The sequence below is a fragment of the Ascidiella aspersa genome, chromosome 7, assembly GCF_963924565.1.
Source record: "Ascidiella aspersa chromosome 7, kaAscAspe10.2, whole genome shotgun sequence".
Classification (NCBI taxonomy): domain Eukaryota; kingdom Metazoa; phylum Chordata; class Ascidiacea; order Phlebobranchia; family Ascidiidae; genus Ascidiella; species Ascidiella aspersa.
In genome coordinates this window covers 15,145,042-15,217,130 of record NC_139453.1, presented here as the reverse complement: position 1 = coordinate 15,217,130, position 72,089 = coordinate 15,145,042, and the positions used below count along the sequence as shown (strand labels likewise).

At 37.5% G+C, this 72,089-nt stretch overlaps 3 protein-coding genes across 3 annotated transcripts; all 3 read left to right on the top strand.

The window, feature by feature from the left end:
* The first annotated feature begins 11,092 nt into the window (after window positions 1-11,092).
* LOC146137986 (histone deacetylase 8-like) lies at window positions 11,093-12,219 on the top strand. The gene is made up of 2 exons (XM_083394055.1): window positions 11,093-11,625; window positions 11,692-12,219. The coding sequence occupies exons 1-2, from the start codon at window positions 11,115-11,117 to the stop codon at window positions 12,207-12,209; spliced, it is 1,029 nt and encodes a 342-aa protein (XP_083250181.1). The 5' UTR covers window positions 11,093-11,114; the 3' UTR covers window positions 12,210-12,219.
* An 8,379-nt stretch (window positions 12,220-20,598) lies between these two features.
* Window positions 20,599-46,410, top strand: LOC146137985 (ATP-dependent clpX-like chaperone, mitochondrial). Its single transcript, XM_083393416.1, has 12 exons — window positions 20,599-20,809; window positions 21,032-21,439; window positions 21,776-21,921; window positions 34,236-34,410; window positions 38,581-38,772; window positions 40,866-41,030; window positions 41,268-41,356; window positions 42,050-42,214; window positions 43,140-43,312; window positions 43,636-43,771; window positions 45,173-45,286; window positions 45,964-46,410. Exons 1-12 carry the CDS (start codon window positions 20,722-20,724, stop codon window positions 46,165-46,167), a joined length of 2,055 nt encoding a protein of 684 aa, XP_083249542.1. The 5' UTR covers window positions 20,599-20,721; the 3' UTR covers window positions 46,168-46,410.
* Window positions 46,411-47,888: 1,478 nt separating this feature from the next.
* Window positions 47,889-55,731, top strand: LOC146137984 (caspase-3-like). Its single transcript, XM_083394114.1, has 7 exons — window positions 47,889-48,005; window positions 48,515-48,684; window positions 50,064-50,214; window positions 51,725-51,903; window positions 52,631-52,769; window positions 54,818-54,915; window positions 54,986-55,731. Exons 1-7 carry the CDS (start codon window positions 47,924-47,926, stop codon window positions 55,136-55,138), a joined length of 972 nt encoding a protein of 323 aa, XP_083250240.1. The 5' UTR covers window positions 47,889-47,923; the 3' UTR covers window positions 55,139-55,731.
* Window positions 55,732-72,089: the final 16,358 nt, after the last annotated feature.

The following is a 72,089-nucleotide window of genomic DNA, read 5'->3' as shown; positions in this document are numbered from 1 at the left end:
AAATACAGGGGCGCCCGCAGAAATTTTTCCAGGGGGGGCAATAAGGGGCGTCCTAAATTTTTAACTTAGGGAATTCGCCTATTTTTCTTCTGACGTTAATGAATAATGACGTCATAAAACAGTGACAGTATGACGTCATAAAATGGTGATTGCAAAACGTAATAAAAAATCAGAAACAGCCAAATACGTCCAGCAGGAGCGACCACGTGCGTCATCGACAATCCTGTCAGGCGCCAGCTGCGAAATCACGGTGTACAATCGTTAACTTCAGGCAAAAAAACAAACCAAGACCGTGAAATATGGGTGATTAATTGTGGTAGAATCACACATAGTTCGACTATCAGCAGCGCAGTTTTCAAGTTCCTTGAACGGAACGAGCGCTAAATTACAAGCACGCCTTTCACCAGCTGAGCACGCCTTTCACCACCTGCAATACTAAACAAAGATCGTGTTTTCCGGGTGTTATTATGCCACGATTAGCGCAACATCTGCGCCAAGCTGTGTGCCAAGTCAGCTAAATTTAAAGCTGCTGTTGAGGGGAAATAAGTTGTGTCCATTGCACACTTAGCACGTGGTCTTAGACTCTTAGAGTACGCTTAAAGAGCACTATTTTGCGTTAACTGTCATTACTTAATAATGGAGACTTTGAAACGCGCACGGCAGTCACCATTGTACCTCCTTTTAAGAATTAGCGCAGAGACCGAACAGCGAGGAACATACTGCTTATAACTCGACGTTTTTTAGCGAGAAACAAAGAAATAAGGTTTGACTTATTAGCGTTGTCAATTGTGGAATACACACTTGTTAATCAGTCAACCTAAACAAAAAACGAAAGAAAAAAACTATTCAGCGTTTACGGTCGACCAAACAAAAGACAAAAACGGCGTTTTGCGCTCGATTTTGGTTTCGCATTAGATTAAGACGCGTGACCCAATTACTTAAAAAGCACGCCGCTTCGAACAGTTTGTTAAACCATGACAAAAACGAACAAAAAACAATATTATCACTTACAAAGGGGGTAAGAACTCCCGCCCCCTGGATACGCCCCTGGGGGCAATGGATAATGTATAGTATTTTTAACCTTATAAGTAATACATATTGCACTTATAATTAATACTAATAAGCGCATTTTTTAATTCCAGGGGGGGCAAGTGCTCCCCGCCCTTGCCGCTCCGTGCTGGCGCCCATGGTCTGATACCTTATAACCTGTATATAACGATCTCATGCATTGCAATCTACGCATATAACTATCACAAACAAAAACGACGACAATGTTCTTATCTAACGCTGCTAGCCTGCTACACAGGGCCGGATTTACCAATAGGCTAGGCAGGCTGAAGCCTAGGGTCTCAACGTCCAGGGGCCTCGAAATTATGTTTCGAAGTTTGCAAATCTTTTAAAAACTTGACAAGTTTGAACCCCATCTAAAGTATATATATATTAGGCTTTTCGGAGTAGAAAATTCTATACACAACGGACAACTGTATTCCACATTGTAAAAAGTCTTTATTACGTCGTTTGCATCATAACAAAGGCGATTATTACGCGCATTCTGCTGGAAGCTTCTATGTTAAAGTACCGTAGTCTTCTCTGCAAAAAACAGTAGCGGTAGTTGACATGTTGCTGAAATAACTAATAGATATTGTGTTGCTTACCGTTAATGCGGTAAATTATACGTTTCATTAATTGAAATTTAGTAATGTTATCGACCTATCTTATTATAAGACGTCTTGACTCTTGGTATTGCTAACCTGCTTTTAGATCAGTGATTCCCAACCTTTTTTACACTTGTGCCCCTTGGGCTCCATATTATTTCATATCGCCCCCCCCCCCCCCCCCCCCCTCATCATGCTTACAATAAAGTATTATTTCAATCGTTTTCTAATATTATACTGTCTGTACTTTTGTTTCGATGAGCTGTCAGTCATGTTTTAGGTTGACTAATATGCATTCACTATAGGAATTTACATGAGCATGTGTATAAATTAAACTAAATTAACGACGTAGGTGCATAAATTAAAAAATTAGGGCATCCAGGTAACCGGACATATAATTAACTTACAAAATAATTGAGCTAGGGTTTAAACCAAGGCTGCGGATTCGGTTAAAAATAACCCGAGTCCGACTCCGGCCAAATGTGCGATTTTGTCGAGTCCCGAGTCCGGCCCGGAATCAACAGCCTGTACCAATTTACGTAACTAAAATAACGTGGATATTCAGCAATCCACTTATACTGGTGTCGTTTAATTCATTCACTCACAATACATGGTTGGAAAATATTCCGCCATATAATATTCAGCCTTTACAATTTCCATTTGACGGCCATATCAGTTTTACAATTAGGTACTGTACATGCGCATGTCGGACTCGGGACTCGGGTAGTTTTACAAGGTCTTACTCGAGTCCCGAGTCCGACTCCGGCAAAAACAAACCGACTCTTCGAGTCCCGAGTCTGACTCCGACTCCGCAGCCCTGGTGTAAACACACTGCACTGGTGCAAGCTACTTTGCGCTACCGCAGTTAAATTTGCTGACGATTCAACATATATAGTTCAATAGCAATCCAGTTTTGTAGTTAGCTCAACATAAAAGATTAATTACTAATATACATACATTATTTAACAAGGTAATATGTTATTACAGGAAAAAATCCAACTTTTTTACTTTAAATCAGGCAATCGTTTTCTAGTCGCGGACCAAACCCAAGCTCAGAAAGGTCTCTTCGGGCCGCACAAAAGGTTAACCAACAATTGTGTTAGAAATATGTTAAAACAATTGTGAATCAGGCGGGCCTCAGACCTTATTTTACACTTGAAAACGAGTTTAATTACATTTAAGGAGGCAGTAAAGTGTTCGCGCAAAGCGCGAAAAAGAGCGTTTGTTTGGTTACTAATGAATAGTGTCATATAACTACTTTAAGAAAACGCGATACCCTTTATAGTTAATGTAGTTCAGTGAATGTTACTATATTTAAGTAAGGACGCAGCTGGTTCCACGGCGCAACGGTAAAGAAGCGCTTATCTATTTCAAAGCATCAAAACGTTAACAAATCAGACGTCGAATGATTCGCGCAAAAGCGCAAAAACTGATTTCGCGCAAAGCGCAGAAAAATGATTCGCGCAAAGCGCAAAAACTTTTCGCCCTTGCGTATAGTTAAAGTAGTTAAAAAGTATTCGTAATGGAATAAAAAGGTCTTTAAAAGGGTGGCTCCCAGTGTTTTTTTTCTGTGACAATTTGAAATTGGTCCGAATAGTTTTTAGAGTGGCGAAGGTTGGCGACCCGTGATATATGTGCTTATTGTTTCAAAAACAGTTCAAAAACAGAGTAGTAAGATAAGCCTAATATAGTAAACGAAACAGAAGCCTACACTGAAAGTTAATTGACAAGCTTCAGGGTTTCGTTGTCCCTGTGACTTTCGAATATTTTAACTTTATTCCGTCACAGGAGTTTTTGGATTGCAAAAAAGGTTAACGCAACTAGCCCCCCTGGAAAATATCACCGGGGGCATAGGCGCCGAGTTTTACAAAAAATGCAAGGTGGCGACCGTAAATTATGACGTCACGTTTTGTGACGTCACTAATGTGTGCATGACAGTACAATATAAAGGCCACACATTAACTGCCAACAATTCTGTGTTTGACGTCATAAACAAAGCACTAACTGAAACAAGTTGCAGTTTCGACATGTTTTGTTGCTTTTATGCTAGCATGCTTGTTTAAAAGCAAAACTGTTGCTATTTTTTTTTTTCAGATTTTACGATGTTTCGTATTATACCGCTACAGACAAATCAAAATATCCACGGTGGCAGCCGCCGTGCTTTAAAACCCAAGGTGGCGGCGCCACACCGCCACCGCCCAATCGGCGCCTATGACCGGGGGTATTAATTGTTCAAAGATATAAAGTAGCCTAACTGGACTTATTTTCCAGTACATTTGAAACCAAGCGTCTCTGTGAGCCACATAACTTTTATCTTAATGTGCCGCACTTGGCCCGCGGACCGCAGGTTGCACACCCCTGCGGCCAGATTGGAAACTTTGGATATTGCGCGGGGGATATGTTTTGCAGCTGAAAAAATGCGCGGCTGAAAATAAAATTTCGACTTGAACTTGCGCGGCTGAAAATAAACCATCAGGCTACCGAAAGTTGTAAATTGCGAATTTATATTAAACTTACAACGTTCATAGAATACTTAAATCACTGCGCAATTTTTGGTTGGTGTGCGGGCGTAGTGCGCAGGTGAATATTTAAAAAGTTGGATAGTATAGCATTTAATATGCAATATTACTCGAAATTGTCTAATTTTACGTCACTAAACACGTGACCGTTGTCCACTGATGCGTGACCAAATCGCCGAAGTATGCGTTTTTAGCGTTTCGCAGGTGATTCTATGTGATGCATTATATTATATACGTCTTATAAACTAGCGTTAAAAAATGTTATGCAACTTCAGTATGCGGCCCGCCATTTTTTTTTTGTGCTTGTTAAGTTTCATACAGAAGTTTGCGCGGCTGAAGCTTTGCGCGTTTGCTCGAGTCAGATTTGCGCGGCTGAACACATTTTCTATAAAATGCGCGGCTGTGACCGCGGCTGAAAGTTCTACATAAAATAAATAAATCCCCCGCGCAGGCCAAACTTTCCAACCTGGCCCTGCGGTACAACATTCGTACGATAACTTTAAACAAGACAAACAGGCGAAGTAATTTAATTAAAAAGGAAACACGTTCGATTGATTCTGTTGCATTTATTTGGCACTAATACAGCTGTTCATAAATCTTCGCTCATTTCATTCCGATAGTTCATTCTGCTCCTGCAGCGTAATTCATTCCATTCCGACAGTTCATTCTATTCCGACAGTTAATTCTGTTCCGACAGTTCATTCTGTTCCTGCAGCTTCGTTCATTTCATTCCGACTGTTCATTCTGCTCCTACAGCGTAATTCATTCCATTCCGACAGTTCATTCTATTCCGACAGTTAATTCTGTTCCTACAGCTTCGTTCGTTTCATTCCGACAGTTAATTCTGTTCCTACAGCTTCGTTCATTTCACTCCGACAGTTCATTCTATTCCGACAGTTCATTCTGTTCCTACAGCTTCGTTCATTTCATTCCGACAGTTCATTCTGCTCCTACAGCGTCATTCATTCCATTCCGACAGTTCATTCGGTTTCTACAGCTTCGTTCATTTCATTCCGACAGTTTATTGTGTTCATACAGCTTCGTTCATTTCATTCCGACAGTTCATTCTATTCCGACAGTTAATTCTATTCCGACAGTTAATTCTGTTCCTACGGCTTCGTTCATTTCATTCCGACAGTTCATTCTGCTCCTACAGCGTCATTCATTCCATTCCGACAGTTCATTCGGTTTCTACAGCTTCGTTCATTTCATTCCGACAGTTTATTGTGTTCATACAGCTTCGTTCATTTCATTCCGACAGTTCATTCTGTTCCTACAGCGTCATTCATTCCATTCCGACAGTTCATTCTATTCCGACAGTTCATTCTGTTCCTGCAGCTTCGTTCATTTCATCCGACTGTTCATTCTGCTCCTACAGCGTAATTCATTCCATTCCGACAGTTCATTCTATTCCGACAGTTTATTGTGTTCATACAGCTTCGTTCATCTCATTCCGACAGTTAATTCTGTTCCTACAGCTTCGTTCGTTTCATTCCGACAGTTAATTCTGTTCCTACAGCTTCGTTCATTTCACTCCGACAGTTCATTCTATTCCGACAGTTCATTCTGTTCCTACAGCTTCGTTCATTTCATTCCGACAGTTCATTCTGCTCCTACAGCGTCATTCATTCCATTCCGACAGTTCATTCTATTCCGACAGTTCATTCTGTTCCTACAGCTTCGTTCATTTAATTTCGACAGTTCATTCTGTTCCTACAGCTTCGTTCATTTCATTCCGACAGTTCATTCTGTTCCTACAGCTTCGTTCATTTCATTCCGACAGTTTATTGTGTTCATACAGCTTCGTTCATTTCATTCCGACAGTTCATTCTGCTCCTGCAGCGTAATTCATTCCATTCCGACAGTTCATTCTATTCCGACAGTTAATTCTGTTCCTACAGCTTCGTTCATTTCATTCCGACAGTTCATTCTGCTCCTACAGCGTCATTCATTCCATTCCGACAGTTCATTCGGTTTCTACAGCTTCGTTCATTTCATTCCGACAGTTCATTCTGTTCCTACAGCGTCATTCATTCCATTCCGACAGTTCATTCTATTCCGACAGTTAATTCTGTTCCTACAGCTTCGTTCATTTCATTCCGACAGTTCATTCTGCTCTTACAGCGTCATTCATTCCATTCCGACAGTTCATTCTATTCCGACAATTCATTCTGTTCCTACAGCTTCGTTCATTTCATTTCGACAGTTCATTCTGTTCCTACAGCTTTGTTCGTTTCATTCCGACAGTTCATTCTGTTCCTACAGCGTCATTCATTCCATTCCGACAGTTCATTCTGCTCCTACAGCGTCATTCATTCCATTCCGACAGTTCATTCTATCCCGACAGTTCATTCTGTTCCTGCAGCTTCGTTCATTTCATTCCGACTGTTCATTCTGCTCCTGCAGCGTAATTCATTCCATTCCGACAGTTCATTCTATTCCGACAGTTCATTCTGTTCCTACAGCTTCGTTCATTTCATTCCGACAGTTCATTCTGTTCCTACAGCTTCGTTCATTTCATTCCGACAGTTTATTGTGTTCATACTGCTTCGTTCATTTCATTCCGACAGTTCATTCTGCTCCTGCAGCGTAATTCATTCCATTCCGACAGTTCATTCTATTCCGACAGTTAATTCTGTTCCTACAGCGTCATTCATTCTATTCCGACAGTTCATTCTATTCCGACAGTTCATTCCGTTCCGACCATTCATCAAATTAGTTTCGGCCCTATTCATTCCATTCCGACAATTCCGACCATTCCGTAAATTAGTGAGCGTTCCGACTATTCCGACCATTCATCATTCCGTAAATTAGTGTTACCCGTAAACAAGACATTTGCTACTTCCCCTAAACGTTGCTAAGTTTGTATAGCAAGCTACCATTTTGTACGCTTAACGGCACCTTTCCATGAGAAAACATATAAAGCTACAATGTTAAAAGAGCTTCCCTGTTGTTTGTTGAGAAGGCAGCCAATTACATAAACTACAGAAACCCTGCATATGCCCTTTCTGTGCCAATTTATTACATTTCATCATAACTATAACCTACACTACAAGTACAAGAAGTTACTGGCGCTGGTCTAGAATCCTACCAAAACGCACATTATTTGGGTTAGGGTGGGTCAAGTATAATAATTAAATAATGAATATAACAACACAAAACTCACCCATACGCACGCCCAAACGCTAACACGCACGCTCAGGTTCGAAGTAAGGCCAGTTTCCCGCTCATAGCCGCGCATTCCATGTAAAATCAACGTATAATGCGGCCAGCCATTAAAAATCGCTCAAACGCGCAAAACTTTCGTCGCGATAACGGTTTTCAGTCTTCTCCATTATCAGTCGCGCTAAATTTACAAATAACGTTATTACAGGAATTACAGCCGTGCAATTTCAAGCTGCAAAATCGTGGTAGGATTCTAGACCAGCGCCAAGTTACTTTTCCAGGCTATTTTGCTTTTGTCTGTTTTATTAGTTTATAAAATTATGTTGCTTGAAAAAAGCGCCTTTTAGCCTAGATTCGCGTTTTCCCGCGTTTCAGTCGCAAAAAGGTTAAGGGGAGTCCCCATCCAACGGGAATCAGACATTTCTCTTTCTATGCTAACAGGCGTGGTCCTGGAATCAGGAAATCATATTCCTTTGGCTTATCTTTGCGGCAAAAATGCAGTATGCTGTGGCATGGCTAAGCCAAACTTGCCGACGAATCGGGTGTTCTTGGGTTTAGGCTACATCAGCAACATATGCCGGTAGTTTCCGATGTCAATGTCCGGTTGGGTTCTGGTTCGGGATGAGTAGGCTAATGTCTGGATTTAGAAAAAATATAATCACAAGCAATCCATGACAACTAAAATGGACATTAGGCATGTCCTTCCACTCGACATAGGCTACCGGTAGGCTACAACAAAAAGGTCATTAAATAAGACATTTAATGCATTGGCGCATGGTCGTTTCTCGACTCGATCCTCTCTGAACCTGTGTAGCTCAGTTGGTACAGCGACGGTCCCGGCTTGACCGGAGGTCCTGAGTTCGGATCTCACTGCAGACAAGTTGTTTTTCTAGCCTGCCCTGCCTGCATTATTGATCGACAGATTCGGTGAGTCTGCAATGGATTTATGTATACTAAACAAGATATTCCTCCTTTTTTTCAGTAAATTTGTAGTGTATTGATATCTATTTAAGATGAATTCCATATGGCTTTTCGCCTAGGCTTACTTTTAAAATTAATAGGGTGCATGAGTTCACCACAACGTGTTTAAGATTTCGCCGTGACAAAAAAGGTTTAAGAGCATTGGTTTAGATTGGCGCTACTACCGCACGCAGGACGTTAAAACTTTTTAATTTAACCATAGTTTAACGAAATAGTACACCGAAAGCCATAACAGACTTACCGAATCTGTCAATCAATTATAAAGCAAGCAACTTTAGAAAAGTTCAAATTAATTGGGTAAGTCCCCATTACGAGATTATATTAAAAGACATGTTGCTAACAGGTAACAGCATAAGTTAGAGTAGGGGTTCTTAATCTTTTTCCCCTTACTACCCACTTCTGTCCAGATCAAAGTTCCATTACCCAAAATCCAATTTTATCTATTTTGCCATACTAAATATAATAAAACAGCGTTATTCCACAAAAAAGCATTAAGTGTCAGTGGGGCATTTACTCTTGTTTTTTGAATACATTCGATGCAATATTGGGAGCGATTTTAGATACTGCACAACGCAAATCTGACTCCAGATTTAACAGCTTGTTTTGGAATTTTGATTTTAAAGCAACACTATGATGAAACAATTCTAAAAATGATAAAATATTACTGTCCTAAGTGTTCTTCAGTTTGGTTGTTTTAAATTTAAACGGACTCACAACATCGAAAAACTGTAAGTAATAAAGCAACTTAACCACTTACAGCGAAGACATTGTTTGTTACAGCTATAATTCTAAATATTCGGGTTCAGCTGATTAGTGATTACCCCCCTGAAATTACCCACATGTGGGTAATTGCCCACAGGTTAAGAACCACTGAGTTAGACTAAAAGATTATCTCTTTGCTTAGGCCAGTGGTTCAACAACCGGGACGCCGCGGTACCCTGGGGTGCCATTTCTAATTCTCAATGTTGTACAGAGTTGGTGTGTGTTGCTACAGTTCCGTTTATTGTGACATTCTAGTGAATTACATACGGAAAACTCTTGTAGGGGTGCCGCAACATATTTGCTATTTCTAAGGGGTACCGCTAGCCATAAAAATTTGAGAAGCACTCAGTTAGAGTATGTTAGACCAAGAGCTAGCTAATGCTAACCTACAAAATCTCGCCCTATCTCATGCTATAAACAAAAAATAAGTTAGTGGTTACAGGTTAGTGCAGCATTTTGCAACAATTTTTGGCTTGCGGCACCCTACAGAAATTATAAATAGTTCACGGTACCCTTGCTTGTATGTTTGCTGAGTAGCAAACTGTGTAACGTTGCAATAAACCAGATTGAAACAGCACAATAACTGTGAAACAACGCTGACAAAACTTTTTTTTATTTTTGGCACTTTTATCGTACACAAATAATTGTACCAAAAAGCTTAAAGTGCAAAAATTAGAATCCAAGATAATGTGAAATATCTCTTGAACCCTTGACAGTTTTGCACCCTGTAGTTCAGCAATATCCCGGTTGAGAAGCACTGGGTTAGTGGGTTACTAAGTTACTGCAGTGGTTCTTAGCACATCGGTGAACTTGGCACGCTAATTGTTTATAGTGTAATATCTTCAGAAGTTATGCCACTAATGAACTGACATTTTGGGAAAAAAATATTCATAAAATACTAATTTATTATTCAGCAATGTTTGCCAGTTTCCCACTAATGTTGAGCTAACAAGTCGACTTTTAACCATTTAAACTAGAACATACACTCTTAAAAAGACCATAGTTCAAATTCAACTTTACTTGAAATAGGTGTTTAATGACTTGTTAATAAATTCCCAACTGCTTAATTCAAAATAATGCCATTCGCAACAACATTTGGCTGACATACCGGACTAATATTAAATTTTTTTCTAGAATTGTACCACAACCAACATTATTATTTGGGTTGGGGTGCAAGCGTTTGGGTTTGGGAAGGTTAAGCAATAATATTAAATAATAAATTGAATAATACTTGGCCAACCCTCACCCAAATACTAAACGCCACCCTAACCCAAATATTGTGCATGCTGTAATAATTGTCAATGTGCCAATTTTACAAAATACTCTTTTTAAGTTACATCATAACATGTTGACATAGAACAAAGAGTCATACAAAATCTTCTGTTGCTCAAGCAAACACTTAGTGATAAGTTTGAATATGACCACACCAAGCATCAAAATTGTTTGCAGTCACTGTGTCAATTTGGCGAAGAGTGTATATTTGCGATGGCCTGGTGCCTAGATCTGCCTTTTGAAGCAACATAAGACTGCATTTAACTCTACCAGATTGTTCTAATGAAACAAGTTTATGGCAACATAAACCAAATTTAGCAGCAAGCAGGAAACATTCAACCAATAAAATAAACAAAAATGAAATATTGAGCTTGTGCCCCTCTAAAAATCATCTTAATCAGAACCCCACCCTGTTAACAATCACTGATCTAAATGATGATTTTGTTGTACATTACTTTATATGCACTATACTCATTGATCACTTCATATCTGTTTATTGTGATATTCTATTCGCAAATGTATAGCAAGAAATGTGACAATTTAATATTTAAAAATATATTAAAGATTAGCTCAAAGTAATTTTTAGATTTACACTTAGTTACTATTTGATGTGGTATTTTTTACAACTGTTCAAGATATTTTTGCTTATAAATTGACCCTGGAATACTTTGTAACACAAAAAATTATTCCTTTGTGTAAATTTTATTTGTTAAGCCAAGCTTTTTGATTACAGTTTGATTGTTTAGCAAAATAAATTAAAATGAATGTAGGATACATTTGTGATGAGCAATTTGTCGAAAAAAGTGACACTTTTCTTCCCACCAAGTCCAGAAACAAACTTGTACATGAACTCATTAAAGCAAGCAACTTAATGGAGAAAATGATTTGTATCAAACCATCGCCAGCCAAATTTCAAGATATGGCCCTCTTTCATGAAACAGATTATGTAAATTACCTGTTGAACACATTTAAGGGTAATTGTTCTCAAGAAGATGAAGACGACTCATTTGGACTTGGGTATGATTGCCCCTTAGTTGATGGGATTTCAGAGTATTGTAAAATGGTAGCAGGAGGGAGCTTAACAGCTGCTGATGTATTATGCAAGAAGCAATGTAATATTGCTATACATTGGATAGGAGGCTGGCACCATGCAAAGCGCAATAAAGCATCTGGCTATTGCTATGTCAATGACTGTGTTCTTGCTATTTTACGATTAAGGCAAACCTACTTAAAAGTGTTGTACATTGACTTGGATCTACACCACGGGGATGGTGTGCAAGATGCTTTTTATGCAACCAATAAAGTTTTTACCTATTCTGTCCATAAGTTTGAACCAGGATTTTTTCCTGGTACAGGTGATATTAAAGAAGTTGGATTTGGAAAAGGTCGATTCCACTCTGTTAATGTGCCTCTAAAAGATAGTATTTGCGACGCAAATTTTGTATCACTTAACCAAACACTTTTGGACCAAGTTAGAAAGGTATTTAGGCCTGATGCAATTGTTTGCCAAGTTGGTGCTGATGGATTAAACCAAGATCCAATGGGATCATTTAATTTAACCACTGATGGACTTGTAAAATGTGTAAAACATGTTATTGCATGGAATCTTCCGACTCTGCTGTTGGGTGGTGGCGGATACAATGATGCCAATGTGGCCAGATGTTGGTGTACAATAACAGCCAATGTTCTAAATGTTGAACTTCCAAATGAAATACCTGAACATGAACATTTTCCATTTTATGGACCAGACTTTGATTTTCAAATTTCCAAAGGTCTTCGAAAAGATTGCAATTCTTTATCTTATTTGGATTCAATTTCGAAAAGTGTTTTAAATAATTTAAACTGTCTTAGGTAATTATCACTTCAGTATTCATCAACATTGTGTTTGGTTAAATGGTTAGTTTTAGCTTTTTTTGTTATGTGTTTAAATTATGAGATTATTTATTTTTTTATTATGAATTGATATTTCCATGAATTACAAACAGGTAAAATATATGATGTTTTCGTTTACTTAGAGCTCCAAGCTGCCTAAGCAATAATTGTTTTTTAGATTCATTAATGACAGCTTTATACAAGAAGAAATCTATCGTTTATCAGTAGGGCGATTGTTTTTTTGAATTGACAACAAAAAAAAATCAAAATATGTCAAGTCAAAATCGATAGCAAACATTGTTTTCAAAATTAAGAAAAAACTATTGAACAAATATTTGTTATGTCACTCTCTTTTTTCGGTGGTGATTTGGAATCGTACCCTTTCGTATTTTGGTATTATGCTAATAATGTTAAAATATCAATGTGAGTTTAGCATAAACCAGAAAATATAACTAATTTGCGTTCCACCGACCGTCAGTTTCTTCGTATAGCTAGTGTGCTGGCTAGCTTTCGGTCAGTAAAACATCAAAATCAAATGACTAACGACGCCAGACACTAATGCAGTACTTATACAACAATACGTTTTTTGAATTAATGGATGTCTAATAGGTCAAAATTTTGTCAAAAAAATATAATTTTAGGTCAAAAATTATTCGCCATATTTATCAGCCTAAATAACTTCAGACAGTTGATAAACAGCAGATAATAGTGGCAGCTGGGGAGTTGCGTGCTTGTGGAATATCGGCATCACCCAATTACCTATAGGTCTTGCGATATTTGACGTCGGTGCGATACCCACTGGTTGCTTGTAAGGTTTTTCAAACTCGTAGGTTATACAAGCATACACATTTTAAGTTCTCTGGTGGTAAGCTGAGTCCGTAACCTAGGCTACATCCACTAGAATAATGTGCGAAACTTACAGCGTGCGGAAATAGCCATTCGTACCTGTAGATATATCAACCAAGGTGCTGATACCCGAAAAATACGAAAAAAAAATTGTCAGGTGAAATTTATTACGGGCCCACCTTTAGGGCTTAGCTATGACACATGTCTAAAAAAACGTTGCCGATCCCACATGTAGGGGAAGGCGGGGCAAAATTTTATTAAGGGAATAAATGCTATATTACGAGTACCCCACTTATAAAATATAATTTATGTGCCTTGTTGAGTGGAAATGCCGGATCAAGGATTTGTGTTCAAGTGACGAGTAGAAATTTTCAGAGATATTGTCACAAGTTACGTCACAACGTGACGTCATAATTTAAGTAATGGTATACGTGGCGCCTTTATAGCTTGAAAATATTTTACTAAAGTAAGCCAAAACATACAAAAAACAAACAAAATAGCACTATACTAAGCACTGGTAGCATTATCACTCTTTATAAGTTACATGGTTATAAAAAGGCCGTACCGTACGTGAACTGCCTTATATTTATCTTAATGTATATACCAACTCATAAGTATCAAAACAATAGCAATCGAGCTTTTATTTCAAAACAATAGCAATCGAGCTTTTTACAACAGATATTGGCAAAATTTCGGATTGTTTGGCCTTCCTACAAAACTGATCTAAACATATAAAACTAGACGGGGTGCGGTTGTTGTTTATTTTTTCAGGGGGTATATTTTCAGGGCTTAGTGTTTATTTTCAATTTTTACTTCATTTTAATTTTTTGTTTTTTTTCAATTTTTTTTTTTAATATTTTGTATTGTGTACTTTATATTATATATTTTGTTTTTCATTTTCCTTAACTTGTTTCTGCAAGCAAAAACAGATATGGGTAACAATATGAAAAACACTATAATGTGCTCAATACGCAAACTATTAAATCGGAAGTTTTGCTAGATGTTAAGGCCTGATGTTGGTATGCTGGTTGGAGCAAGATGCACAACAGGTGCTAACAGAGAGGTGTAGACTGCCTCAAGATTTCGCATTTAAATTTGCGGCGGTAAATACACCCTACTGACACTTGATTATTAGGCAAAGCTTATCGCGAAGTAATTGGTCGCCCGAAAAAAAGCTGACGCCGCATTGAAAGCAAGCATTATAAATAAGTCGCCGATATTCTGCTTTGAACATCTCTACTCGCAATGCTTCCCTCCGTTAATTGTACGGTGGGTGAAACTTTATTCACGGCCTTACCTCTTTGTGTATTACCGCGACGATACGATGAAATACGATTTGGAGAATATTTGAACAAATCGTATTTGGAGAATATTTGCTATTTGCACCTGTTCTTTATGTTACTCCAATCCAACATATCAACACACAATTATAAGTTGTGTATAACAATATAATAACTTATGGCTTTGAAGCGAAAGGGGTTCAAATATGGCGTAGAAATAGTGAAATGATCGAAACATATATTTGATCAATAAAAATTTATGTAGATACTGCTTATGGCCATGTTATTACATTTTGGTCAGCTAGCATGTTTAAAACGCAAATATTTTCATTCTCTCTAAATGATTTAACGTTTATGGTTTGCTATACTTTTTCCAACTTTTACTGGGTAAATTTTTACCATGCCTTGGTCTGAGCAATCACTGTTGAAACAGAGTTTAAATCTGTAGTTATGAGCAATATGCAAACACGTTTATGTGCCTAATAAGCCACCTTTTTATATTGAAAGTTTTGCCAATTTAAATCCAATAAACGCAATATTTATTTATTTATGACGCCATGTTATGACGTAACTTTGTAACGTCGTCGTTAAGAATGCGTTAAACTTAAGCTTTTTGTTGTTGCGGCCCTTGTATAATTATATTTGTTTAGGCCTGGTGTTGATATGTTTGAATGGTGCAACAATTACAACAGGTGCTAACAGAGATATGTCCACTGCCTCAAGGATTCGCATTTAAAATATTTTGTGTTGTAAGAGCAATAGGTTTTTTCACTTAGAGAGGCCTCTTTATGAAAGGCAAGTCGCATGCGCCTAGTTTTACTAGGCAAGCCACTTCGAACAAAAACGTTGCACGCGCAGGACAATGAGGCACAGCAGGGATGCCAGCAGCCGCCTCGTAGCGACTCGAGCTGAATAAAGCAAGTGATATGAAAGCATTCTGAATTGAAGTTTTTCTGCCGCTAGATAGTAGTAGATAGCTGTTATGAACTAAAACGATGACGTAACACTTTTGTATTTTGTCCCCCAATTGGAGGTGCCTAGGGGTGCAGCCTCATAAACCTCTACATAGCACCTTCATACCACTCTACGCCATGTCTGAAAATTTGAAAGTTCTACAATGTTCACTTTTTCTATAATGCTCTGGACAAAAATCGGTCTGAAACATACCAAGCAAACCATAAAAACCATACAAACAACTGGACGGGGGTGCGGTTGTTGTATATTTTGTCAGGGGGTATATTTTCAGGGCTTAGTGTTTATTTTCATTTTTTACTTTATTTTTATTTTTTTAATTTTTTTTTTAATATTTTGTATTGTGTACTTTATATTATATATTTTGTTTTTCATTTTCCTTAACTCGTTTCTGCAAGCAAAAACAGATATGGGCCGAAAACTTCCCCACTTAAAATATGCTTTTGATGCGAAAGGGGTTCAAATTGGCGTAGAATTTGGGGAATGATCGAAACATATATTTGATAAATAGAATTTACTTAGATAATGCATATGGCCATTTTATTACATTTTGACCAGCTTACGTGTTTGAAAATCGAATATTATCATTCTCTTAAAGACTAAAAATGGTTTAACGCCTATGGTTTGCTATACTTTTGCAAACTTTCACTAGGCCGATATTCTGCCTTGAACATCCCTACTCGAAATGCTTTCCTTCGTTAATTGTACGGTGGGTGAAACTTTATTCACGGCCTTGCCTCTTTGTGTATTACCGCGACAATACGATGAAATACGATTTGAAGAATATTTTATAAAATCGTATTTGGAGAATATTTGCCATTTGCACCTGTTCTGTATGTTACTCCAATCCAACATATCAACACACAATTTTAAGTTGTGTAGGCCTGGTGTTGATATGTTGGATTGGAGTTGCCACCAGATTTCGCATTTAAATTTGCGGCGGTAAAATATGTTGTTTCTTAAGACCATTAAGTAATTTTACTAAAGAGAAGCCTTTTTCTAAAATACAAGTCGCAGAGCCCAGTTTTGGACGTGCCACTTCGCACAATGAAAGTCTCACGCGCGGGACAATAAAGCGCAGCAGGCGGTGAGTCGCTTCGTCACATCACAAGCTGGACAAAGCAAGCGAATATGAACGAATTCTGTATGAAAGTTTTTATCTGCTGCTGGATGGCAGTCGTTAGCTACAAAGAGCTAAAACGCAATATTTCCGGTTTTTGCCCCCCAAGCAAAGGTTCCTGGGAGTGCAGCCTCATAAACTTCTACAAAGCACCTACATACCACTCTACGCCATGTCTGAAAATTTGAAGGTTCTACGATGTCTACTTTTTCTATAAAGCTTCGGACAAAAATCGGTCTGAAACATACCATAGGAAACCATAGGAAACCATAGGAAACCGTAGGAAACCATAGGAAACCAAAAAAGAATAGCGGCAAAAACAAGATATGTCCCGAAAATAAATTTTCGCCGGGAACTGCAACAATAACGCGTTCACACAGGTGAAATACTTTTATCTATAACAAAAATATGTGTCACGATATAACATTATTCATATGTGAAACAGCCGAATGCTTGGTTCTCAGTGTGACAGCGAGTGTTTGGCAAAAGGCGTGAAAACGGACAAATCATAAAATATTTGATAAATACACAATACAATAAATTCCAAATTATCCACTAATTATTACTTATAACGCTATAGACACTCCAGCACAAAAGGAATTGCCGTCGTGAATGTAACACGGCGGCTGCTTTTCGCAATATACCCGAAAGGTTGCTATTTTTTTAACACAATTGACGTTTGTTAGAAAGTGCTTCATACGATTTGAGCGAAATGAACATGAACAAGGCAATGAGTCACGAGTTGTAGCTTTCAGCAACACGTTTAACAGCAAGATGTTTTCTTCTGTCGATAAGTCAACGAACGACAGGCGTTTTGTTGTTGTCTCTCTTTCTCGTTTACGTCCTTCCGTTATAAATGGTGAAAAACGTGAAACTGTGAAAACAAAAGAAAGGAGGGGCAGTTATTTGTTCGGAATTAAATTCTATTGATTTTTAACATTGAGCAACATTTCCTTAAAAATTTGCATATTTTAGTTTGCACAATTCGTTCAATGTAAGTTTTAAAATAACGACGCATCACAAGAAAATACGCTTTGAAGTTGCTGCTTATTCACTATTGCTTTCAACAAAAGGCAGGAAATGGGGTGTTCCTAAAGTTGTGATTTGAAAGCTAATGTTTCGCGTGTGGATAAATCATTATGCTTTTTGATACGAGGTATTTAAACTCGTGTGTAAACGCGGCTGCGTGATGAGAGAAAAACAGACAAAAACCCAAAACGTACCAAATGTTTAAAAGAATTCGGAAATTTAACACGAAATTATTTCGTGCACAACAAAATTAAGTCGTGATTCACAAGTTTAACGCGTTGATTTCAAACTATTGAGCTCCAAGCACAAAAATTAAGCTCTTTTAACATTTATCAAAAAATCGTGCGATCGACGTTTAAGCTTAGACTTCATAGATATAGACTATACATAATTTGCGAAATGCGATACATAATGGTTTAATAGAAAGTCGCATTAAAACAATTTACAGACCTTTTAGTCGATATTTTTACTTATTATATATATAATTTTGTTTTTATTTTAAAAGTATAATAGATTTTTCACCTGATAAATTAGGCAGAATCGCAGTTATAGTGAAATCCATGTGCAATTGCGTTTTCCATGATTCCAAACGGTGGTGGTGTTTCATCGGCAACGCTTGTTTGTATTTAGTATTTCGCATTCCAAGCAAATGCTTTGCTGACGATATGGAGCGTCTTTCGACGCATACTTCGACGAGATCAATTCTTCTAACAGCTAGCTTCTTGTAGGTTCCAAACATGGCAGTTTTTAGGCGGTCGTTCGTAGGTAGCCCGTACAGATTAAGGTACATCTTCTTTTTGAGCTTTGTTTGACGACTTTTCTTGGCCATAAGAAATAAAGTTCTTTTTTCTCCTCACTCGCGTGGCAACAATTTGATGCATGCGGATTGTTTGCAGGTCTCATTAAACTAATTTGCCTCGGCAATCAACCTCACTATTACTTCAATAAGTATTGCTGTTGTCTGATTACAATTCCACACAGTTTGTGTTGGCTATTATGGGCAAACCGGCTAATGCCGGCAAGCACAACCACTCAATGTATTGACTAGACAAGACTGGATATATATTGATATAAGTTTCGCATATACAAGTTGAAAGTTTGCATGAAAAAGAGAAGGCGACACGAGAAAGCGGAAATGATTTATAACCCAAGCCTTTTTGGCAGCCGGGAACTGCAACAATAACGCGTTCACACAGGTGAAATACTTTTATCTATAACGAAAATATGTGTCATGATATAACATTATTCATATGTGAAACAGCCGAATGCTTTGTTCTCAGTGTGACAGCGAGTGTTTGGTAAAAGGCGTGAAAACGGACAAATCATAAAATAGTTGATAAATACACAATACAATAAATTCCAAATTATCCACTAATTATTACTTATAACGCTACAGATTAACCTCATCTGGTAAAATCTGCATCAACCCACCCGACTGAGATTGTTTTTTTTATTTGATACGCTGTATAGCACACTACTCCGTGTGAGGTACCAATTCATTAATTCTAAAACACGCTGCCACGATAGGCCGCTTAATATGATAAGAAAACGGTAATCCAAAGCGAAAAATTAAAACAACTTTACTGTTTAGTACTAGCGCAACTATGAGGCCTATGCAATAAAAAGTGTCAAGCAACTTAACAAAACTCTGGATATGCCACAAAAAAATTTGTGTTCGCTTTGCTCGTTTTGATCGCCAGGTATCCAGATTTGCTACGATTTGACATCAAGTATAACTTAACGGCCGTTCTAATTAAGTATTGCGAATAAATAAACATGTTTGCGTAAATATTGTGTCGTTCACTGACTGACCACTTTTTTGTTATGAGCTGAGTAGATCGCCACTATATTGTCCTTTAGCGCGTATTTGCAATTTCGCACGACAGAATTTTGAGAGACACACCGCGTTGTTTCAATAATAACATACGGAAGTACTAAATCTGTTTTACAAGTACTCAGTACTGCGGTGTTTTGTTAGTGATTATGCATCAAAAAGTATTTTGGACTGATTTAAAACAAACGCAATTTTGACCTATTAGACATTTTTTAAAGTTCGGTCCCTATGTAGACAACCCTTGCCTTGTGACAATCACTGGATTAACCGTCATGGCAAAATGCCAAATCATGCATAGTATGTCTGTCGTTTTTTTTACTTTTCAAAGAAGTCAAAATGCATTTGATATTAAATGGCGTTTAAAGTAGGCACACTACTGTCAAGCAGGTAAGAATCCTTTTAAATGATGAGAATTGAGAAGCAATAAAACAAAAGATCCAATAGCCTAAGTCAGGCGTTATCTAAAATAAACCTGTACAAGGGTTAGTTAATGCATTTTAACATTATTGCTTAACTAGTGTTGCCATCACAACCCAGCAACTGAGAAGCTAACATTCACCTTTAGACCAACGTCGATACTCGGTACGATACCGCATTTTGGGCCCATAGTGATAGTGCTTGACTGTTGGAAGTGGCTATTGGACCGGATCGCTGTTTTACGCTTGCAGGAATATGGATTATTTATTGAGTTGGGTTAGGGTTTCGGTAGTAGTAGTATTACATTTAAGTTTCCGAGTTTTGCCTAGTTTCAACGATTTTTACAAAAATTGATTTAAATTACTTTGTTAGCTGAGTAAATAGCCTCAAGAGGTGCCTATGACTATTTTACCAGACCGTTCTTTTACGCTTGCACCAGTAGTGGTAATATGTCGATTTGTACTAGTTTGGTGTCCTGTTGAATAGACTCTTCCTTGACTGATTGTGTTTAGCCAACATTTTTTTAGTTTCCCAAAGACCTAAATAGGATATAAGCTGGAAATAAATAGGATATAAACTGGAAATGCAACTGCTCAAAGATCCAAAGATCTTTGGTAAAAAATCCGGTGCTGGTCTAGAATCCTACCACAGCATTGATACAATTTTTAAAGAATGCACATTATTTTATTTAGGGTGACGGTGGGTTATAGCAACAAATTATGCAGTGTAGTCAGGTACCATGCAGGGATTATAGGCCAAATTTTCAACTAAGGTCTCTCCATAAAATTGTTTGTGCACTAAAATATTAAACCATTCTTTTAATTTTATTTGTCGATTCTAATGCCTTTTATTTTTGTTGTTGATACAGGTTTTACCATTCTGTGTTTAGATTTCATCCTAATTATCTAGTTTGTGCTTTGTCTACTTTGTTTGTATGGCATTTGGAAAACTGTATTGAAATCTAAGAAACAATAAATTGAGAATACAAAATAATAAAATGGCTGTCTCTGTGCGATTTACAAGTTCAAACATTCAGTCCTGTTACAAATTTGTTTCATCTTTGTCAACAAGAGTTTCTGCAACTGGTAAATGTAACTATTAACTGTTGTTTTATTTTGTTGAATTGTCTTCCTTGAAATAACCTTAAATGTTTTTAGTTAGGAATCATAGTTCTATAATGTAAAACATTTGTTATGTTGATATTATTCACCAGCAGTCATTTTAAAATTGCCAAAAGTCTAAAAAAAATTTATAACATATTAAAACAAAAAAGGCAACATAATAAGCTATTGCTGTATGTTGCATAGGGATATTGTTGAGCAATGAGTCTCAAGTGGAACCCACCATGTTCTGCCGAAGTAACTCTACATTTCTTGACAATCGCATCACTTCTCAGCGGACTGGACAACTAAACACATCACTTTTAAAATCAAATGATTTTTTTTGCTCAAACTGTTCAACATTGCTTTGTGCACAATTCTCATCCAGCAAAGATGGTAATGAAAATGATGGTGATTCCCATGATAAATCTAAAAAACCTGGAAAAAATTCTGCTAAAGACGATGCAAAGAAAACTAGTGAAGAAGTTAATTCTAATAGTGAAAAGGAAAAACAGCCAACTACTGTCAAAGGAAAAAGAAAGAGGCCTGGTCCAGACAAAACTGGCTTTCAGTGTCTCAATTGTGGAAGTCAATGTGTCCGCGCTCCAACAAAATGTAGGATATAATTGTGTAGTATGTACATATATGTGAGTGTTATATTAGGGTTGGCATTTTGCATTTTGACCTGCTTGGCAATGTGAGTGAAATTTGCTGTGTAAATAGGTATGAATCAGCGATTGGCCCTAAGCAAGAGTTTGTGATTATCAGACATACTGGACTTTAAGGATTGGTGAGAAATAATCAAGTATAAGAAATAAATTCGCATACAGCATATGACAATTTTAAAGAAAGTTGCTTTTGGGGGGCAATTGCTGATTGGTAGACACATGTCTAACTTTTGAGTTAAAATTTATTTTGTCCTGCATAACTTTGTTTTATTTGGAATTTTAGCTGCATCAAGATTCATAAAGTGCCCAAACAAGGATTGTTCAAGTTTTTATTCCGCGAAAGCTGAGAACTATACAGAAACCAATACACCATTAGATGGCGATGAGGAAACGCGCTGGGACCAAAAACCACCCCCACCACCAAAAAAGGTTCGGCACTATTCAAGATAAATGATCAAAAAATATACATAGCTATTGCGAACTAGATAACCTATTGTAAATTAGCATTAAATGAAGAATTCTTATACCAATTTAAAGCCCTAAATCAACGCTGTTCAACCTGCTGCGTTCAATAAATAATTATGCGGACGTTAACTACATTTCATTTGGATGTGATGGCTGCCGTGATCGTCCTGGGTGCATTAATGGTTGATATGCTAAATGCAGATTAGAAATTTTTAAGACTTTAGAGAGTGCAGTTAAATCAGTGAGCTAAGCTCTTTCGCTACATTCTCAGTTATTAGATTTCTTATGTGCGCTCAAATAAGTTGATTTCATTGCCAGATTGATGCAAAAAAAATCAGTGTGAAAGATGTGTAACAATCAGAAATGTGATGTCGCGTAAAGATAAAATAGGAATTGATGATACATAATAATTAACCGCTAAAACATGCAGACATGTGTTATGCGAGTTGTGAGTGGAATTATGGCAAAACTGTGGGACAGGTTTAGCTGGAGTTATAGAAAGCCTTGGTTAAACAAATAAGATTGTGTGTGTGTATCTATCTTAAAAAGGATCAAAAATAGAGAGAGAATACATCGAGGATTAAATGGCTGTGCAGAAAAAAATTTAGGTATTTAGTTTATATCAAAAAACAGAAAAGACATAATCCACAGACAATAGATGGCGGCTGTTGTGGAACGCAACCGCGCCATTCCCGAGCACGCGGCTCGAGGCATTCTTGTGTTATTTTAATGGCCGCGCTATTCCCGAGCACGCGGCTCGAGGCATTCTTGTGTTATTTTAATTGCTATGCGTTGTGTGTGTGTACGCGCTTGATTTGTGCCTACTGCAGGAATGTAATTGGTGTGTTTGTAATTACTTCGTGAGCCTATAAAAGGCTGTTCACTTACTACTACGTTACCATTCCATTTTACTGATTTCGACTGAATACAACTTAAGTTACAACAAACTGTGCTTATTTGGACTCTGTAAAGAAGCAAGGCGCAAACGTGATTGAAAACACAACAGAGTTTTTGGCGACGAGGATGGGATCGGTCAACTGAACGACTAGTTTCAATCTCAACGTTTGTGTCAATATGGAGAAGCTATTGGAGACGATGCAGAAGCAGATAAAACAGCAACAACGACAGCATGAAGAGCAACAACGACAGCATAAAGAGCAACAACGACAGCATGAAGAGCAACAACGACAGCATGAAGAGCAAATGAATCTTATCCTGTCTGTGTTGGAAAAGTCTTTTGGTCCCGCTGTTACCAATTCTAATGTTGCTGCACCTAGCTTTAACCCCTTTGATTCTACGACAGAATTGTGGGATGACTACTGGTCTCGCTTCTCAACATTTGTGAAGGCTCATGCAATATCCGAGAAGAGGGTTGCCCAAGTGTTTTTAACGAACCAAACCACGACAACTTACAAGCTGCTGTCCAATTTAGCAGGACAAAGTTCGCCAGCGAAAGACGTCAACGATCTAACAATGAATGAGATTGAAGGCTTCATGAAAGATCAATTTGATCCCAAGCGTTTTATTATTCGCGAAAGGTTTCGGTTTTGGAGCAACATGCAGCGCAAGCCAGGTGAAACGGTGCAAGAATTAGCCGCCCGTATTCGTCACGATGCTGCTACTTGCGATTTCACCTCTATCAGAGATCCGTTGGATGAAGCTTTACGAACCAGGTTCATCTGTTCAATATCCAATGAAGCGGTGTTGAAGGCCATGTTCAAACTCAAGTCAGATGAACTTACTTTCTCTCGTGCGATTGAGGTTGCCATGCAGACGGAGGATGCGGCGCAAGTTGCCAAGGAAACCGTCTATGGGACGAGCGGTTCTGTGCGTAAGGTGCGCGGATCCAAAAAGCAGTCTACAAAATCCGCACCGAATGAGAAGCCCAAAGAAGCTGCCCGGTGTTATCGCTGTGGGAAAACTTGTCATTTTGCGCCGGTTTGCCGTCACAAGAATGCGACGTGTCGATATTGCAATCGTATAGGTCATACTGAAGATGCTTGCCGTAAGAAGAAGTCCGATGTGGTCAATTCGATGACGAATGCTCATTTGCTGAAGTCAATTTCCACTCGTTCCCCACTACACAAGTTGAAGGTTGTGGTATCACTTTTTGGCAAATTTTGCGAATTTGAGCTGGATGCAGCAACCAGTGGAAATTTCTTGTCTGTCCACGATTGGAAGAGAATCGGGTCGCCTAAGCTTCGCGCTCCTGATCGACGTTTTAATTCTGCGACAGAGCACCCAGTGCCTTTGTTGGGTATGTTTACGACGCCAACTACTTATGGTGGTCGAGTCTTTGATCAAGATTTCTTTGTCACGAAAGTTCCATGCTTAAATTTGCTTGGTCGCAACGCCATATGTTCTTTGGAGATTTCGGTTGACGACATACTGCATCATTCATCTTCCAAAGATTGCATGAATTCCGTTGTTACTTCGGGCGACCAACTCTATCTGCCTTTACAAGATGCTTGCCGAGGTCTTTGCAACGAGTTTAAAGACATTTTCAAACCTGAACTGGGTTGCTTGAAAGGTTTAGAGCTTGAAGTGAAGTTTCAAGCGGAGGCTAAACCAGTTTTCTTTAAGCACCGTTCTGTGCCATTTGCGCTACAAGAAGATGTTGCCCGTGAATATGACGCAGGAATTGCCCGAGGAATCTGGACTCCAGTCAAGTTCAATGACTGGGGTACACCGGTGGTTCCTGTTCGAAAAGCACCGTTGTCAACTCACAACAGGCCACGGCTAAGACTTTGCGGGGATTATTCAGCCACGGTAAATCCCCAATTGGCACTCCATCGACATCCACTACCTCTTCCAGATACTTTGATGCAGAAACTTCGAGGAGGATTTGGTTTCACAAAGATCGATCTTGCTGATGCATACAACCAAATACGTCTAGGTCCCGAAAGCCAGAAAAGGTTGGCGTTGAGCACTCACCGAGGTGTCTTGCTGCAAAATGTATTACCGTTTGGCATCACCTCGGCTCCGGGATACTTTCAACAGATTATGGACGAACTGACGCAAGATCTTCCAGGAGTGGCTGTATATCTTGATGATTTACTTGTCAGCGATTCATCGGCAAGGGATCACTTAAACAATCTTCGTCGACTGCTTCAACGTTTAAGTGAGAAGGGGCTTCGCTGTCGTTTAGAGAAATGCAAGTTTGCACAACCCACAGTTGAATACTTGGGTCATTTACTTCATAAAGACGGCATCAGGAAAGCTTCCAAACTCGATGCTGTGCTCAATATGCCTGCACCGAAAAACGCTTCGGCACTACGTTCGTTTCTTGGGTCGGTTCAATTTTATAGTAAATTTTTGCCACCAAGTTTTTCTTCCATTGCTGAACCTCTGTATCGTCTGACTCGAGACAAAGTTCTTTGTAGTTGGAATAACGAAGAATCAAAAGCTTTCCGTCAATTGAAGACATGGCTGTCTTCCGACAATGTTTTAACTTACTTTGATCCCTCTCTTCCTATTGGGATATCTTGTGATGCGTCAAATGTGGGCATTGGTGCCGTACTTTTTCATCGCTATTCGGACGGAAGCGAAAGGCCAATTGCCAATGTCACAAAGTTGCTCTCCTCCAGTCAGCGCAACTACAGCCAAATTCAAAAAGAGGCTCTTTCAATTATCTTCGCACTGAAGAAATTTTACCAGTATCTTTTTGGTCGTGAATTCATTCTTGTCACCGACCACAAGCCACTGTTGGCACTTTTTGGTCCTACAAAGCCAACTCCTCCACTTGCGGCAAATCGGTTAGCACGATGGGCGCTTTTCCTTGGTCAGTTTAAATACAAAATCGAGTACAGGAAGACCGCCAGTCACCAGAACGCCGATGCACTCAGCCGGTTACCAGAAGGGGAAGATGCCTATTTTGACAAAGAGGAAACTACAGATGATGTCGACACTGTTTGCACCATCACTACGCTAAGTCGTCAAGTCCAGCCCACAGACCCCAACACCATGAAGAAGGAATCCGGAAAAGATGATGTTCTTTCCCGAGTCATGCGTTTTGTCCAACACGGTTGGCCAACAACTTTTTCCTCAAATGACCCAGCTGCAAAGTTTCGCAGGTCTGCTGATTTATTGACAGTTTCTCATGGTTGTCTGTTCTATGGAACTCGATTGGTTATTCCGCAAAAGCTACGACAGCACGTTCTACAACTACTACACCAAGCTCACTTTGGCATCCAAAGGATGAAGCAGTTGGCTAGGTCTGCAGTGTACTGGCCGAACATTGATGACGATATTCTGAATCTTTGCCGAAAATGTTCCATATGCGGAGAACAGCAAAACCTTCCTACTAAACCTTCTGTCCATCCATGGATGATTCCTGAAAAACCATGGAGTCGTGTTCACATCGACCATGCTGTAAACTTCGTGGGGAGCAATTGGTTGCTCATGATCGACGCCTATTCCAAGTACCCGTGCATTCATGCTACTTCATTGATGACGTCCAAGGCGACCATGAACTTGCTCGAAGAAGACTTTGCACATTTTGGTTATCCACACACTATCGTCTCAGATAACGCGCAGGCTTTCGTTTCTGCCGAGTTCCAGGATTTCTGCCGGCAGAGGGGTATTGTTCATCTAACGGGAGCGCCTTATCACCCGTCCACAAATGGCGCCGCCGAACGGCTAGTTCAAACGTTCAAAAAGGCAATGAAGAAGTCAGAGAAACCCCCGAAAGAAGCTTTACAGGAGTTTCTTCTTCAGTACCGAAGAACCCCAAATTCTAGCGGTTTCTCCCCGAGCGAGCTACTTAACGCTCGACAAATTCGATCGCTCATAGACACGATGGTACCATCACCTACACATGTCTTGCAACGCCAGCAACAAAATTCCGTGTCGAAGAACAACAAACCAGTGCGTATTAGTTTTCGAAATGGTGATCCATGTTACGCGCAATATTTTGGATCTAGACACGATGGTTCGAAAAGATGGGTTCCTGCCACTATTGTTAAATGCTGTGGGAGTAGAACATTTAACGTGAGAGTATTTCCTCGTGGTCCAATCTGGAGACGTCACCTTGACCAACTTCGCCCTAGATACCCTAATGAAGACGATGACCCGGGTGAGCCTGAACTTTCATGTCCGTCAGAGCATATTCCCCTGGTCCCGTCCACTCATATACCGGCATCATCCTCACCTACTCCTCCAGATTCCCCAAGGTTTGGTCCCGACAATCCCCGTCGCTCGAAGAGACAACGTCTACAGCCGAGGAGGTTCGGCTACGGTGTTCTGGGTGGACAATAATTTAAAAGGGGAGGTGTTGTGGAACGCAACCGCGCCATTCCCGAGCACGCGGCTCGAGGCATTCTTGTGTTATTTTAATGGCCGCGCTATTCCCGAGCACGCGGCTCGAGGCATTCTTGTGTTATTTTAATTGCTATGCGTTGTGTGTGTGTACGCGCTTGATTTGTGCCTACTGCAGGAATGTAATTGGTGTGTTTGTAATTACTTCGTGAGCCTATAAAAGGCTGTTCACTTACTACTACTATGTTACCATTCCATTTTACTGATTTCGACTGAATACAACTTAAGTTACAACAAACTGTGCTTATTTGGACTCTGTAAAGAAGCAAGGCGCAAACGTGATTGAAAACACAACAGCGGCCATATGTTAATACAAACTTGCATTTTATACCTAAATAGTCCGGTCAATATATGGTTTGACCCACAAAAAATTCCTACAAAAGGTTTTCCAACGGTCTTTTGTAGTATTTATCATCAAGAATAATGTATTGAAAATCTAGGAGGATCGGAGCACCAGAAAGTTGTCATTTTCAAGATGGTCACCAAAACAGTAATGCCAATAATTCATTTAATATTCATACTAGAGCTCTAATTCTGGCGTCTAACTCTAGGTTTAGGCGGAAAGGAGTTCATTAAAACAATTCAAAATAAAATTATCTCAACAGTGTAATGCAGGGGTTCCCAACCTGTGGGCCATGCCCCCCTCAGAGGGCCATGAGTCTTTTTTAACAGGGCCATGAAAAAAATAATATTTTTTTAGTTCATTATCTACTCCACTATAACAAAAAAATAAATTAAAGTTTAATGAACTCTTGAAGCTGCAAGAAGAGACGGCAACCCGATTGAGCTTTGAGAACAATAGGTTGACGACATTTTAGGCAAAACTAAACAATTCATACCCTAAGCCGTATAAAATGGTCATGCCATTGCTGTTGCCTTTCACATCAACATATTGTTGTGAATGTGGGTTGTAAACAATGTTACCCTTAAAGACAAAGCAGCTCCGTGTCTTGGATATTCAATATGACTTGCAATGAAGACATTGTCAGAGCAAAAACAAGCCGTAGTGTTAAAAAGGTTGGGAACCAATGGTTCATTGGAAAGACTTATTTATGAAACAAAAACACTGGTAGTATAAGAATCACACACCACTTAATTATTTACATTCAGTTGCTTAATAAGTCCTGGTCATCATCTTTATTGAGTAATAACTTGTATGTATTGTAACAGGCATCAAGTTGGCACTGTCCACATGCCGAGGTACAAGGTAGATTATTCTGCCTACAGCTACACCTAGGGTGCTACAGGCAGTTGTGCAGTTGCAGTGGATAATCTTCAAGAGGGAATCTGGAGCCGCATTCATGTCCGACTTTGTTGGCATAAACTGACTGCCTTCCAGTTTCCAACCCCACCCGCAAGTTTTCATATCACTCTATGTTTTTTCTTAGTACTCTGTAGCGCAATGATGAGAGGGAATCGTCTGTGTGCCCCCCAAAATCACAGCCATCGCTTGACAACCTTTGTTCACAATGCTATAGCTGCTGCCTGCTTTGGAAAAAGAAAGTAATTGGCACATGTAGAAAAAGAAACTGGGAAAATAATTCTTTACCCATCACCATTTTCAGTTTGTTTATATGATACACTTTGTCAGCATTTGCATTGTCGGAATGGAAATATAGATCCTTGTTTGCTTGTTGCGCATAATGAAGGAGCAGGACCAACAGATGTGTGTCCTCTCCACTCCATGTTGTCGCGTGTGACACACTGCACTAAGAACAGCAGCCTTCACATTTGGAACATCAGCATCCCCTGGGGCAGGGGTGTCCAACATGAGGCATGCATGCCAAATGTGGCAAGCCACCTAATAAAAAATTGCACGCAAGGCCCCAGAAAATACATCCAATTGTCAAAAAAGCTAAATTTGTTATACAGCCAATTATTATCGTTTATTTACAATATAACAATGCGAGCAATTACAAACAATTACTTCTGACATTATAACATTATACTGTTTTTATTTTTTGTATAGAAACGCTTTTAATATTGAAAAAAAATAGTTGCTAAACTTTGGCACGGGAAAAAGTTATAAGATAAAAATTGGCACGCCAGCATATTTGAGTTGGACACCCCTGCCCTGGAGGCATTGATCACTTCGCAGCATTTTCCACAAAGGGTTTCATCTGATCAAGTCGATCATTTTTTGTTTGTTCATGTCCCTTGAGAGAAACTCATCCTTCTTTCCATCAAACACTCTCTTTTCCGTAAATCTGATGACTGCATGCACATGCTTCCAATGCCTCTGGAGTGTGTTGTCCTCCAATGTCGGTCCTCCTAGGTCAGTGGTTCTTAAACTGGGGGGCGCGCCAAGCCCCCTTGGGCGGCGTGCGAGGTTCACAAGGGGGGGCGCGAAAATTGACAAAATCTGTATTAATTATGACTAAACTTTATGGTGATCATTGAATGGACAACATCGAGTTATCACACATTAGTTTTTTCGGTCGTGTAGAATATTCCTGTTGATTTTAAGGTTAGTATTTTCGTTTTGTGAGGAGATGATCACACAAAAACTTTATGCTAACGTATTAATCACGTGATTAAGTTACCCGCTCTGATCGGCCATTCGAGAAAAACATGGTGTGTGCCGCATGCTCGCATGCGATTAAAAACGATAGCCTATTTGTTAATACCAAAATTTGTTTAATTTTTCATACTGTTTAATAAATAGCTCTTCACAGAGAATGTGCTAATACTGTTAATTGTTTAAAAATACTGTTCATTGTTATGTCACACACTACCAGGTTTATGGCTTTTTAATCATTTTGTTTTCGCTTTTGTAGAGTTTTTGCATGTTTCAGATTTAACTTTTTTTTTCTAAATTATGTTTTCGGCTTGATTTCCTATTATGTGTCACATAAAAATCAGTTTCATAAGTTTACAAAACAATTGGACAAGATTTAGGGGCTGCGCAGACACTCCAAAATTACAACACTAAAATTGCGAAAATCTGGGACTTCCCCTAACACGATACTGTACGCTTTTCTTTAAAAACACACTAAACCTTGTTATTTTTATATAGAACAATGGCAAGAAAGCATCACTAATTTATTTTCCAGTTTTATGTAACTTAAAATGTATTCTTACAGACGCCAAATCCGTACTCCACCCCATTTTTAGAGATTTTTGAGTGTTTTTAAGGTCCCTGATCTGGAATTGGCCACTGAAACCGCGGTAAATTTGTCAGAAATTCTGTGTTTCAAAATATGGCAACCCTAGGTTAGGCTGGGTTAAAAACATCCTTTGCATTAATGCAATTTACCTAGAAATAAGTTGCTGTTATGCTTAATGTTTTTTTATTTTGAAACAAGGTGGGGCACGAGTTTGGTTAAAATTGTAAAAGGGCGGCGTGTCTTAAAAAGTTTAAGAACTACTGTCCTAAATGCCTTTCAAAAACAACCGTTGTTGTTTGATAACGCCGAGTTGTGAATTCAGCATATAATTGTGCAATGCTTCGTAGGTTTCTCCCCTCTTACAGTAGTAAACCTCAATCTCTGACGTAGTGAGTTTTTGGTGGATGTCTTCTATGGATTCATGAATTTCATGAACTGCCTTGGTTGCATAGTCTGTGAGCATTCACAAGTTGAGGCTTATCAGGCTTCCGGAGCACTTTCCTTGCTTCAAGAAGTGCTGGCGGGAGCGGATATTAGTTCATACTTCAAGATATTTTCAAAACATAAGACCCATAGTTAGGGATGTTCAAAGTAGAATACCAAGGTATTCTAGAATAATAGGTTTTAAATCTAGAATAACGAATCCACAATATCAAATCCTAGTATAATTCTATTAAATTATTTAACCTCGATTTTGTTTGGGGAAGGGATTTTTTGCTAACATGTGTACATTATAATAAAAAAATCTCCTATATGTTTAACATTCTTAACAACTGTCATTTGAAGCAGTTGTGTAAACTGTAATATGTCCACTGTCCAGGTTTTTTTTTTTTAAAACTTATATGTTTGCCAATAATGAGTACAATGCAACACCGAACACAGAACTGTTTAACAATTCAGTCCTGTTTTTAAAGCATTGTTGAGTTTTTGTGGTTCTTTTTTTGACTAAAATGATCTGTTATGCAGTCAAATAATGTACTGCAAAGAATAACTATTGACATAACGTATACTTGACAATTATGCTGTGCATTACTGTATAACCTCGCTGAATATTGGCCTAAATTTGACCTTAAGTAACCCTATAGCGCATTTGGTCGACATCCAGCACCTCTTACAATGTTTGCAACTTAACGCATTTTGGGAAATTGAGAAACTCCCCACCTGAAATTACACGTTAGTTGCTCACCCAATAATGCTTGATTGACACCTAATTATTAGACGAACGTTATCGCGAGACGCAAAGTAATTGGTTGCCCGAAAAAACGCTGACACTGCACTACCTGGTTACATTGGTCGCCGCAGCGACAGGCCAACTTACCACACGCGTTTGTACAATTAGGTGCGACAATCGGCGGTAAAACATTAAATTATATCGGTTCCAATTACCCGAAATAAACGGCAGAATTGGATTCGAATCTCATCTGGATTTGAATCCAAGGATTCGATATTCTACTTTGAGCATCCCTACCCGTAGTTGTGAAACAACTAGGAAATTTTGAAAAGGGTTTGATCCTGAGAAAAAGGTACAAAACCAGCCAGTGAGGCCTTCAGCTTTTCAAGATCAGAACTGTCTCTTTGAACCCTAGCCTGTGTTGCTTCTTTGTGTTGTTCGCTTGTTGCGTAGAAAAGTGTATTGAATTCCTGTATGGCATAGTTGTACTCATACGTGATTGGAGTTGACATCGTCCACAAGTATCGTTTGTTCTTCTTGCCGGTTCCACAAGTTAAACCTCCCGACGTCTTCAGCAATCTCATCAGGCTCTGTTCAATGACTAGGTCTAAGCCGAGCGTTTTATAAAGGGGAATATTTGAAATTACCTCATAGAAGTTATATTTTGATGAATCGAGTTATGTGTATAAAAAATTATATGTCAGACTTTTTTAAGGCCATGTATCACAGCTGTGTGTTGTTTTCCTTTAGCACTTCTTTCGAAAAATTCAATATTGGCGATATCTTAAAAATTTGATGTGCTAGAGGAAAACTAAAGGTATATTCGGATCAGCTTGAAAAATACATCTGAGATGAAATACTCACATTCTTGTTTAGTAAAAAATGTGAAAATTTGTTTATCAATGGTATTATACAACAAAATTCTGAAAAACACAAGATTATTTTTTTGATAAAAAATATCAAATATATTTATTTTCTCCTAGATTTTTAATATATTATTGTTGATGAGAAATACTACAAGAACCCGTTAAAAAACCTTTTGCAGGATTTTTTTTAAGGTTCAAGCCATATATTTCATATATTGACCCGCCTAAAATGCTGAAATTGGAACTATGCGAAAAGTCTAAAATTAGACAAAGTTTTTATATTATAGGCCAGCCAGACATCAGTCTACCATTGCTGGTAATCAGATTGGCTAAGAGCATTGTGGACAGAATTTAAACCTAATAAATGCATTTTTTGCGCTTTCTGCGATTTAACTGCTCTACCGTTCCATATTTTTCCACAAGTTTATTAGTGAACAACACATTTTTTTAATTATTTTATGACATCACGATTGACTACTTTCTGAGTCATCCCTAAAAAATTTAACTGGCAGCTGTTAGAAAATTAAAGACTGTCAATATGACCGCCAACAGCTAAAAGGTTGTGCAGTGGACTGTGTACCCCTCCTCTAAATGTACCTAATGTTTTAAGTTTAACTGTTTAAGGAAAACATAGACTGTCGTATGAGTCTTAACATAAATTAATTAAGTTAAATGGTACCTTCTAATTTAGATTTGTTATATTTATATTATTATTTGGGAACACTTACTTTAATACGACATTTTTGCTGTGCACGTAAACGTGAACAAGGGCAATATTATTACGACTTATTTTGATAAACATTTTTTTATGTATTTGCCAAGCGGTTAGGTGATTTTTTATACCCCTAAAATACTGGAATCAGTTAATTAATTAAATGTATAATGTAAATTACTTTTAGTTTGTTCACCTAATTCTTAATTTGGCTATTAGCTTTGCAATATTCTTAACACGGTAAGCCAAACACTACATTAATTTGGGCTGCCATGGAAATAAAAACAAATTGCTAATTAAGAAGTTAAAAAATTAGAATATTTGTTTGTTTTGAAGTAATGTTTCTGAAACCATGTGTCACAACCTAAAATTAGATGCTGTTTAGTTTGATCGTCAACTACACTAGACATGGTTAGATTTATTGACATTTTCTGAGTGAGCTTTTTCTGAATTCTAATGAAATTACATCAGCATTACAAAGAAATGGCTTGTATTATTTGAAAAAAAAAGTACAGAAACAGAATATGTAGAAACATTACGCACTACAATTGGCAGGAATTAAGTTTGTTGTGCCATTGTAAAAAGAGTTAGGGAATTTGCGGTGAGAAAATGCCAGTATTGGGCATTATATTGTTTATTTCTTTTAAATTACTCAATTTCAATCATAGATATGTTGTTTGATGGCAGTACTACTTTGGTTTTGCAAGTACTTCTACATATATATATTGATTTAAAAAACAATCAAGATAGTCGCCATTTCTGTTAAATAGACAGGTATGGCATTAGCATGGGCATATCGAGGATGTACCAGGCCATGCTTCTCCACCTAAGGCTTTAACTATATTTTTGGCTGTTTTAAGTACCTATGCGCAAAAAATGTTCGCGCTTATCACAAGCTTTGGCCTAGTTTTGCTATGATTCTGTCTCTGTTGCAAATCTATTCAGACCAAATGCAATATGCATACTATGGCATTCTTTACTGTGACTGTGTGACTTTAACCTCAGCAAACAATTTCTAGTCACCAGAAAGCTTGTCACTAGTAGGCTGGCGAGATTCTGCCAGCCTGCTCATTAAAAAAAATAAATTATTTATGTTTTAATTTTAGATTTGTGAATACCTTGATAAATATGTTGTCGGACAAAAGCATGCAAAAAAGGTTTTGTCTGTTGCTGTATATAACCACTATAAACGCATCTACAACAACATACCAACACAAAGCAAAGCTAATATACAATCGGCTGCTGAAGTGGAGCGCACCCATCAAATGTACTCATCTAGAGGTAAGATGTACAATGTACATAAATTATACTTATTTCTAGAACTTTGAAGTATTACTCAATATACTAATGTTTTGGTAAGTTTAGGACCCTTTACTTTTTTTATTTATTTTATATTATGCTTTACATTTTGTGGTATATGCACTTTTTGTGCCCTTTACCAAATTATTTATAAAGAAGTTTGGCAAAGTTTTCAATTATTAACTCTGTAAAAAACTAATTATGGACAATTATTGCCTAAAAAGAACAAACTGAGTTTCGTGATTTGAATACTCATTTTGGTGTATGTGATTTAGTGTGATAATAATTATATTTTCAAAAATATTTATATTTTTATTTTATTTTATTTATTTGAAATTTTGTTAAAATACCATGGTCTTTATTGACAACTGTGGTTAACTCATTTGCTTTTAAAACTTCTGAACTTCTTTTCATTCAGTATGTATATTGGCCGAAAATTTATTTTCAGGACTTTAACAAATGAGTGATTTCATATCAAATCACCCAATTTGAATCTCATTTCTGACCTCACCCTTGTTAAATTTAATGAAATTTACACTGCAGCTTAGAAATGACTAAATAATCATAAGTTTCAAATTTTATAAAAATTGGTCAAGTACTTTCTGAGATATCGCACTTTGAAATTGGCGTGATTTTGTCACTAAATGGCGATAGATATTTTGTATTCTTGCCGATATCTCAGTCATTTCTGGATGGATTTTTGCAATGTTGGGCTTATTTTTAAGATTGTAACAAGGCCCAATCAACTATTGCTGTAACTCAAGGAGTTAATTTTAAAATCGGGAATTACAACCAAATAAACAAATTTTTTTGTTAGATTTTAAGGGTCTATACCGCAAAACACCGACCTTCAAAAAAAATTATTTCGCACAAAATGTGGGCTATATTTTAATGATGCATAAAACAAAAAATTTGAGAGGAGAAAATATGGAGTAAAATTTAAGAGCTTTTTTATTTTTGTAATATTATTTGGTATGATTGCTATACACTTCTATGTTGCTCTAATGTACTATATGATGCCATGACAAATTCTTATTTATTTCTGCCACAGTATGTACATACAGTTCACAAATAAAAAAATGGCAAATATGGCACTTGTATTTACAATAAGATAAACAAAATTATATCCTTAAATTTTGAGGGTTCATACCGTATAAAACACATCTTAAAAAAAATTGGCAAAATGTTGACTAAATCCTAATATTGTGTGGCACACAAAAATTTGAGTGGGGTAATAAAAGCTTAATAAAAATAAGCAAATTTATAAATGCTATTTTTTCATTTAAGTTTCGTATTATACACATGTTATGTAAATGTGCATTGTGAGTAGTAAATGGGCTGTTCTAAAAAGTAGAATACAGCATTGTTTGTGCAGATTTCTGATAATAAGAGCAGTTATACAAGTTAGGTTTGTCATGTTGAAAATGAGTTCTGACCAGTTGTGGAAGGGCACAGCATGAGACTGATGAGTGTGTTAAATGATTTAAAAGAAAAGAAGAGCCTGTTCACAGCATGATATCTGGGATAGCAAGTCAGACCATTGTAGCTCAGTATAATCTTGCAGCACTAGCTTCATTCAGAATGAAATTAGTATGAAGGACATCTATAATATAGAGTCATTTTAATTCCAGTTAAGTTAGTCGAATAGGTTGAAATATATGTCTTTGACTAACAACAAAACAGGTTATTTTAGAAAATACGACTTGTGATATAGGAATTGTAGTAAATGAGTGTTGTGAAGGCAGCTCCACTTCACTAATTTATATTCCAACTGCTGAAGAAGTGGAGTTACTTCTGTACCGGATACCAACTAGCACTGTAATGAATTCAGTTTGTCCTGGACACAAAGAACAGTTTTTTCAAAACTATGCCTTTTATCAAAAGAAATGTTGTGATCCGTTGAGTACACACAATAAAGGCAAGCCTGCAAATACTATCTCCTTAGAATTTGCAAAAAAACATAAAAATCATGGACTAATTCCTCTGTTCAACGTGCTGTGCGTTACTTTACCAGCAGGATCTTTCATCTACTAGCAGCAGCAGCGTTGAAACAGAGGAGTTTGAGTCACCAAGTGCAGTACTTAAAGCACTAAATGAATCCATGGAAGTTCTGGGCGAGTCACCATACCGGTAAAAGATTCAGAAGTGCATGTCATGGTAAAGGAATATATCTTCTCTAGTAAAAATCTGCAAAAACGAGTGTCATCCCTACCTTGCTCAGAGGACATTTCTTGGAAAGATGTAGTGGGATATATTACAGTAGAGTATGATAACCAATGGTGGCTGGCAATTGTATTAAATTCCAACATTCAAACAGATAACGTCAACGTCAAGTTTTTACATCCTGCTGGTCCATCAACTTCATTTGCATATCCATTAAAAGAAGATTCTTTAATTATTACAAAAGCAACCATTTTAACAAGTGTCAATCCAAAAACTGCAACTGGAAGAGTATACACCTTGACCGAGAAAGAACAACAAGGAGCAACAGAAACCCTTCAACTGAAGTTAAAAAAAAAATTATTATGGCTAGTTTTCTACTATTTCTAATTTTGTATTGTTGTTTCAAAGTGCCATATTTGCCATTTTTTTATTTGTGAACTGTATTTGTACTGTGGCAGAAATAAATAAGAATTTGTCATGGCATCGTATAGTACATTGGAGCAACATAGTAGTGTATAGCAATCATACCAAATAATATTACAAAAATAAAAAAGCTCTTAAATTTCACTCCATAATTTCTCCTCTCCAATTTTTGTGTTTTATGAATCATTAAAATATAGTCCTCATTTTGTGCGAAATAATTTTTTTTTTAAGGTTGGTGTTTCGCGTTATGGACCCTTAAAATCTAACAAAAAAATTTGTTTATTTGGTTGTAATTTCCGATTTTAAAATTAACTCCTTAAGTTACAGCAATAACTGATTGGGCCTTGTTACAATCTTAAAAATAAGCCCAACATTGCAAAAATCCATCCAGAAATGACTGAGATATTGGCAAAAATACAAAATATCTATCGCCACCTAGTGGAAATTATGCGTTATCTTCAATGTGTGTTATCTCGAAAAGTACTCGGACAATTTCAACAAAATTTACAACAAAGAGCAAGTATTTAGTGCTTAGTAGGTGTACCACTTTTTGGCAAAATCTAAGAAGGTCATGCTTTGTGGGTTGGGTGATTTGATATGAAATAACTCAAATATTGATGGCTAAAACTTAATTACAAAATACAAACAATACATTAGTTTTTAAGCAGGTATTAGATTGCATACTTCAGGGTTGCCTTATATATATGAATATGGTCATATATAAATACCGTTTAAAAAGTTTATTCAGACTTAAATGAATATATGCATTATATAGTGATAGCGCTACAAATTTAGCTGTGGCATTTTTGCTGTTGACAGAATATTACTACAATACTATGAAAGGGTATGCAGATAATGATGAGATACAGTATGCTAAACACAAGAATGCAAAAGGTAGACCTGGACTATTTTGTATTTATAGTTTACATACAAACAGTGTGCAGTGGTTAAGTGGTTACAACTTATTACAACATTGGGGTTTGGTTTGTTTCACAGTACTAACTTTGCACCTATTCATATTTTGTTCCATTTGACTGTGTGTGTCAATCAAAAAAGCAAAGTTAAACCTCCATCAGTTAATCTATTGAGTTTGCAGTTGCCATGTGGCACTATTTGGTGGTTATTATATGTAAGTCACAGCATATTATACTCCTTCAGAGGAAGGATGATGTAATTCAATCTCTTTGTGTGCGGTTTACTTCCTGTGAATGGTAGAAAGATATTGCCCAACACTGTTAGATATATTACCAACTATAGATGTGACCTAAATATTTATTCCATTCTATTAAACATGCCTACATATATATATACACATTTTATATTATATATATTATATATATATATATATATATATATAAACATGTGATTACTGTAGTTTCTCCATCTACATATATTTTTCTTTTAGAGCTGTTTAAAATGATTGTTTTGTAATCATTTAAAAATACCCATTTCACTTCTAAAACTTAAGATGGTGGGTAATTAAAAATGTTTGTAAAATTATATATATGTAATATATATTGGTTTACTTCTGTTTATATTTATCAAATGTGTCATTTATGTTTGTAGATGTCCTGCATATTGTTGGCCTTCCTCAGTCTTCGCCAGGCCTAAAAAACTTGGACATGCCTTCGTCTGGAAAACCTTCACCAAGTTTGATGGATAAATTACAAAAGGGCCTTGGTTTACTAGACAGCAATGACCAAAAAGGAATCACTTTAGAAAAAAGCAACATTCTTATGCTAGGACCAACTGGTTCAGGTAAAATATATATTTAGTTACACCTTCCAGGGTTTATTGGCTATTATTGTCCAGTAGGAGCGCTGTCAGTAAACAATTTTATACTTTCTCACTATATCATTATTATTTCAATACTCAATTATAACCAGGGCTGCGGTTTCGGATTTGGGACTTGAGACTTAATGGAGTCAGTTTATTTTGCTGGAGTTGAACTCAAAACATGGGACTCAAGTAACACCATATAAGACTACCCAATCTAGAGTCTGACTGATAGTGCCGCAATCTGTATATTGTAAATGTGGAATAGAATATATGGTTGAATATTTTACAACCATGTATTGTGGGTGAATGAATTATAAGACACCCCTATAGGTGAATTGTTGTATATCTACCTTAAGTAAGTTACATAAATGTGTAAAATAGAGGCTGTAGAGTCGGTCTTGACAACATCGCTCATTTGACCCGAGTTAGGTCACATTAAGCGACATGTTATACGGCGTATGAAAGTTAGAAATAAACAGGTGACAGTCATGTATGTTTCAGGCTCAGTCGATGGGTTAATGCAGATAATACTAGAAGAGGTTTTACCCCAAACACAGAATTAATAACACAACAAAGTTGTACTTTTGGACTATTTTAATAAGTGATAACAATTTTGGCGCTTCGTGCGAATGATCTTTATACTTCCTTTGTTTATGTTTTGATGATGTCTTAATCAGCGCTTCTTTACCGTTGCAGCGTGTAAGGCTGACACGTGAGTTGCAGACAAACGGAAAACATATTTAAAATATAAGACATATATATATATGTTTTTCAACGTTTTATTATTTTCGGCAATGTAAAGTTTACATAAATACCGTTTTTTTTTTAAAAATCACGGTTGTCAGGTGCGCCCAGACTTAAAAAGGTTAACAAATTCTGAACTTGATTTGTTAAAGTGACCGTATTTCTTCAAAGTAGTTTTATTACAGTTTTTATTAGTAGTGTGGATGACGACATGTGGACTCAAATTATAAACCACACAAACGCTTTTTTTGCGCTTTACGACAACAATTTACTGCCTCTTAAATGTAATTAAACACCTCCCCGCCTGATTCACAGTTATTCTAACATTATAATAATAAAATTTTAGTTAACATTTTGTGCGGCCGGCAGAGACCTTTCTAAGTTTGGTTTTGGCTCGTGACTTGAAAGAGGTTGCCGACCCCTGCTTTAGACAGTGAGTTGAAACTTTACATAAACAATATTCCACCTTAGATAAATGGGGGTGGCATTCAGATTCGTAAAACTGTCTCCTGGAAACACCAATTAACCCAAGTCTGACTTTTAAGTCCTGACTCTGGAATCCAACTTCGTCTCTACAGCCTGTACTTCACCAATTTATGTAACTTAAATAAAGTGGATATTTAGCAAACCACTTATAGGGATGTCATATAATTTATCCACTCACAATATGTGTTTGAAAAATATTGCACCGTATGCTATTCATTCTTTATAGTAAGCAGTTTGTGGCCTTATCACTTTGAAAATTTGGTACTGCCCATGCATGTGTCCAACAAAAATGTGCCAAGTTCGACTCTGCAAACCTGATTAGTTTACTACTTGAATGAGAAGATTATGTGTTTTTACATCAATGGTTTTCTGTGTTTCCTACAATTTCATTACTTAAAAAAACTAAGGGTGATTGTAATCTTATAAAAGCCCCTTTTAATATTTTAAATAATTAGGGTTGGTGAATATTTTGTTTATTTAGTTACTCAAGAGATTATATATATATATATATATGTATATTACAACTGGTTAGTAAAACTTTGACATGTGTGGGCAATATGTAAAGTTACATTCTATGTTCTGCCAAGTAAATTCTGAGCTAATAATTATGTGGTTGTAGTTAACTTTCTGGAGCATTATCTCTTCTAATACAAAAAGTTTGATATTGGCTAAATTCATGGGTATTTTGGCACTCTACAAGAAATCCAGGGTGCCAAGTAACGCTCAGCACACACATGTTACTTTTATTATGTAAATTTTAATCTCTCTTTTATTTTTATTTAAAATATATGCAAGATGTAGAAATTCATATCTAAACAATAATTTTTCTTTAACTTATACAGGTAAAACATTGCTTGCCCAAACCCTAGCACGTTGTTTGTCAGTTCCATTTGCCATCTGTGATTGCACAACGCTCACCCAGGCAGGTTATGTTGGGGAAGATATTGAGTCAGTGATTGCAAAACTTTTGCAGGACGCCAATGGCAATGTTGAGAAGGCCCAGCAAGGTAAAACAACTAAAATGCTTTGAAATAGATTTCTAATGTGTACTATAATTTGTGCAGTTGTTAATTATGTTTGATTCATAAGTTGGAGATTGTTTTTTTTGTATTATTAATTATTCTATCAACACATTTGTGGTATTCTTATTGTAAAAGTCAACTATTTTGAACAGTAACAATATTAACATTAGAACATAGCCTGCACTATGAATTATGTTGTAAATGGTATTGTTTTGTTTGTAGGCATAGTGTTCCTGGATGAGGTTGACAAGATAAGTAGTGTGCCTGGTATTCACCAACTACGCGATGTCGGTGGAGAGGGTGTCCAACAGGTATAGAATGTAGTTACAAATTGAAATTTGTTTCGTTAAGTTTGTCAAAGGTAATATGTGTTTTAGTGATATTCAAAGAGAATTTTTTTTTAGAAATTTTTTCTGTCAAACTTTGATCTCAGAAGATATTAAAAAAAGACTTACCATTTAACGCATATTTACAAATTATTGGTTATTGTGCAAATTAATTTTTGTATTTATATATTTCAATATATTTTAATAAATGTTTTTCAGCAAAGGTCTGAAATTTTAATACAAATATGCATTTCGCCATATAAATGGCATCATCAGTTTGTCTGTACAAATAAATAGTAAAAAATTAAAATATTAAAATGTAAAATAAATTAATAAAATACATTCAAGACGACCAAAGGCAAAGACTTTCTGACAAACTGATGATGCCATTTATATGGCGAAATGCAGATTTGTATTAAAAGTTTTAGACCTTTGCTGACTGATTTTTGTTCGGAGCGGTGCGCTTTTCAAGCTATTTTAAAAATTTTCAGAACTTTATCGTCGGCATTATGTGTTCTGTTGGAGCACAAGATTCTGTTGTGGACACACATATTAAGCTAATAAATGTTTTTGTAATATATATTTGAATTTTTAATCTATATATAATATCAACTAAAAGTATATTGACATAAGCAGGCAACATTAGCTAACCTCTTTTTTATATTTTGTTGGCTGTAGGGTCTTTTGAAGATGTTAGAAGGAACAGTGGTTAATGTTCCTGAAAGAAATTCACGTAAACTGAGAGGGGAGTCTGTTCCATTGGACACCACCAACATTTTGTTTATTGCATCAGGAGCATTTAATGGACTGGAAAAATCTGTTAGCCGAAGAAAAAATGAAAAGGTTATTTTTAAGTATTGTAGCTAGTTTAGAGTACAAAATGTTTCTAGTATTTCATTATATCCTGCTGATTGTATGTAATCTTCCTTATGACAGCACAAGTTACGCCATTATTCGAGACTTGTTGTGAAAACTAGTGTGCAACAATGCCAATGAAGCGGCAATTAGGCGAAGCACGCAAAAATTACGAAAAAAACATCCTAGCTACATAAGAACAAAAAATACTTTTTTGCGTTGGCAATAGGTATAGTAAGCCAAACATAAAGCTTGCTCGACACTGATTGCAACTCTATAATAAGATCCATAAAGAAGTCCGCGGGCCTGTAGTGGTACCTCACTGATGTAAAGTAAAATAGATATATTTATAGTTATAATATTTTATTGCGTAAATCATCTTGAGTTTGTTTTAGGTTGCCAGAACGCCATTCAGCTTACTTGTGATGTCATGTATCTTACTTTTTTGCTTAGAACCATGAGTCCAGTGGTTCTCAACCTTGTATGTCTTACGGCAACCCCCAGAAATAATAAATAGATTATGGTACCTATACCCATACTAGAATTTTCATTGAGTTGTTGACTGAAAGTCACCTTCAACGGGACTGGAACAACACAATTAACTCTACATTGATTTATCGCACTCTAATCTTAGAAATTTTTTTAGAAACAGCATTACCCTTTCGTCACTCAAGTCTTGAGCATTAAAAATTGCACCCCAGGGTCTTTGTTTCAATACCGCACAAAATTAAAACCTATTGACATATTAATTATCTTCTAATTTCACAACACAACAGAAAATATTGGAGTTATCTTGTTACATGCCTACTTGTATTTTATGCGGTACTTTTTCTGGCCAAGTGTAGATTACAAAAGTGTCATCCTTCACAACCAGATAAATATATTTGAAACTATAAATCCTTTGTTTTTGCAGTCCATCGGTTTTACTCAACCATCGCAATCGCAAGAGAAACTCAAGCAAACGGACGCACGCGATGACACAAAATCTCCTTCCGATGCAACAATGGGATTCACGCATCAGGAACTGAAATCGGCCGTGGAGGAGAATATTGAAAAAGACAAACTTCTTCATCTCACGGAAGCACAGTAAGCATAATTTTAGCGCATCGTTAGTGAACTCTACTTATAGCTTAACCTCACCGTAGGAACGCTCACAAGACACACATAGTGTTTTTTTTTTAGGTGTTAAGTAGTCGTTTCTCAGTACATGGACCAGTAATACGCCTTTTTTATAATTATAGCTGAACGCTGAGCATATACCACTCGTTTATTTTACGAAATAAAAAGTTTATTGTAAGAAAAAACTGTTTTGACACTTCTACACCTGCTTATATTGAAATTTATGACTCGGGGATCTACTTATTGATGATTTTGTGTTTTCTCACTTTACATTCCGTTGTTTTTCTTAGAGATCTCATCGAGTTCGGTATGATCCCGGAATTTGTTGGTCGCCTTCCGATCACCGTTCCTCTACACAGCCTCACATGCGAACATCTCATACAAATCCTCACCGAGCCCAAAAACGCGGTCGTGCCACAGTTTCAGGTACAGTATGTGCTTTTAAACAGTTACAATTTTCTCAGGTCTCCTGCCTGTTGATTTGGCTTCCTTGGTAAAAACGTATTTTCTTAATTTAGGTATTTTTCTTATTTGAGTTTAGTAAACTAGAATCTGAAGTATGCTGTGAAAACTTCAAATAAATCACCAGTAGACGTGTATACACATTACACAACATGTAAAGCAATTCATTACATATTGTAATGTTTGAAATATATTATGAGCATAGTTTGTGTAATGTCTTACTACTAAAATGTTGTTTTGCTCTTGCTTTTTTATATTTTCAAGAAAAAATGGTAAAGCATAGTTCGCTTTTAGCCAAACAGTAAATTGCGTACATTGTTGATCTCATTTGGAAATTCGTTTTGCATGACTTTGGTATGGCTTGATACAAACCGCCAACACTGGTGTGCTCATGTTGCTGAAATGTAAACCACGTACTTGTCACGTTGCTCACATTGTGACGCATATTTGATTGATTGAGCGCATTCAGTCGTGCTTGATTGTGGTGTGGGTCAGGGTCGTATCCAGAAAATCAAAAAGGGTGGAGTCCCGAATTTTCAACTTAGAAAATTCCCCTTTACTTAGAAAAAATAGGAAAATTCAACTTAGGAAATTTCCCGCAAACACTTTCGTCAAAACCGCTTAATGTGCAATCATTGACTTTAGGCGAAAAACTAAACCAAGGCTGTGAAGTATATGCAATAGATTGGTAGCATCGTATTTCGACTATCAGCAGCATATATTCCTGTGCCGTGTACTGGACTACACTAAATTACAAGCACGTCTTTCGCCATTTACAATGCTGAACGAATATAGGTTTTCCCGGGTGTCGTTATGCCACGATTGGTGTAACATCTGCGCCGAGCAGTGTGCCAATTCAGCTAAAATACAAGATGCAGGTTGAGGGTAAATAAGTTGTGTCAATGGCACACTAAACACGCGGTCTTATAATTATGCTTATAGAGAATAATTTTGCGGTAACAATCATTACATAAAAAGGCCATTTTTAAAGTCACAGTTAACCACCTTTTAAGAGAATCTGCTCTAGTTAAAAAAGCCATTGTTACGCCGTCTTTGGACATTAGCGCGAACAGCGAGGAACTTTAGCTGCCCCAACTCGGCGTTCTTAGCGATAAAAAAATAAGAAGGCATGCATTTGCGTTGTAAATTGTCAAATGCACCCTTTCTAATCAGCCAACCTGTACGAATAACGAAAGGCGAAAGAGAACCCCCCTCCCCTCTGCGATACGCCACTGGTGTGGGTACATCAAGAGTGCGCAACTTTCTTCACGGCGGGGTTTGCTAGGTCACTGATGTTCTGCAAGGGCGCATTTTGCCCACGACTTCCCTTTAATCGCAAACCATCCAACCGCTTTTATTTCCCAGGCGCTGTTCAATATGGACAAAGCTGACCTCGCTATCACCCCAGGAGCGCTGAAGGCCATCGCTGAACTTGCCCTCGAGAGAAAAACAGGGGCACGGGGTCTCCGCTCAATTATGGTAAGCGCCCGCTCAAATGTGGTTTCATTGTGAGAAAAATTCCTGTCTGGTTTATTGCGGTATGCAAAAAAGGCGTTTTAAGATATTCGTTAAAATTTATTCACGCATAAGCCAGCCGTGTTTTTATATGGACAATTGGGGCATTTATGCAAGTTTCTGTTATGCACTCTCATAAATTGCCTAAACTTGAATTGTTACCGCATTATGTTCGCTGTCCACCTTTGAGTTGATTTAAAAATCCATGCGTATAATAACTATCAAAACTTCACAGCACCTGCGTTAAAAACAATAAATTTTATTTAAACGCTTCCCGTGACTAGTCGATACTCCTGGTATGATAGTAAAACTAGCAATAACTTAACAATGGTATTAGCAACGTTAAATTTATTTGAGCATTTGGTTGTCCGCTAGATAGAGTACACCTGTAACAATATTGTTGTGTTTCAATATAATTTACTTAGCTTCACTTAGAACTTACTAGTTTATTTTACCATAGTGTGACATTAAACATTCAGTTAATCAATGGAATGAAGGTTGGACGCTTTTTAACTTCATTGTGTTTTACTTTCTCGAAATTTTCAGTAATCTCTATTTTAGTAAGTTAATCGGAATAACGTTTTTAGAAATATTTTAATAACTAAATACTAAACTATGCTAAACATTTATATTTTTTGCAGGAACAATTACTTCTTGATCCCATGTATGACGTACCAGGAAGTGACATCATCGGTGTTTGCCTTGACGAAGATGTCGTCCGAGCAGAAAAGAAACCCGACTACGTTCGAAAGCCAACCACCAAAGAATATGACATCACTACCGCAACTGATACTGATGACGTCGTTGAATCCTCGGAACCCGTTCGCGCGTCGTCCGAATTTTAATCCGTTTTGTATTGTATTGTTCCGTGTCAGATGCAATTGTTACGTTAATGGCGTAGTTTAATTTAGGTCAAAGTAGGACAAGCTCTTTTATGTTTCGTTTATTTAAGTCACCGCCCTGTTGAAGGACTTGTATTTAGAAATTAATATATCGCCTTTCGATTTTTTTTATTTTTTTGTGATCGCCCGAAACTGGTTGTTTGTTCAATGGAGGTGTGATGCTGTCCAATAAAACAGTGTCTTGGACTGTGAGTTGTCATTATTTTCGGATTTTTTGTTTGTTTTATGGAAATAGTTTGTAAAACAATCATGAAAAGAATTCTAGCGCCATATTCGTTATATTTTCACTATGCTTCGGAAATTGCGAAATCCAAAATATTACTATACTGTAGCTTATTATGTACTGCTCAACATTTGAGCATCGTTTCTCAAATATTGTGTGTTGAAATAACCTGATTTGAAACAAGTTATTTTTCAAATTACTTAACTGCAAACCTGGTCCGTTTATATAAAATTTGGTTAGATCTAATTTGCTTATTTGAACATAGTGATGACGTCATTTGGTATCGGATGAGATTGCTTAAATTTTTTCCAAAATACCGGAATGTAATATAAACGATTGGACATCACTAGTAAAAAAACAATATTATTGTATATCTGTCATACATGAGAATAGCATAGTATAAAAATTGCGAAAATAAATTTGTTTCGGTACAAAAAAGGAACCTGTTTCATGTGACAATACATGTGGGATGCGAAACCATACGAGCAATAGTCTTCAGTTTACGATTCTGGAACATCCCTAAAAATAAGTCACACGGATGTATACGCCCACACACTGTCTGTCTGGCGCCAACCAGCAATTGAAATTAACCTGCATTATACGCTCAATGGTGGCTATCGTGTTTATTCCTGTTTATGGGAAATGTAGGCTACATTTTTTGTAAAAATGTGCCATAAATTTTTTTCAATATATATTTACCTTGCATTTAAATCCTCTAATCCGGGTCAATATTCGAAATCCGGGACTACTACAACCGAACAATACTACTGACGCTTGAACAAACCAGTCGCGCGGAAACAGCTAAGCGTTGCGAAATCGTCACATGTCATAGCCATACTATAAAATAGACCAAACAATGGAAAGACCCTGTTGGAAAATTATTGGCGAGATAACCCCACCTACGCAAGTAGGTGTAAGGTTGGCGCACAATCGCTATCGATCGCCGAGACAGCGTTATGGCAAAGCACACATTTCCTATAGCTCCCGCTTAACTTCGATCGATGATTTGAAAAGTGACGTCACGGTTAATGTTTAAGCGCAAAAACCTTCAAGTACTCGGTTTGCTTAACACGCCTTCACTATTGTGAAAGAAGTACACAAGGGGCAAATCGTTTTATTTGTCCATGCAGCCCATATCGAAGTATTTGAGGCATCTGTACAGTGTGGAGCAGACATACTAAAAAACTTTTAGACGAACCATTTAAGTCTACCTATGAACAATTCAGTAAGTGAAAGTAATTTCGTTTAGAAAGAAATATTTTGTTAGTGACTAATTTTTGTTGCGCGTTACGTAATCCTGTCATTCGCTTCAGTTAACGTGCGGTTTACAACCTGGTGATTTTCTTGCTTTTATTACCACATTTTCTCCTAAAAAGCGACAAAAGGCCAAGGAGAACGTCTCGTGCTTCAGTCACCCAGGCAGTTGGTCTATCAGGCAACTTAGTAATTTTGTTAAAGGGTTTTTCATTTAAAATTATGCCAGAATCTTACGAGTTTTATTCACAGGATGAAATGTTGACCAATGAAAACGGTCAAAATAGAGGCATTCGGGTCGTCGGTAAGCGCTGTACACTACTGTATCCAATTTATGTATGATGTATCATATTATCTAACCGTATGTTGTCGAAAAAGCTAGTTATACAGTTGCTGTACAGAAGCGCCATGTTTGTAGCATGAATATTTTGTAGGGCTCAATAAATTAGACCATCATCGTAAAGCAATTGCAAGAGTGTTTATCGCAATATTGTTTTCCCTACAAATTTTGGACAAGTATACAATTTAAGGAGTTTTTTTGCCAGCCTGTAGCCCTATAAGATTTGCTAGCCTTCTTACTGAGTGTAGGATATAAAAACACCTATAAAATATGCATTGCAACATAGCACGTGCTAAGCGTTTGTGTGTAAACCACATTAAAAATAATAAATTTCAAGTGACACTCTAAAAATAAAATAAAAACGTTGTGTGTGAGCTGGTTAAGATCATCGAAAAAGCTATAACTGTTGTGTTGAACCAAGCGTGTGAAATGTTTGTCGTCGCTTAAGTTTGCTTTGTTTGTCGATCGAATAGGCCAGGATTGTGTCGACGCCGGTGGATTTGAAAGCGACGTGTGGAGAAGACGGGAGGGCCCAGAAGTACAACATGTTTCTGCCGAGGATTGCCTTGGGTCTGTGGTGGACAACTTCACGTACAACATGCGGCGGCCCAACCGTGGCGAATTTGTTGTCTTTAACCATTCGGTAGGTACAGTTGTGAAGTTTGTTCGCAATGCTATATAACCAAAATTAGATATCAACGGTGAAACGTTCTAAAATACATTAGGGTAAACTTTCGCAACTGAGTGTCTATAGCAGTGGCTCATAACCTTTGGTAACCTGTCAAACCCCTATGTTATTCTGCAAGCGTTCGAACCCCAAATTTACGATTAGTATTCGTTTCTTACTCCTAGCAGCTAAAACTGAGTATATTCAAATTATAAACTTGCATTTATATAGGTTAAATTAGCCAAACTTTCAGTTTTTAACGTTATATGACACCTTGGTACATAAAATAGATTCGAATTTAGCGTGAAATAACAGCAGTTATGTTTCAAAGGACGTTCTCGTCGAACTATAGTTTCCTTAACTTGTTTCTGCAAGCAAAAACAGTTATGTGCCGAAAATTTCCCCACTTAACCTATCAACAGGGGGCGTGGCGTTGTTTTGCACAATGTGCCCAAAAATGTGCACGCCAAAATGTGCGCACATTTTAACCTGCCTTAAAAAATGTGCGCACTTTTTTAACAATGTGCGCACAACTCTTAGAGTTAGAGCTAGAGTTAGAGTTGGAGTTGGAGTTGGAGTCAATCATGTTGTGGGGGATATAGGATCCACAGTTATAATGGCAACGTGTAAACAAATTACATTATAGCACAAATGACCTGGCGCTAGTCTTAAAAGAATCGTTCAAAGTCCAAATTTGCCATACACAACGTAGATTTTTATCACGCGGAACAGATTGTTCTGACTAATCATAACTCAAATAGGTTGTAACATTTTCAATAAAAGTGACCCAAGCAACAATCAAACTGTCTAAAATTAGTAAAAATGTCTAATACTAACATGTGTATTTTAACACGAAGAGCTTACCCCCCTCCTAAAAAAATGATTATCTCCCGGTTAAGAACTACTACTTCAGAGCTTTTTTTATGATTTGAACAATTTAAATTCAATATGGGCCATCTAGAGATAAGGGATTTACGGTATTCTATGCCCACTCGATATTTTACGCAAGAAGAACAGCCGTCCACTCTGATACAAATTGATATTAAATAAACGACTTAAATATGCATATTTTATTCCAGGATAATAAACCGAAATTTATTAATAGTCATATAAAAAACTTTTTACTTTTTAAATGACATCAATTCTGTTTGTTTGATGGTTTTGGCCTACTGTGTTTTCTACTTAGTTTCTACAAAGTATCGTAAATTACCCATCATCGACTATTGTTATAAACTGGTTGCTTGCGTTCCTATATGGTGATACGTTACGACTTTAAGTCCTAACTAAACGATAGGCACTGTGCAGAACTCCTAGTAAAATGGTTAATTTACATCGTGTTTTTGTTTTTACAATAGACTTTTGATAAGGCGACTGGAATGGGACAAAGACCTGGAACAGAAAAGGACGTATTGGCATTGGAAGAGGCAGCTTCCCATATCGGGTTTAAAAAGATTGTAGTTTACAACAATCTCACCAAAAAAGAACTTTTCGACACAACAAAAATGTGTAAGTCGTTGCCCGTTTCAAATGCCTACATACTATGATGCACATTCTACAACACAAAACAAATTCACTTGACACGGTTAAGACGATTAAAGTGACTAAAAATCGTTTATTGTTTTTCTAAATCGAAAAGCGCTCTACAATATAAAATAATTGAATCCCAAGTGTTCTTCGCAAGATCGTTTCTAACACGTGGTACTCAATAAATAAAACAAATTTTTTGAGGCGATTAGCGATTAGTCTAATTTAGAGATGACCAACTATTTAGCAGAATGGGCCGCATTGCCTTTTTAAAAATTTCGTGGGTCCAAAACCCATTAAAGGGGTGATGTCATAAGTTACATATCGTGACGTCATCAAACAACTTAACTTATAAACACCCGCTCTTTCAAAGTGCGCAAATATAAACACCCGCTCTTTCAACTCGTGCGAAAATATGGAAGTGAATCTCGGCCTTATCGCGGGAAGCGCGAAAAATTGAGTTTCCATGCCGTATCATACCATGGTACAACCACTCTGGACTGATATATTTCCTTAAAACGGTTCGCAAAACACATTGTGAAAAAACAAACATCTTGCCTAACCATGATGGGCGTACAAGAGCTCGATAGCTGTTGAAATGCGACATTAGACTCGAGTATATAGTCTCAGAAAAAATATTTGATTAGGCTGACAGCAAATACTGCGCGTTCTACACGTTTTAATGATAGTCGAAACAATTGTTTTAAAAAAAGGGTACTGAAAGAGAGAATAAGTGGTTGGCCGCACGAAAACCTCAGGCGGGCCGCGGGTTGGACATCCCTGATCTAAATTAAAAGAAAGGCCCTGCAAAAATGTTTAGTGGCATTGGGCCTACCACGTTGTTTTACAACAGGGATGTCCCAGACCTGATGTTTACGTACGTCCCACTACTTATTCTTACTTTCAGTAGCCTTTATTTAAAACAATTGTTTCGACTATCATCAAAACATGTAGAAAGCGCAGTATTTGATGTAGGCATAATCTTATACTATTTTATAATCGAGTCTAGTGTATAAAGAGACTATAATTGAGTCGAGTGTCTCGCTTCAACTTCTATCGAACGCTTGCGCACCCATCATTGTTAAGCAATGTGTGTTTTTCTAAATGTGTGTTTATGCGGACCGTTTTAAGGAAATATATCAACTCAAAGGTGTCATACCATGGCATGATTCGTCTTATCAACTCAAAACTCAGGGCCGAGATTTACTTGCACACGATTTCACTCTCGAAGAACGTGTGTTTATAAGTTAAGTTGTTTTATGATTTTATAATATGACGTAACTTATGACGTCACCCCTTTAATTAAATAGGTTTGGCAATGCGCCCATTGTGCTATAAAAGGTTGGTCATCCCTGCTTTATAAAAACACAGCAGTATGTTGCATGAGACCCTCGGTTTGCTATAAAATGGAAAAAAGTTCCCAATGTTGGTATCTGCTTTTCTAAGTTAGAAGGGTATATTTATATTTGAAGGTAGGCTTTTTACTTTCCAGATTCCAAAACAGACCACACCGACAATGATTGCTTCATTTGCGTTATTTTAACTCACGGGGAAGAGAACGATACGCTATTCGCCCGCGACAAAAAGTACACACTTAAAAAGATTACGAAGAAGTTTCGCGCTGACAAATGTCCATCACTCGCTGGAAAACCAAAGTTATTTTTCATTCAAGTATGTCGTTTTGATACATCGGGAGCAAAAATATTCTGGTATACTTTCAGCTCGAAAAGATATAAAGTGTTTACTGTTTACCGCTTTTATGGGCAACCGTAAATTTACATAGAGTTATTATTGAAATAATACGTTAGTCACATATGGCGTTAAATGCAAACTAGCAAGAACGAAGTTGTTAAAATGGATTTAAAATCAAGTAACACTTTCGTTGCGGAGCAGCTATGTTCAGGGTGTTTAAAATAAATTATGTCAATATAAACTATTTCTATGCTGGTTTATTTATATATAGCTTAATCTGCTAGTGAAGTTATTCCAATAGGCATCGCATTTTACGGATGTAAATATTAATCAAAACCGGTGGTTCTCAAACGGGTTCCACCGACACTATGAGTCTTATGAGGAGGTTTCAAGGCGGGCACACCACATATTCAAAAAGAATGACTAACATCATTCGAAATTATTTTCATATTAATAAATTAATTGACAGAATTTGTAACGTATAATAGATTGTATAAGAAATATTAGGAATGCTATGTTTTTTTTGTTTACAAGTGGCATTCTTTTATTTATTTACTGTTTGAAAAACACAATGGAGTCTGTGATGCTTTCATAGAAGTACAAGAGACATGTCAGGTTAAAAAGTTCGAGAACCAGTGATCTGCAGACATAATAAAGATATTTTGGGGGACAACTCTCTCTCGAATTAAACAATTACAATCCTTAGGCTTGTCGTGGAAACAAATTCGACAACGGAGCCTGGGAAGATGTTGTGGACTCCATTCCGCAAGGAGCGGAAGAACTGGAACCTCTTCGAAGAATTCCCGTCGAAGCCGATTTCTTGTTTGGGCATTCTACTTGCGAGGGTAAGAAGTTCATGGTAATGTTTACAATTTGTCGTGGATAATGTTATGACGATTGGCCTTGCAATTGGAGAAAATTCATTTTAAGACGTATTACAATAACAGCCTATAGCAGTGCTTCCCAACCAGTGCATCGCGACCCATTGTTGGTTCATGAAGCTATTTCAGGCAGGTCGCGAAGCATTTCTAAATGTTACAGTTTTCTATTAGATCGGAAAATTATTGCATTACTATTACGTAGCATTTATGCAACAATGTAAGAAATACGTAACAATTGGATGTGCTGTGTCGCATGAAGTATTTTTTTTGTATTTAAGTACGTACTCCAGTAGTAAAAATGCAGGTTTTATGTACCTGTTAATCTTATTTCCAATAAGTTGCATTTCAAATTAAATAAATTTGGTTATTTTGGTAGCACAATAAACTTACTTGCATAAAAAGCTGGTCGCGAATTAAAAAAGGTTTGGAAGCATTGGCCTTCGCCCTATAGCATTAGAGACAGCTTGTTAAAGATAATATAAAGGGGTCAAGACAGTGCTTCTCAAAGTGGATTTTTGTGGGTTTGGAAATAAAAAGTACTTAGTGAGTCCTTAGCGCAACCAAATAGGTAAATTATTCTTTGATTTAGGCATCAAGCGGAAAGTTAGACAAATAAACTATACACAAAATAGTACTTATACACAATTATTACTTATTTCTAAGTTAAGTAAAGTTTATGTTATGAGTTATTTTTATTGAAGTAGTCAACGCATGCATCGCATCAATAAAAAATTGCAATGGTTAACCACGAAAAAGTATATATATTTTTTGGCGGATATTTCTCATTGATTTGTAGAGGAGATCGGGGTTGGCTCGTTAGGTGTTTTTTTAATTGATTTTTTTATTGCTAAATGACATATGTATATAAATTTAAACAATCCTATGTCGAAAACTGGTAGAAATATGGTTAGTTTAAATAAATCAGACATTTATCAATAAGAGCCCAAATGAAAGGCGCTCATATGTCACAAGTTATCCCGAAACGAGCTATGTTCCGACATGCTCGGGATAATTTTGGACAACTTGCCTCTAACGTAATTAACTAATTATTAAAATGGAACCGAAATTTAAGCCTTTAATATGTAGACTAAGCATGTGCAGATTGACATAGCGCATATTGTAGCAAAAAGGTTAATAAAATAGCGGCCGTTTCCGTCTTTGGTCGAACTACATTTTAATGGATTTAGTTTGATGAAACTACACTTCTAGTATCAGTAATTACCAGTGTTGTAAACAAGTCATTTTGAAATGACTTAAGTCCCAGTCAAGTCATTCGTGAAATAACTTCAGTCCAAGTCAAGTCTTTTTAAATGAATAACAAGTCAAGTCCCAGTCCAAGTCATCGGTTGCCCAAGTCAAGTCCCAGTTAAGTCATAGTTAGAGCAAGTCAACTTCAAGTCCAGCCCTTGTCAAAAAAAAATAAAACTTTAAATTATAAAAACCGGCAAACTCTTCCAGTATGAGCAACTCAAGCAAAAAATTAACACAAATGCAACATATTACAAGCAAATTGTTTTATGCGCAAAGATTGGGATAAATAACGCAATTTTATAAACAATTGCCTAATTAAAACAATTTATTTTAACTTAAGTCAATTGTCCAATGATTTAAGTCAAGTCAAGTCATTTTTCCCAAAAGACTTATGTCAAGTCAAGTCATTAAAAAACAGTGACTTAAGTGCACTTAAGTGCACTTAAGTCAAGTCATTGACATAAGTCATTACAACACTGGTAATTACCGATCGCTCGTTAGGATGAACTATGAATGTTAAGTGTGCCCTTGTCGTGCGAACACTTCGTTGCATCAGCGAAATTATTTGCTTAGCAGGATTTAGCTTGTTTCGCAGTGTGAAAATCTTATGGAGTGTCCCAAAAGGCATGCTGACATTTATTTAATAATATCTAGTTTGATACAAACTGTAGAAAATCACGCCACACTTATTAATGACGTCACGTTGTGAGAAATGATTTGGTGACATCAATTTAAAGAGTTTTGTTGAAACGTTACGACAGATTACTATTCGTGGCGAAACAAAGCAAACGGTTCCGTCTTTATTCAAAACTTGTGCAAGAGTATTTTGGAGTACGGTCTACACATGGAAATAATGCAGGTACGTATTAAAAAATTGCCATTTAGAATTAATAGTTTGTGTAAAACATAACTATTTTTTTATTTTTTAGATACTGACGCGAGTAAACAGAAAAGTCGCTTTGGAGTTCGAGTCGAGTACAAATCGGGCTAGCTGCAACAACAAAAAGCAAATGCCTTCAATTACCACTCGCTTGACAGCAGATCTTTATTTTACTATCAATAAAGGGATTACAACGGTTTGATTAAATGGGTCTTTTTTGTTTGGTTGTTTGTTTTATTTTTTGAATAACAAGTATGGTAAAAGTTGTGTGACCGTGATTGTTGCTTTTATTACGAATTATGGCAACATTTGTAATGTGTTGACTTGTAAGTTAAAGTTATTTTTTCTTAGCAGATCATTTTTCTTTTTTTCTATAGTTTTTTAATTGTTTTTTTTCTTTTTTGTCATTTTTAAGATAAAAAAATTCGGGCCAGGCCACGATCGAACAATCGATCAAGCAAATATCGTGCAGAACAAGTATATACGTTCTATACTGCAATATTAAAGTATTGTGTCAAAACACGATGGCGTGCAGGTTGCATTAGATATTTATCTTCGTAATAAACACTTTTAAACATACTAACAGATTTTTTTAATAATAGTAGCCGTATAGGTTTATGTCATCAATTCCTTGGAGATAAAATGTTACTAAAAAAAAAAGTGTAAAACAAAAATTTTACGAATATCTTCTGAAAAAATAGTTTTAATTTTTTAGCATGCTAAATATTTTGTCTCTCGTCTCTTATTGTCGGGTTGTTATTAAGATAGGCTAAGAGTAAACATCTAGGAAGGAAAATTGCGATCGGTTAACAAACAAATACTCATTTATCAGATATTTTCACCTACGAAAAAAAACTGTTTTGTTTTGCAGTGGCTTATTTTGTAAAGTCGCTTTGAAATATAATTACAAGTTTTGTCTTTAGATAAACATTTTATTTTAGACATCGACATGCTCCAATTGGTAAAACCGTTGATGAATCCCAATAAAACAATTTAATTTTTTCGTGGAATTACAAATATCAGTGCAATATGAGATAATTTTATTGTTATAAGTTGTTCAGTAATTGTAATTGTGGCAGTACAGCGCCATTTCAACACGTTCAGCATCCAGTCTGTGCCACTTCTCCGTCAAACCTCTGCAGTTGAATAGGTACCACCAACCACCATTAGAGAAATCTGCACAATTGCGTGCGTTCCTAAACGTCAAAAAACAGGTGATGGTAAGAGCTGGACTAGACTAGGTCAAACGGTATAATACGAAGAGGTGCTCGAAATTTAAGTGGCAAAAGGCATTTCTTGGATAGTATGAATCTTAAACAAGCTATAACCTTCTTTTGGCAACGATCGTTGTATATCCGAAGGTGCCACAACCTAAAAGCTATCTGCAGTATGTGTTATTTTCGAAAAATTAAAGGCATAAAGCAACTTTGTAATTTAAACAAAACATCTCTGTTTTATGGTACCTTTTACTTAGTCTTATTAACGACAAAGCCGTCTTTACCTGTCATTATCGACATCGTACGTGCTAAATGGAATGACTTTTCTCGTTGGAAAAAAGTTGGTTTTTAGCCCTTCCTTGCGGTAGGAGGAAGATGAAGCTTGATAATGGTTTTCTTCGCTGGAGACGGCAAACCCGCTAAAATGATTTTGGTTAATCTTGTAGAATGAACACATAAAATTCACTGAATTCGCAATTATAAAAGACATAAAACAATGTTTATGGTCATAACTATGGCGAATGTCTTTTACTTGTCATAAAAGTCAAAATTTTGTCAAGTTACAATCGAATAAAATTGCACATAAATCGTTTACAAATTTAAAAAATATAATCACCTTTTTTAAAATTGTCGTTCAGTTAAAATTTTATCAATAACTTCATAGTTTTGGGTTATATTCAACTAATATTCAACTAAATTTTAACTGTAAATGTATTATATCTTCATTAGAGCAATATACAGAAGGCCTACACGCGAGTTGCAGAATTAACCACTCAACCACCCAGGCCTACATTATCGCATTAGGTCAGGGGTTCTTAAACTTTTTTCACCGCGGACCCCTAAAATTATTTATGCTTCGCGTGGACCCCTGTAGGCAAGAAGTTATTAAAAATGATCTCATAAATTGACGTCACAATCAAATAGCCTGTCAGAAATATACTGATGGTTTAAGTAAAAAGGAGTCTAACATTCAGTGGTAAAACAATTTATTTTTACTCTTTTTTTTAATTTGATTACTTTTTAAACGTACACTAATATTTCAATTTGGCTTTCATGGACCCCCTGAAATTAGTTCACGGACCCCCAAGAGGTCCATGGACCCCAGTTTAAGAACCCCTGCATTAGGTTCAGCTCGATCGAACTACGTTATTTGCATAATATAGTTGTTTATCTCTGATTTGTACTATTGAACAGTTTTTCTTGTTTTTTTTTCGCTTGGGATTTGCGATTATCCGATTTGCTACTTCAATAACTATTAACTAGGTCTTTGTTAAATTTTCTGCAATTATTATTTTTACGTCGTGTTTCAACTGTTTACACACTACTTTTCTAAAACAACATTGTGTTGTTTAAATCCATATGTTTCCAATAGGTCAAAATTTCTTATTTTTTTAAAGTAATTCACCAAAAATACAGTGAAAAAAACTGTAGAAGATATTTAAGTGTTCTGAACGATTAAACGTGATAAGATAATGTCAATTTGCCTTTGACATGGTTTGCAACATTTTGCAGTGAAATATTTGATAAATGGATTTGAACCGAATGTCGTTTGTTCGAATTTGTGGTAAAAGGCAACAAAACAGATTCAATTAAGATAATCATATGTACCTGCACAGTGCACAGTGGTGTTAAAATAATCCTTTGAATCCTAATCTTTATAAACGTACATTGCTCGTTTGAAAATGAAGTTGGATTTTCGTCAAAGTAGGCTTTGTTTATGAACCTATTCAACTTACCCCCAAACTGCTCGTGAAATTCTGGAGTCAAGCAAACTTTTAGCTGATAAAAAGCATTTGTCGTAATACTCAGTGACATCGTGTATGTGGTTTAGACCTAGAACAATAAATAGTACAGGTAACAGGCTACACCCATATGTATTAAAACAGCCTAAATGGCGCACGGACCGACGGACGCACGCATGAACCCATTTTTTGCTGTTTTCGCAAACGATTAGTCGCTTCCTTAAATGCACTTAAGTTGTGTTTTATCAAAACCAAAATAGGCAAAGTAGGTAGATATACATTGTGTTTATCTTGTCTGTCCAAACGGTGTTACATACAATGCAAAAGACAAATTGAGATAGCCTGTTGTCACATAAAATATTTAAAAGTAGTACTTCAGGGGAAGGGGGATAACCTTTACGCAAAAATTGTAATTTCGATGGGGTCGTTATACTTTCGATAAAATGTTTTTTTAAGACGTTTTTGACGTTTTTAACGTTTTTAATAGTCTAAATAGGACCGAATAAAAGCGATATAAACACCAACCACCAAGCGTAGAATAAAACCAAAAAAAAAATCTGGACTGACTTATTGGTGCCCCCAGTTTAGAACCAATAATTTTGACAGATTTCAATTGCACTTCGTTGTAACACGAAATCCTTTAGGATTTCATGACGTCTTTTTGATTACTTCTGCTAATGTGAAACTAGTCAGTAGGTTACAAGGTTAAGGAACCACTATATCGAAACAATGTTTTACGGTGAGTACGTGGTTGATGGTGTTATTACAACTAAAAATTCCCGAAGCTGGTAAGCTTTGATAAAAAGAGCAATTTTGCAAAGAAGACCGCGTACGCCAGGATACATCGGACAAAGCGTTTCCCGCTACAATAGCGCACGCAATACCTGATGTCATTTAGTTAACAAAACACCTACTTTTCTTCTTTAACGTTTTCTTTTATTAGGAACTGGTTTCTTAAGAACCTTATGTTTAACAAAAAAGTGTCAAAAGCAAAAGCAATATATTTTTATTCGTGTAAGGGTATAACTTGTCACACTTGCCCCCAAAAATTGTTGGTGTTGGAGCTCTTAGAGCAATGGTCGAAAACTGTGGGCCGCGGTCCACATTTTTAGTAGATTTTGAACAGCTTAGTGTTATCATGTAGTTATGGGCCTCGTGAAGCCGTATAGGCCTACATCATTGCACGCACTTTATTTTAAAAGTTTTTGTGCATAAATTTTTTATATGCCTCGGCGTGGTTCAGATCCAAGTGCCAAATGTGGTGCTGAGAGCCTGTCGAAGTGTATTTTTTGCCAACTTTAACTTTATGTTAGCGCATTTTTTTTCGCTATAGGAAAAACTATTGCAAAATATGCATCCATCAAGTGAATGAATAAAGCTAGCAGTTTGGGCATTTTTCACAAAGAGTTAGGGTACTTCAGGCTACGGATAAAAAGTCTACTTTAGGCCCATGCATCTTTTATTTCTGTAATACCAATAGTTTACTATAATCAAGTTCACTAAACCAACGTTTTTCCAATTACAAAAAACATTTTTCAAAGTGTGGTATAGGGTAAAGGTCGAACATGTGAGTGCCTTTCAGTCGGGTCGTTTTTCATGAATCATAATCCAAACATTTTTCGACAGATTGGCTTATTTAGTGAAGCAAAATTTGTATACATCATATGCATTTTAACATATAGATAGGTTATTCTCAGTCTATCCTTCATTAAAGGGAAAAAGTTTTGAGGATGAAAAACCTGATTTAAGAGAAAATAACAAACCTGCCCAATACTCTCCATTCTGTTCTCCAAAACCGTTTTTATACGCTTCCCAATTACGATCATAGTCCAGAGTGCCAGTTCGACGAAGAATTACCTGTACCACAGGTTTAGGATTTTCTATTAGCGATTAAGCAAAACTAAAAAAATATCTTACCTGAAAGTGGAGGGCGCTTGGAACAAACTCGTAGTGGTTGCAATCGTTGGAATGACAGCAAAAATAGCAAACCCGTTCCTAAATATGTAGTAAAACTTTTACATTTAACCGTGCATGTTCGTTTAACCCATATACAATACTTTGGTAAAGCAACAGTAGTACATGGACTCGTTTAAAAATCTAAACAGACAACAGTCTGTAAAGAGATACACGTACATTTCTCTCAAGTTGATGGTCTTGATAGCAATTGGTGGGATTTCCTTTAGCGTTTCCTTCACAACTGTCATTTTTAACGCAACGCTTCGACACAGTCAATCGTGCTCCTTGGATTTCAAATTTGGTTTCGCAAGTGTTCTGAAGTAAAATAGTTTATCGCTTTTGTTGGTTACAAAGGTTGCAGTCGTTTTTTATGGTCAAATGTAGAGTCCAATGTGAAGCAATGACATACAAATGAGCTTAAATATCACTTTGTCAGCACTGCACAGAAAGGCAGAGAGGCAGAGAGGCAGAGAGGCAGAGAGGCAGAGAGGCAGAGAGGCAGAGAGGCAGAGAGGCAGAGAGGCAGAGAGGCAGAGAGGCAGAGAGGCAGAGAGGCAGAGAGGCAGAGAGGCAGAGAGGCAGAGAGGCAGAGAGGCAGAGAGGCAGAGAGGCAGAGAGGCAGAGAGGCAGAGAGGCAGAGAGGCAGAGAGGCAGAGAGGCAGAGAGGCAGAGAGGCAGAGAGGCAGAGAGGCAGAGAGGCAGAGAGGCAGAGAGGCAGAGAGGCAGAGAGGCAGAGAGGCAGAGAGGCAGAGAGGCAGAGAGGCAGAGAGGCAGAGAGGCAGAGAGGCAGAGAGGCAGAGAGGCAGAGAGGCAGAGAGGCAGAGAGGCAGAGAGGCAGAGAGGCAGAGAGGCAGAGAGGCAGAGAGGCAGAGAGGCAGAGAGGCAGAGAGGCAGAGAGGCAGAGAGGCAGAGAGGCAGAGAGGCAGAGAGGCAGAAAAGCCAAAAAAATACAATTTTACATTTCATTATTTTAGTTGTCATTTCTCGCCAAAAAGATAATGTACCCTACTTACAAAATGTATCGCGCACTCCACTTTTTCAAATGTGCCTTGGGGTTCTTGCCACGAATCTTTGCGACCGTTTTCGCAAATTATTTTGTCTTTCAGAAGGACTAAACAGAATGAGAAAAACAACAGAAAAGTAAAATAGGTTATATTGGCAAAACTTTTTCGATATCTCAAATTAATTCATTTACTATACAACCAGTGTTCCCGTGCTTGCTTATTTCTAAAACAAGTGCTTATTTTAGGTTTCCAAAAATGTTTTTTATCAATTCTCACCCTTTTAAAAATGCATTATTCAGCACTCATTAAATTATTACCTTACTCAGTTCATTGACCAGATTTCGATATCAAGCATTCTGCTACGTATATTCAATGGATTGTGCTTCAGTTTATCGTATTTTTGAAATATTCAACTTCTATTAGACACCATTTCACATATTTCACATACCTTTTGCCTATTTTAACTACATAAGTGCGAAAAATTTTCGCGCTTCGCGCCAATTATCTTAATACGTCTTTCAATTAGTAATATGGGTGATGACATGTGAACTTTAATTTTCAACCAAACAAACGCCATTTTTCGCGCTTTGCGGTAACACTTTACTGAACTTGAAACTTTTCTAAGTTTGTTGCCGACCGACCCCTGGTTTAAATAAATATTTCGGCTAACCTTATATTTTTATTTGAACTAAAAAATATTATTTAAACTAAAAATATTATTTGAACTAAAAATATTCATTTTGTTAAAATGCCTAATTCTAACCGTAAAATGACGTAAGTATTGGGTCAGCTTTATCTAATTAGGTAACTTAAATTTAACTTAACTTAACTTAACTTAACTTAAACTTACCATGTATTCCAATTGCCCCAGAAAACATAATAACAAATACAACGCATGTTTTAGAGTTAATCATAGTCATTTTTAGATTGTATGTTTGTACACACCGTTTAACTGGTGCTGCTGCTGCTGCTGCTGCTGCGGAAGAGTTGTTGCTCAAAGGAAGGAAATTTAAGTCATCGTAAAATGATTGTAAAAGCAATATTAATCATTTTTGATGAATATAACAATTATTTCATAAGTATATATATATATATAAAAAAAAATTTTTCGTTACTATGAACCAACTAGAATACGTAATATACTCGATATTTACTAATAATTGAATTGCCTTAAACCATAAAACATAAAATTGTTTCAAAGATTATTAGGTGTTTTATCTAATTTTTTTTTTCTATTTAATAGAAAATTTCTCGCAATATAGCCCTCAAGAAATATGCCTATCTGCCCACAAATAAATTGCTTTTTATAAAAACCCTACGGAACAACACTGCGGACCGCAACGAGTATTAACGAAAGACGCCGAACGATGAACATATTCTACTTAAACTGCAATCTCCTGAACGTGTGCAACAAAAGTCGAAAAAAAAGATTGCTTTAGTAATATGTACGTACATGCATCCATATAGCGTATTGTAACCGTTTGAAGATATACCCACATTACGTTTACGATAAAATCGATTACCAAGTCCAAAATAGCCTTGAATTGTGTATATACTGCAAAGAAAACTCAGATTGGCGTTAATCAAGAAGATTAAAGGTTTTCGTTATTAGTAGGAAATACAGGCTTTTAAGTTTTAAGGACGTAACTTCTAAATCAATTACCTGAGTTATTTTAAGACTTAATTCTTTTATTTGGAGTTGTGCCCAAGCCGCTATTATAAGACACATGTTCATTGTTCATTGCCCCTTTCGGAATTTTGCACGTGTCCAAAATTTTATCCACACAGAATCCCTACTGCATTTACTTTTCTTTATTTGGCGGATCCAAGCTTCCATTTTTAGTAACAGGCAGGCATAAAATGTCATCATGATAGAAATCATGTGATGCCTGCACAGACTATGACAAATTACTTCTTTTAAAATATTTTTTAATGTAAGCGTGAAGGATGCCACATTTGATTAACTTTTATCCAGAAGTAAACATTAGGATTTTTGAATATTATATTTACATGCAGTTTACATGCAGTTCAAGTTTTAAAAAAATGATATTAATTTTGTGCCTATTAATTTACTAAAATTTAAGGCAGATTTACTGGACTGCTTAACAGATTACGTTTATAACCAACTAAGCTACATCACAGATTACGTTTCTTAACAAGCAACTTAAAACGCTTAAACATGAAAAAAATATGTCAATTGTGTTTTGTCAAAAATATAGACTATCAATAGAGCCGATTAAGCTAAAAGATTATGCACCCCTGACTTAAGAAAATAAATCGCAATCATATAGAAATGTATATCTAACATATATGAATTTCATAGTTTTATTTCCATTATAAAACAACGTATATTTTTAGGAACATCGAATTGCCAGAATCCAGCAGCGACATGTCCTCATCCTGCACAGCAGTACCCCAGACGTTGGATCGATCCGATTAAATATGCCATTGATGAAGATTCGTTGGGCGAGACTAATATTGTTTTAGTTAACGTCGGATGTCACCTTATATGCCCATCCAAACACGAATAATACCTCGGGTTTTACTGTTTCGTTTCTTTTCTCAACTTTGATTTTTAATAAAATTTTAAAGACAGCACAACGTTGTGAGTACGTTTCTGGTAGTCTACACATTTAAGTCCATATAACATTTTCGTACAAAGTTATAGGAAAGTCAGAATTGACGTAAGTTATGTCGTTTTAAAAACGATGGGAGTCTACACTTTACGACAAAAAAAACGGTCCGGGAAACGTTATTGGGAATTTAAATAGTCCAATAAAAAACGTTTTCGCAATTGTTTGCTTGCTGGGTATTTGCCCGGCCGGCCCGTTTACCGAACTTCGCACTACTTTAACCGGATCTGCAAAATAACCATACGATTTATTACTAAAGTTTACAGTAGTGAAAATATTAAAGTTCGTTTACGAAGTACTGTAATTTTGCAGATCCGGTTACAGTAGTGCAGTAGTGCGAATTTTGTTGAAGTTCACAGATGGGATAAATTTTCGGGTAGTAGAATTTTCTGCCGAAATTTACAGTTGATATTTGCACTCAAATAATATCTGTAGAATGTTGGGTAAGGAATGTTAATATTTGGGTTTGGGTAATCTTGAAGTTAACCCCAAAAAGCGTTCGCCCAAAAATGCCACACTCCGTGTAGCCCGGCGAGCATATACCTTTTGTCTCGTCAAGCGCCGCCTCTTGAGCATAAAACGTTGGTTTGCAAATAACAAAGTTGTGAACTTGTGTGATAAACATCAGGACAGTTGTAGTTATCGTGTTCTTAACTTTTAAAGAGATTAGGATAAAAAAAGAAAAAATAGATGGATACCAAGCCTTATGGTGAGTTAAAACTTATTCGTTTCGTTATTGCAAATAAAACGGTAGGATTCTAGACCAGTGTAAAACATCCTAAGAAAACATTTTTTTGCGTAGGATGCGGCGTAACTAATAAAAAAGTTTTCCTTAATTTTGGCGTAAAACCACAAGTATTGCGGTATTGCGGTATTGCGGTATTGCGGTATTGCGGTATTGCGGTATTGCGGTATTGCGGTATTGCGGTATTGCGGTATTGCGGTATTGCGGTATTGCGGTATTGCGGTATTGCGGTATTGCGGTATTGCGGTATTGCGGTATTGCGGTATTGCGGTATTGCGGTATTGCGGTATTGCGGTATTGCGGTATTGCGGTATTGCGGTATTGCGGTATTGCGGTATTGCGGTATTGCGGTATTGCGGTATTGCGGTATTGCGGTATTGCGGTATTGCGGTATTGCGGTATTGCGGTATTGCGGTATTGCGGTATTGCGGTATTGCGGTATTGCGGTATTGCGGTATTGCGGTATTGCGGTATTGCGGTATTGCGGTATTGCGGTATTGCGGTATTGCGGTATTGCGGTATTGCGGTATTGCGGTATTGCGGTATTGCGGTATTGCGGTATTGCGTTATTGCGGTATTGCGGTATTGCGGTATTGCGGTATTGCGGTATTGCGGTATTGAAACAAAGGCTTTGCCAAAGTCAAAAGGGCACGAAAAGTAACGGCTCATAACTTATGTGTCCATGGTTATTTGCGCTGTTGGACGCTTATAGCCAAATAAAGTGGGTCAGTGTGCTTGATAGATAGACAGACAGTGTGCTTGACAGAAGGAGTATATTAAACTCCACCCCAGTCTTGCATGTTTTTTATTTATTAAGACAAATATCTTAGCAACGTGAACAATTTGTTATTAAAGCCCAGTAAGGATCTGCATTACCTTTGCTACATATGAACCTAGTTATTTTCATTCACTGTTTTGTTAAATTTGTTTTTGTACATATTCAATAAAGCAAACAAAGCTTTTGCACATTTTCATGTTTGATAAGCCAGAAACAGCATAAACATTGGCTAATAATACAGAACAAAAAATATAATGAGGTAACAGAACACCATGAGTACACACAATTAACACTTGGAATATTAAAAAGTACAAAAAAGCATATAAAAATACAAGACACTATACATTGCACAAAAATGTTTGATACAGGATAGAAAAATAGAAAAGAGAAAATACAAAGAGGTAACAAAACACCAGAAGTATATAAAATTGAAAACAACTAGACTGTACAAAAGTGCACATAAGCATACAAAAAGTGCAAGACACTATACATTAGTAGATGTTAAGTTGAATTGATTGAAACCAAACAAATATAAAAATACCATCTTCTGGTGTAGCTTCATCTTGTGTGAAATCAATAATTGGACTGGAGGTTTGGGGAGAGTTGCCAACAGTCCTATGAGAAACAGATGTTAACAGAGCACATTAAAAAAATTTCTATTAATTTTTAAAATCACTCACACTTTATGCCTCAAATGCTCTTGCAAAAATTTAAGAGCCTCATAGTGCTCCCACCCTGTAAATTTGCAGCAGCAGCACCACTTTTTTGTGCATTTTCATTCTTCCTCTTTGCTTTAGCAAAGCGGTCTCTCAAACTGTTCCAGCGCTTCATGCAAGTTTCAACTGCAACATTGATAATCGTGTCATGATCAAAATAATTTACCGGGTATCAAGTCTTACACCTGTCTGGCCAGTTTGTTGGGCAATATGTTTCCACACATTTTCTTTCCGCTTTTGATCCTTGTATTGGCTGCTACCAGAATCATATATACAGGGAGAACATCAAAATGATTAAATCAAACCAACATTATTGCACCTATCGTGTATTTTATTCTTTTTGCGACACTTTTTCAAAAAAAATATTAGGGAAAGACAAACTGTACCCTTACCATAAATAAATATTACATAAACCTTCTATCCTCAAGCAAACTAACTTAAAACTACGAAATTGTCCCGATGCAACAAGGTTCTGCACACAGCTCTTCAGTCTGCAAGTAGTGCGGCTGACGGAAAAGTTAAATCTGATTTAACTTTGCCGTCAGCCGTTTCAAGCGAAAAAATCACGCCGTCACGGCATGACGCCGTCTGGTGTGAATACCCCGTCGCTTGCCGTCGAACGCAAAAACGCGCCACTTGCCGCCAACCGCGTCTGGTGTGAATCTTGCTTAACAATAGGTTGCAGGCAAAGTATTTCTAGTTTTCAGCAGCATCATACATTTTTAAATAGCTTTTTCCAAAACATCCACAGATTTCAGTAATAAATTTTGGTGTTGCAATTTTGGCCAAAGGAAAAAATATAATTTACAGACATCTTTACTGCTGTTAACGACTATCAACTCACCAAGAACAGTTACCATCATTAATTCCCTTTGGTCTCGCACTCTTGGTTCATGCTAAATATTATTTAACCATATCAACAATTTCATACCAACAATGTCCAAATCCTAAACCAAGCATCTGATAACCCGGACTCAAACCGTAACTTTAGCTTGTTATACATAGCACATTTAAGCCAATGTTTGATACAATCCTAGACTACCTTTTTGTACTTATTTGAATTGTGCCAATTTTGAAATGTTTTCTATTTACTCAGGTTTATGTATCATACACTATAATTGGGGGGTCGCGCAAGTTATCGAAAACCTAAAAGGGGTCCCTAGAACAAAAAGGTTGAGAACCACTGGCCTATGCGATGGTAAAGTTGTTTTCCTTGTAAAACTGAAAATTAAATAAAGTTCAATACGAGCTTCTATTTTGTGACATATTACTGTGCAAATTTGTTCCATTCCACTTCGTAAAAGCAAATATTTTTTGTGCAACAATTTCTTATAGTTTTAAAAAATACATATTTCATAAAAAGCAGAATTTTCGTCAAAGGAAATTATGAATTATACAAGTTATAAGTAATTTGCAATGGATCAAAAACTTAAAATACGTCAGTAAGTCCCAAACAGAAAAGTGTTACAATATCGATTTTAAAAAACTGAACAGCTTGAATGAAACTTCCAGACTACTGCGTCATCAATAATAAAACAAACAAGGAATTGTTGCTAAGGACGCGCATGAAGCCATACCTAATTGATAAACTTTATATATTAGGCTTTGTAAGTTATTTAAAATTAAAGTCAATATCAGGGAGTCGAACCTTGATGAGCCAGCAGCCTGCCCAGTTGCACAGGTGCAGGCTGTTCATAAGGTAATTGGCGTTCGCCACGGGTGGTGGGTATATTCACTAATTAGGCCCTAATTAACAAGCAGCGGTAAATTACTAGGTACAGTTACTTGCTTGTATGCATGTTTGTTGATTGAAAAATAGAAACCAGTGGTCCCGTATGCTTACCTTAATTCGAATGAATACTGTAAGAAGGTTACAGAGGGCAAATCGACGGCCCACTTTCGTGTCCAGGGCACAGCTGGTCGAAGCGCTACCGGCCCGGTCAATTTAGACCATCACACGGTGGCGTCAAGGGTAAATATTGCAGCCTCCACCCTTCAGTAGTAAGGGAATAGGACGGAAAAAGACCCCAACTTACCGAGAATTGCTCCATACAGCTTAGAAAGTAACCCATAAGAGACTTGATGAGCCAGCAGCCTGCCCAGTTGCACAGGTGCAGGCTGTTCATAAGGTAATTGGCGTTCGCCACGGGTGGTGGGTATATTCACTAATTAGGCCCTAATTAACAAGCAGCGGTAAATTACTAGGTACAGTTACTTGCTTGTATGCATGTTTGTTGATTGAAAAATAGAAACCAGTGGTCCCGTATGCTTACCTTAATTCGAATGAATACTGTAAGAAGGTTACAGAGGGCAAATCGACGGCCCACTTTCGTGTCCAGGGCACAGCTGGTCGAAGCGCTACCGGCCCGGTCAATTTAGACCATCACACGGTGGCGTCAAGGGTAAATATTGCAGCCTCCACCCTTCAGTAGTAAGGGAATAGGACGGAAAAAGACCCCAACTTACCGAGAATTGCTCCATACAGCTTAGAAAGTAACCCAAAAAGACTTGATGAGCCAGCAGCCTGCCCAGTTGCACAGGTGCAGGCTGTTCATAAGGTAATTGGCGTTCGCCACGGGTGGTGGGTATATTCACTAATTAGGCCCTAATTAACAAGCAGCGGTAAATTACTAGGTACAGTTACTTGCTTGTATGCATGTTTGTTGATTGAAAAATAGAAACCAGTGGTCCCGTATGCTTACCTTAATTCGAATGAATACTGTAAGAAGGTTACAGAGGGCAAATCGACGGCCCACTTTCGTGTCCAGGGCACAGCTGGTCGAAGCGCTACCGGCCCGGTCAATTTAGACCATCACACGGTGGCGTCAAGGGTAAATATTGCAGCCTCCACCCTTCAGTAGTAAGGGAATAGGACGGAAAAAGACCCCAACTTACCGAGAATTGCTCCATACAGCTTAGAAAGTAACCCAAAAAGACTTGATGAGCCAGCAGCCTGCCCAGTTGCACAGGTGCAGGCTGTTCATAAGGTAATTGGCGTTCGCCACGGGTGGTGGGTATATTCACTAATTAGGCCCTAATTAACAAGCAGCGGTAAATTACTAGGTACAGTTACTTGCTTGTATGCATGTTTGTTGATTGAAAAATAGAAACCAGTGGTCCCGTATGCTTACCTTAATTCGAATGAATACTGTAAGAAGGTTACAGAGGGCAAATCGACGGCCCACTTTCGTGTCCAGGGCACAGCTGGTCGAAGCGCTACCGGCCCGGTCAATTTAGACCATCACACGGTGGCGTCAAGGGTAAATATTGCAGCCTCCACCCTTCAGTAGTAAGGGAATAGGACGGAAAAAGACCCCAACTTACCGAGAATTGCTCCATACAGCTTAGAAAGTAACCCAAAAAGACTTGATGAGCCAGCAGCCTGCCCAGTTGCACAGGTGCAGGCTGTTCATAAGGTAATTGGCGTTCGCCACGGGTGGTGGGTATATTCACTAATTAGGCCCTAATTAACAAGCAGCGGTAAATTACTAGGTACAGTTACTTGCTTGTATGCATGTTTGTTGATTGAAAAATAGAAACCAGTGGTCCCGTATGCTTACCTTAATTCGAATGAATACTGTAAGAAGGTTACAGAGGGCAAATCGACGGCCCACTTTCGTGTCCAGGGCACAGCTGGTCGAAGCGCTACCGGCCCGGTCAATTTAGACCATCACACGGTGGCGTCAAGGGTAAATATTGCAGCCTCCACCCTTCAGTAGTAAGGGAATAGGACGGAAAAAGACCCCAACTTACCGAGAATTGCTCCATACAGCTTAGAAAGTAACCCAAAAAGACTTGATGAGCCAGCAGCCTGCCCAGTTGCACAGGTGCAGGCTGTTCATAAGGTAATTGGCGTTCGCCACGGGTGGTGGGTATATTCACTAATTAGGCCCTAATTAACAAGCAGCGGTAAATTACTAGGTACAGTTACTTGCTTGTATGCATGTTTGTTGATTGAAAAATAGAAACCAGTGGTCCCGTATGCTTACCTTAATTCGAATGAATACTGTAAGAAGGTTACAGAGGGCAAATCGACGGCCCACTTTCGTGTCCAGGGCACAGCTGGTCGAAGCGCTACCGGCCCGGTCAATTTAGACCATCACACGGTGGCGTCAAGGGTAAATATTGCAGCCTCCACCCTTCAGTAGTAAGGGAATAGGACGGAAAAAGACCCCAACTTACCGAGAATTGCTCCATACAGCTTAGAAAGTAACCCAAAAAGACTTGATGAGCCAGCAGCCTGCCCAGTTGCACAGGTGCAGGCTGTTCATAAGGTAATTGGCGTTCGCCACGGGTGGTGGGTATATTCACTAATTAGGCCCTAATTAACAAGCAGCGGTAAATTACTAGGTACAGTTACTTGCTTGTATGCATGTTTGTTGATTGAAAAATAGAAACCAGTGGTCCCGTATGCTTACCTTAATTCGAATGAATACTGTAAGAAGGTTACAGAGGGCAAATCGACGGCCCACTTTCGTGTCCAGGGCACAGCTGGTCGAAGCGCTACCGGCCCGGTCAATTTAGACCATCACACGGTGGCGTCAAGGGTAAATATTGCAGCCTCCACCCTTCAGTAGTAAGGGAATAGGACGGAAAAAGACCCCAACTTACCGAGAATTGCTCCATACAGCTTAGAAAGTAACCCAAAAAGACTTGATGAGCCAGCAGCCTGCCCAGTTGCACAGGTGCAGGCTGTTCATAAGGTAATTGGCGTTCGCCACGGGTGGTGGGTATATTCACTAATTAGGCCCTAATTAACAAGCAGCGGTAAATTACTAGGTACAGTTACTTGCTTGTATGCATGTTTGTTGATTGAAAAATAGAAACCAGTGGTCCCGTATGCTTACCTTAATTCGAATGAATACTGTAAGAAGGTTACAGAGGGCAAATCGACGGCCCACTTTCGTGTCCAGGGCACAGCTGGTCGAAGCGCTACCGGCCCGGTCAATTTAGACCATCACACGGTGGCGTCAAGGGTAAATATTGCAGCCTCCACCCTTCAGTAGTAAGGGAATAGGACGGAAAAAGACCCCAACTTACCGAGAATTGCTCCATACAGCTTAGAAAGTAACCCAAAAAGACTTGATGAGCCAGCAGCCTGCCCAGTTGCACAGGTGCAGGCTGTTCATAAGGTAATTGGCGTTCGCCACGGGTGGTGGGTATATTCACTAATTAGGCCCTAATTAACAAGCAGCGGTAAATTACTAGGTACAGTTACTTGCTTGTATGCATGTTTGTTGATTGAAAAATAGAAACCAGTGGTCCCGTATGCTTACCTTAATTCGAATGAATACTGTAAGAAGGTTACAGAGGGCAAATCGACGGCCCACTTTCGTGTCCAGGGCACAGCTGGTCGAAGCGCTACCGGCCCGGTCAATTTAGACCATCACACGGTGGCGTCAAGGGTAAATATTGCAGCCTCCACCCTTCAGTAGTAAGGGAATAGGACGGAAAAAGACCCCAACTTACCGAGAATTGCTCCATACAGCTTAGAAAGTAACCCAAAAAGACTTGATGAGCCAGCAGCCTGCCCAGTTGCACAGGTGCAGGCTGTTCATAAGGTAATTGGCGTTCGCCACGGGTGGTGGGTATATTCACTAATTAGGCCCTAATTAACAAGCAGCGGTAAATTACTAGGTACAGTTACTTGCTTGTATGCATGTTTGTTGATTGAAAAATAGAAACCAGTGGTCCCGTATGCTTACCTTAATTCGAATGAATACTGTAAGAAGGTTACAGAGGGCAAATCGACGGCCCACTTTCGTGTCCAGGGCACAGCTGGTCGAAGCGCTACCGGCCCGGTCAATTTAGACCATCACACGGTGGCGTCAAGGGTAAATATTGCAGCCTCCACCCTTCAGTAGTAAGGGAATAGGACGGAAAAAGACCCCAACTTACCGAGAATTGCTCCATACAGCTTAGAAAGTAACCCAAAAAGACTTGATGAGCCAGCAGCCTGCCCAGTTGCACAGGTGCAGGCTGTTCATAAGGTAATTGGCGTTCGCCACGGGTGGTGGGTATATTCACTAATTAGGCCCTAATTAACAAGCAGCGGTAAATTACTAGGTACAGTTACTTGCTTGTATGCATGTTTGTTGATTGAAAAATAGAAACCAGTGGTCCCGTATGCTTACCTTAATTCGAATGAATACTGTAAGAAGGTTACAGAGGGCAAATCGACGGCCCACTTTCGTGTCCAGGGCACAGCTGGTCGAAGCGCTACCGGCCCGGTCAATTTAGACCATCACACGGTGGCGTCAAGGGTAAATATTGCAGCCTCCACCCTTCAGTAGTAAGGGAATAGGACGGAAAAAGACCCCAACTTACCGAGAATTGCTCCATACAGCTTAGAAAGTAACCCA

Excerpts from the sequence above, each read along its gene's own strand:
- LOC146137986 (XM_083394055.1), top strand. The coding sequence starts at position 11,115 with ATGAATGTAGGATACATTTGTGATGAGCAATTTGTCGAAAAAAGTGAC. Across the intron at positions 11,626-11,691 it reads GGATCTACACCACGGGGATG|GATTTTTTCCTGGTACAGGT; the intron begins GTGTGCAAGATG and ends AGTTTGAACCAG.
- LOC146137985 (XM_083393416.1), top strand. The coding sequence starts at position 20,722 with ATGGCTGTCTCTGTGCGATTTACAAGTTCAAACATTCAGTCCTGTTAC. Across the intron at positions 21,922-34,235 it reads CACCCCCACCACCAAAAAAG|ATTTGTGAATACCTTGATAA; the intron begins GTTCGGCACTAT and ends TTTTAATTTTAG. Across the intron at positions 45,287-45,963 it reads GGGGTCTCCGCTCAATTATG|GAACAATTACTTCTTGATCC; the intron begins GTAAGCGCCCGC and ends TATTTTTTGCAG.
- LOC146137984 (XM_083394114.1), top strand. The coding sequence starts at position 47,924 with ATGCCAGAATCTTACGAGTTTTATTCACAGGATGAAATGTTGACCAAT. Across the intron at positions 48,685-50,063 it reads TTGTTGTCTTTAACCATTCG|ACTTTTGATAAGGCGACTGG; the intron begins GTAGGTACAGTT and ends TTTTTACAATAG. Across the intron at positions 52,770-54,817 it reads TGGGCATTCTACTTGCGAGG|ATTACTATTCGTGGCGAAAC; the intron begins GTAAGAAGTTCA and ends ACGTTACGACAG.